The 72,089-nt window shown below is 35.7% G+C and overlaps 2 protein-coding genes, 1 non-coding gene and 2 pseudogenes across 3 annotated transcripts; 1 reads left to right on the top strand and 4 right to left on the bottom strand.

The window, feature by feature from the left end:
- Positions 1–4,503: 4,503 nt before the first annotated feature.
- On the bottom strand, positions 4,504–4,610 carry LOC114186429. Its single transcript, XR_003605087.1, has one exon. It is a non-coding gene; the product is annotated as a small nucleolar RNA R71 (small nucleolar RNA).
- A 20,587-nt stretch (positions 4,611–25,197) lies between these two features.
- LOC114184466 lies at positions 25,198–29,535 on the top strand (annotated as a pseudogene).
- Positions 29,536–32,008: 2,473 nt separating this feature from the next.
- On the bottom strand, positions 32,009–33,962 carry LOC114184467. The gene is made up of 4 exons (XM_028071776.1): positions 33,612–33,962; positions 33,168–33,368; positions 32,327–33,064; positions 32,009–32,122 (listed from the first exon to the last, which is right to left on the bottom strand). The coding sequence occupies exons 1-4, from the start codon at positions 33,960–33,962 to the stop codon at positions 32,009–32,011; spliced, it is 1,404 nt and encodes a 467-aa protein (XP_027927577.1).
- Positions 33,963–38,159: 4,197 nt separating this feature from the next.
- Positions 38,160–46,534, bottom strand: LOC114184468 (annotated as a pseudogene).
- Positions 46,535–48,886: 2,352 nt separating this feature from the next.
- On the bottom strand, positions 48,887–51,412 carry LOC114184469 (replication factor A protein 1-like). The gene is made up of 11 exons (XM_028071777.1): positions 51,254–51,412; positions 50,886–51,153; positions 50,706–50,802; positions 50,510–50,631; positions 50,347–50,431; positions 50,147–50,279; positions 49,957–50,063; positions 49,685–49,805; positions 49,419–49,598; positions 49,257–49,334; positions 48,887–49,183 (listed from the first exon to the last, which is right to left on the bottom strand). The coding sequence occupies exons 1-11, from the start codon at positions 51,410–51,412 to the stop codon at positions 48,887–48,889; spliced, it is 1,647 nt and encodes a 548-aa protein (XP_027927578.1).
- Between the last annotated feature and the right edge of the window lie 20,677 nt (positions 51,413–72,089).

A 72,089-nucleotide genomic window follows, 5' to 3' on the forward strand; every position in this document is an offset into this window, starting at 1 on the left:
AAGAATCACACCAGCACAGCAAGAACCCTCTTGCAGACCTGGAAAACCACCAGGCACACACACAAAGCTTGAGAAAGATTAAACCTCAGTGGTAGCACAACCCATCCTACCACAAACCACTTTCTCCAAGCTTCAAACCAAGCCAAAAGCTCCAAGAATTGATCCAAGATTAATAAACCACTGTTGCAAACTGTATGATCACGAAGGAGAGAGTTTCCACAAGTTTCCAGAACCAAATCGTGCTCTAAAATGATCAACATACCTCTCTTTAAAAAATCACAGCTTTTATTGTCAAATTGTTACGAAATTCAACAAGTTGATTTTCAAATCAATCGGTTGATTTCACTTGACTTAAGTGAAATCAGTTGATTAAAAACTAAATCAACTAATTAAAAAACCATTCAACAGATTAAAAGAGATATTTTAACGTGTTGAAAAACCATTCAACAGATTAAAAGACACACCTAAGACAAAAAAACATCTAATTAATGCTATAAGGTCTAAAACATGAATTACAACTTTAAAATACACTTTCTAAATGATGTAACTACATGGAGAGCACACGTTCCAACCTTGATCACCATGGATATCATCAAATCTCCTTTCCTTCATCAATGTAGGCTTCATTCCAATGTTAATGGCTTCAAGATAGTTCGAAAGAGCTTCATTCAATCTTCATCAAATCTTCAAGAAGCAAACCACCTTGGCTTCTCATGTCAACAATCTCCCCCTAATTTGATGAAGCCAATCTCTATTTCCTTTCATCAATTTTCTTCTATCTTTCATTGCAAATGCTTCCATTTGTTGGATACAATTAAATTGATGAAGTGACACCTTAGCTTGAAACTTGTGAACCTGAAAAACATTTACACTAGCAATGCACACAAGCTAGCAAGCACACACATATACACATGCTCCCCCTCTCAATAATATGGGTTCAATTTCATATTTGATTTTAATTCCAATTTTAATGCTTCTATGCTTTTAATTTGATCAATTTTCCAATTTCCAATTTTTCTCTCCCTTTGGATTCATCAAACAAAACAAATACATAAAGATAACAAGCATTGCATATCAATTCATTAATACTGGAAGGGAATACAACAACAGAAACTGAAAACAGAAAACAGAAAATAGATGCATAAAGCTGATATAATTCGCTGACTAAAATGAAAAACAACCAACTGAAACAGATAGAACTCAAACTGAAAAATCACAAACACAACGATGCAATGCATGATCCTAAACAACCACCACACTCAGTCATCTTGAGGATCATTTTTGGTCTGGAATGAGTGGAGCATATCATGGATGTCATGGATTTGGCCATCCAATGCATTGAATCTCTCATTGCGAAAGTTGTGATGTGCGTGTTGGGACACATTGAGCTCATGCAGCTGGCTCAGCACCATCCTCTCAAAATGTGAGTACACAGGGCCTCTATCCTCTAGAGGGTTGTAGGAAATCAAGTCCATAGGTCTAGCAGTTGGTTCTTCCTTTTGATTTGCACTACTTGGACCAACTTCATGGTCATGTGCACCAACAACAACAACTCCAGCAGTTTTCCATCCATTTCCCACCTTGATAAAGCCCATTTTGTGTAGATTTTGGTTGGAGGTATGGTTCAACAGTCCAGCTGACTCTTCTAGCTCATCCTCTACATCAATACCAAATTATTCAATGAACTTGGACACCAAAACCACATATGGAAGCTGATGAGTCATCATTTTCTTCTATTCCACTAGCCTTTGTGCACCCATTAGACAGTTGATTAGTGCTTAATTGTTCATCATTAGAGTGTTTTTCATCTGTTGGGCTTTATTGGGCCATTGTTCCGAATTTGGACTAATTTCACATTATTTAGCCTAATTTTTGTTTTTAATTATTTTTAGGTATTTGGGTGAAGCAATTTTGGAGCTTGGACATTAATATTTGGTTGAAGAGACTTTCCACATCATTGCCACATCATTTCCATGTCATTTCCACGTCAGCAAAGTCAATGGGTCAACATTTGAGGCCTAGAGTGACATTTTTGTAAATCTGAGTGGCAGAGTGGCAGTTTTGTAAATATGAGTGGCAGGGGTGATATGACCACGAATTAGGTCTGCATGAAAGGAGGCCAGCCGCTCCATCATCTTGAACCTCTCTTCAAAACCTCCATTTTCGTTCTCCAAGCTTCCATGGACGCCCCCCTTGCGGTTTTTCACGTTTTTGTCTCATTTTTACCGTTTTTATGCATATTTGACAGCACCCATTGAGGGTTTTACGTTTTGAATTCGTTTTCTTGCTTGGGCAGTTCGTTTTGTGGGTTTTATTGACATGGAACAATACCCATTCATGGGGTTTTCGCATTTATATATTACAACACCGTTTTGCATTCCATTTAAGCTTTGAAATCTCTATTTTTGCTCTTAAATTGCGTTTTTTTCAGATTTCATAAGTTAGGGTTCTTGGTTCTGTTTTGTTATTGCAGTTTTGAAGTGTTTGATTGTTCATTTTCCATGTCTAGCTAAGGTTTTCGTATTGGTTCCTTGAAGAAACTGATTTGAAACCATGAGGTTGATGTTTTACAGTGCACTCCAATTCCTAATTTCTCTTCATCCTATTCAATTTCGTAGCTTTGAATGAAATGGAATTTGTGATGCTTAATCGTGGGTTCATATTTTGCACAATTTCAGAATCCTTGTCATGCTTAGTGAGTTCGGGTTTTGGCCACAGTTGCTTAATCTGTGTGTGTGTGTGTGTGAAATTGAAAGAAGGATGTGTGCTATGCTTAATGGCATAATGAAGCTATGTTAATTTTCGCATAGTTGATTAATTCGGATTTCATGAGAGTAAATTGGATAAGAGACTTGATTTAGTAACCTGTGATTGGTGGATTTTTAGTGGAATCAAGGGACCAGTATGTTTTGAATTGTGTGTTTAATTCAGTTTTGGTGTTTTGATTAGAATTTAGCAAGCTTGTGTGAATCTGCCAAACCCCCCCCCCCTTGTATTTTATTGTTGTGTTCATCTAGAAATTTCGCTTTAAATTAAAATATTGGTCGTTGGGAGATGACTTGGTTCACTTTCATATACTATATTTAATATGTTTTAATTGGGTGGGGTACGGCCTCTATCAAATTTGGCGCCGTTGCCGGGGACCAATCGTTTCGTTCAAAGTAAAATTTCCAGTGTGTTTGTGTTTTGTGTTTTGGTGTGTGTGTAGTTCAAGTGTGGTTAAGTTGGTATATGTTCATTGTGATGTTAATGTTGTGTTAAGTTCAGTGCCTGTTTCCATTCCTGTGTGTTTCTGTGTAGTGTAGTGAATAGTGTCGCGGCGCATGAATAATGTCATTTGTAGTAGTGAATAGTGTTTGAATAGTGTCCGAATCTGGCATTTAAGTTCTGGATTTTTGTTTTGGTAGCTACGGTGCTTGTTTTGACTTGAAATTTTTTTCCCCCACTTCTAAGACGTTGAACTTGATAGGAAAAATAGCTAGAGCAGTTGATATGGTCTGAGTTAAGAGATTCAAAAAAAATTTTGGACTGATTTTTAGTGAAACTTCAGAGGACCATAACTTTTGCTCTGGTTATCAGAATCACTATTATTTTATATGGATTTGGGGTAGAATTTGATTTCCTACCTTATCACAATCCGCTTTGTCGGTTTGCAAACTCAGATTCTCCAGAAAATGCCATTTTCTACATTTCAGCAATGCTTTTTGTGATTTTTCTTCATTTTTTTACTTTTGAAAAATTGAAAAAAATACTTGTGCTTTGAGTTTTGATCTGATTTTTTTGGTGCTTCTGTTTGACCACTCAAAGGAATATCCTACCAATTTTAAAGTCATTTGAAGGTCGTTTGAGTATACTTGTAGTTATACCCTTTGTTATGCCAATATCACTACAATTAGTGCTTTTTGGTGCATGACTAGGGGAAACCCAACTGATTTACAACCATTTGACCCTGAGATTGATAGGACATTCCACAGAGGAAGTAGGCATCTTAGGAATCCATCTTTGCATGCTGAATATTCAGTGACTTTTCCTGATTCTTCTGACTCTCATCACATTCCTGACACTCCTCATTCTTTACATTCTGAGCATACTATTTGTTCTGAGCATTTTCATACTGATAACATGGCTCAACCTCCTCCACCTCATGAGAGAACCATGAGTGAGCTCACTGCACCAGAGTTCACTTATGATAGTTTATGCATACAATACCCTGAGGATGAGGTTCCATATGTGCTGAAAACTAGTTTAATACACTTGTTGCCAAAGTTCCATGGTCTTGCAGGTGAGGACCCGTGCAAACACTTGAAGCAGTTTCATGTCGTCTGTTCCACCATGAAGCCTGCAGATGTACAAGAGGACCATGTATACTTGAAGGCGTTCCCTCATTCTTTGGAGGGTAATGCGAAAGACTGGCTGTACTACCTAGCACCCAGGTCCATCATAAGCTGGGATGACCTGAAGAGATTGTTCCTTGCCAAGTTCTTTCCTGCTTCAAGGACAACAGCCATAAGGAAGGAGATTTCTGGCATCAAGCAGCAATCTGGGGAGACCCTTTATGAGTACTGGGAGAGGTTCAAGAATCTCTGTTCAAGTTGTCCACACCATCAGATTTCTGAACATCTCCTTCTGCAGTATTTTTATGAAGGCTTGCACCACATGGATCGAAATATGATTGATGCCGCAAGTGGTGGTGCCCTTGGTAACATAACCCCCGCTGCAGCCAGACAACTGATAGAGAACATGGCTTCAAATTCTCAACAATTTGGCACAAGGAGTGATGCCATAGTTGTTAGAGGTGTTCATGATGTAGGAGCAACCGAGTACACGAAGAAGTTGGAGAGTAAGATTGATGCTCTTACCACACTAGTCAACCAACTTGCTTCCAATCAGAGAGCTCCAGCTGCAAGAGTTTGTGGCCTTTGTACATCTGTTGATCATTTTACAGACTCTTGCCCAGCATTGCAACAACAAGCTGTTTCTCCTTCTTCTTCTACACCAGTGGACACACCTCAGGCCTATGCAGCAAATATTTTCAACAACAATAGGCCCCAACAACAACAACAAAACCACCATGATTTGTCAACCAACAGATATAGTCCAGGATGGAGGAATCACCCTAATTTGAGATGGGGAAACTAGGGTAACCAGCAGCCCCAACAATTTCAAAATGTGCAACCACCTCCACAACAAATAGTTGCACCTACACCACAAGCTGCTCCTGTTCCACCTGTACCCACACCAGCTCTTGCTGCAGCACCTGCACCTTCTTCTTCTACTTCATTGGAGGAGTTAGTCAAGATGATGACCCTTCAAAATATGCAATTCTAGCAGGAGACTAGGGCCTCAATCCAGAGTTTAACAAATCAAATGGGGCAGATGGCCACTCAGCTAAACCAGGCACAAGCTCAGAATTCTGACAAGCTTCCATCACAGACGGTGGAAAATCCTAGGAATGTGAGTGCCATTACTTTGAGATCTGGGAAGAACATTGAAGATCCCACTTCCGAGCCTACACCTCCAAAGGAAGCCCACCTTGCCACACTTCAGAGAAAGCATGATGCTCATGCAGTTGGTCCTTCCACATCTGGTGCGACTTCTACACCTTCCACCTCTACTGCTGCACCTTCCATACCTCTTCCTTTCCCTCCAAGAGCCATTCCAAGCAAAAAGATGGAAGAGGTTGACAGGGAGATCTTAGAAACTTTCAGGAAGGTGGAGGTGAACATACCTCTGTTGGATGCCATTAAACAGATTCCCAGATATGCAAAGTTCTTGAAGGAGCTATGCACGCACAAGAGGAGGCTAAAGGGAAACGAAAAGATCAGCATGGGCAGAAACGTGTCAGCATTGATAGGTAAATTTGTTCCTCAGATTCCTGAGAAGTGCAAGGACCCAGGTACATTTTGTGTACCTTGCATCATAGGTAACAATAAATTTGAAAATGCAATGCTTGATCTTGGTGCTTCAATAAATGTAATGCCTCTGTCTACTTTTAAATCTCTTTCTCTTGGACCCTTGCAACCTACGGGTGTGGTGATTCAGTTGGCAAATAAAAGTGTTACCCACCCCGCAGGTTTGGTTGATGATGTTTTGGTTCGTGTTGGTGAATTGATTTTCCCTGCTGATTTTTACATTCTTGATATGGAAGAGGGATTTTCACATGGTTCTACACCAATCATTTTAGGCAGACCATTTTTGAAAACTGCACGAACCAAAATTTATGTCCATGCAGGTACTTTGTCCATGGAGTTTGATGATATTGTTGTGCGATTCAACATTCTGGATGCCATGAAACATCCTTCTGAGGATCATTCTATTTTTCACGTGGATATTATTGATGATGCTGTTGATGGATTGATTTCTGATTTCCACTCTTTGCATACATTAAAACATTCATCCGTGTCTGAGTTATCTGAATTTGCATGCATTGATGTTCTTGATTCTAATTCTGATTCTGATTATGATGATGCTGAATATGATGTGGATAATGCTGAATGTACAGAGTTTGACTCTCTGGATGTTGTACCTATTCACTTTGATGTTATACAATCAGGTTGCACTAACCATGTTGCAGGAAGTACATATGCATCTGATTGTTATGCTCAAGTACAGGCTGTGGAACCCATTTCTCCCTCCCCTCTAGTCCCTGATATTCAGCCAGCATCCAATACTCTAGAGTTGAAACCACTACCAGACAACCTCAAGTATGTTTACTTAGAGGAGGAGGACAAACTGCCTGTCATCATTTCCACCTCCCTCACTGCTGAACAAGAGCAGAGGTTGTTGCAAGTTCTTAAGAAGCATAAGAAGGCAATTGGATGGACATTGGCTGACATCCCTGGTATTAGCCCATCAACATGCATGCACAGGATATTGTTGGAAGATGGAGGAAAGCCAGTGAGACAGCCACAAAGGCGACTCAACCCTGTCATCTCGGATGTTGTAAAGAAGGAGGTGACCAAGCTTCTACAAGCTGGGATCATCTACCCCATTTCTGACAGTCAGTGGGTTAGCCCTATCCATGTTGTTCCAAAGAAGACTGGCCTCACTGTAGTCAAGAATGAAAAAGAGGAGCTGATTCCAACAAGAGTGCAAAATAGTTGGAGGGTTTGCATTGACTACAGAAGGCTAAATCAAGAAACCAGAAAAGACCACTTCCCCTTGCCTTTTATTGATCAGATGCTTGAGCGCTTGGCAGGTAAGTCCCACTATTGCTTTCTTGATGGGTTTTCTAGTTATTTTCAAATTCACATTGCATTTGAGGACCAAGAAAAAACCACATTCACCTACCCCTTTGGCACTTTTGCCTATAGGAGGATGCCGTTTGGCCTATGCAATGCCCCTGGCACATTCCAGCGGTGCATGCTTAGCATTTTTAGTGATTTTCTTAAAAAATGCATAGAGGTGTTTATGGACGACTTTACTGTATATGGGTCCTCATTTGATGCATGTTTGGATAGTTTGGACAGAGTTTTAAACAGGTGCATCCAATCTAACCTTATTCTCAATTTTGAGAAATGTCATTTCATGGTAGAACAAGGCATAGTATTGGGGCACATAATTTCAAAAAAGGGCATTGAAGTTGACCCTGCCAAGATCTCAATTATTTCACAATTGCCTTACCCCTCTTCTGTGCGAGAGGTTCGTTCTTTTCTTGGCCATGCAGGGTTTTACAGGCGCTTCATTCAAGACTTCAGTAAGAAGGCCCTCCCACTATCCAACCTACTGCAAAAGGATGTTGACTTCATCTTTGATGAAGGATGCAAAGAGGCTTTTGATTGCCTCAAGAAGGCCCTGACCATAACTCCAATCATTCAGGCGCCCGACTAGACAGCCCCATTTGAGCTTATGTGTGATGCATTCAACTATGCATTAGGGGCTATTCTAGCTCAAAGGATTGATAAGCAGCCGAGGGTAATCTACTACGCCTCCAGGACATTAGATGCTGCCCAATCAAATTACACCACAACAGAAAAAGAGCTCCTTGCGGTAGTTTTTGCACTTGAAAAGTTTCGATCTTATCTGCTTGGTTCTCCTGTTGTTGTGTTTACTGACCATGCAACTCTTAAGTACCTGTTGAAGAAGGCAGAATCAAAACCTCGGCTGATAAGATGGATGCTCTGGTTCCAAGAATTTGATTTAGAGATCCGTGATAGGAGCGGAGCACAAAACCTGGTTGCAGACCACCTAAGCAGGATTGAGAGGTCTACTGATGATGCTTCACCGATCCGGGATGACTTTCTCGATGAAAGTTTGTTGACACTCTCTACTTCTTCCTCACCTTGGTTTGCTAACATTGTTAATTATCTTGCTGCTTCTGTTTTTCCTCCCCTAGCATCCAGAGCTCAATGTGATAAACTCAAGAGCGATGCTAGGTATTACATTTGGGATGACCCCTATCTGTGGAAAATGTGCAGTGATCAGGTTACCAGGAGATGCATTCCGGACCATGAGATTGACTCAGTCCTCAAATTTTGTCATTCATCTACACTTGGTGGTCACCTTGACACACAAAGGACAGCTCGTAAGGTGCTAGATTGCGGATTTTATTGGCCCACCATCTTCAAAGATGCGTGGAGGATTTGTAGCACATGTGAGGAATGCCAATGAGCAGGAGAAGCCATTTCTTGGAGACAACAGATGCCTCAACAACCCATGCTATTTTGTGAGGTGTTTGACGTCTGGGTATAGATTTCATGGGCCCTTTCCCTGTCTCTTTTGGTTTCACTTACATCTTGTTTGTTGTTGATTATGTTTCAAAATGGGTGGAAGCCAAAGCCACTAGAACTAATGATGCTCGAGTTGTTGTGGATTTTGTTAGGTCTCACATATTTTGCAGGTTTGGAGTTCCTCGAGCTATTGTTAGTGACCAAGGCACCCATTTTTGCAACAGATCCTTGGGGGTTTTGCTTCAAAAGTACGGGGTTGTGCATAAACTTTATACACCATATCACCCCCAAACTAATGGGCAAGCTGAGATCTCAAACAGAGAAATCAAGAGGATCTTGGAGAAGATTGTGCAGCCCAACAGGAAGGATTGGAGCAATAGACTTGACGACGCTCTATGGGCTCACAGGACTGCTTACAAGGCACCTATAGGGATGTCTCCTTACCAGGTTGTCTTTGGTAAGCCATGCCACCTTCCAGTGGAGATAGAGCATCGAGCCTACTGGGCTGTCAAGTCATGCAACTTCTCTCTTGATCAAGCTGGGGAGGAAAGGAAGCTATAGTTGAACGAGTTGGATGAGATCCGTTTGGAGGCATATCAGAACTCGATGTTCTACAAGGAGAAGACCAAGAGAGTCCATGATAGCTCCATTGCTAGAAAGGAGTTTGTTGTTGGTCAGCAAGTTTTACTGTATAACTCCATACTTGGACTCATGGGGGGTAAGTTGAGATCAAAGTGGATTGGTCCTTTTGTTGTCACTAATGTTTATCCTTATGGTGCAGTTGAAATCAAAAGCCAGTCCAAAGATAAGAGCTTCAAAGTGAATGGGCATCGTGTTAAGCCATTCCTCAGCAATCCTGCCTTGGTGGATACTGTTGTGGAGGAAACTTCCCTGCTTGACCCCACTACTGTTTCACCATGATTCAGGGAGTTTTCTTTCCCTTTCTTCTTTACTTTTATTGCACTTGTCTAGGTCTGTCTGTTGTTGTTTCCTTTTGTTTGATTCCTTTTTGTTAATTTGTGTTAGTTAGTGTTATGTTTTCGCTTTCTGTTTGGAACACTCACTTCACTTTTGGAGGATGAGTTGTTGGTTATTCTGTGAACTGATATCCTTGCTTTGTCTTTGCATGTCAAGTTGCTTTTGGAATTATTTTATCCAGTGTGAGAATTTGAGCCACTCTCTGTTCTTTGTTGTGTGATACCGCCTCTTGAATGCTTGCACAGTGGCCTTGGCTTGACTCTTTCTGATACTTTCCTGATACACATGCATGTTGGGATATGATTTAGGCAATTTTGTTTTGTGAGCCTATAGCCAGATGAGCCTACCTTGAACTATTTCTGTTGATACCCCTTTTTGAGCCTGCATACCCTTTCATTGTTCTACAGCTCATTACAAGCCCTTAGCCTGAAAAACCATGATTATTCCTACCTTAGGAAATTTTGGAGCTTTGGAATTGTTTTGGGAATGGGTGCTCAATTAAGTGTGGTCGCGCACAACAAGTGTGGTTGTGCGCGCACTTGTTGTTGGTTGGTTCTTGGAATTGCTCATTTGTACACCAAAGTGGGATTTCAAAATTTTTGTTTCTCTGCATGTTCTTTGTATAGTAAAAAAAAGAGAGAAAACAAAAAGAAAAGAAAAGAGAATAAAGAAAAGAAATAAAAAGGAGTTTGGATTTGAGCATTGTGTGAGAACCGAAGTTGGAAGTGTTGGTGTTTGGGATTATTTTCATGATTGATTGAGACTTATTCCCCATTGCTCCTCTATTTCCTTGGTTGCTTAGCTACTTATCCATATGTTCCACACCTTGTCCTCAGCCCCATTACAACCTTGAAAAGTCCTTCTGATCTTGACCTGCATGTGTTTCTGGTTTGGTTGTTCATTCTAGAGGCTTGCCAAGTCTGTTTGATGTTTGTTTTTCAGGGATGCTTTGAGAGTAAACAGTAGCCTAGAGATTTGAGTGATACAGTGCATATTTCGTGAGGTTATGTTACTTTCAATTCTCTCCTTAAGCTGAATTGAGTACTTGACATGTTTTGAATTGCTTGGATGATGTTCATGGATACCTTGCAGCTTTGAATCCTTCTGTGTTAGATGTGTTTCCGTTTGTCATGTGTCTGTTTGTCTTGTGTCTTTTTGTCTCTCTTGTTATGTTTGTGATGTCCTTGCTTTGCTTTACTCTTTAATTTTGCCCAGGATTGCAAAAGGGTAAGTGTGGTCGATTTTGATGAGTCATTATTTTCTTCTATTCCACTAGCCTTTGTGCACCCATTAGACAGTTGATTAGTGCTTAATAGTTCATCATTAGAGTATTTTTCATCTGTTGGGCTTTATTGGGCCATTGTTCCGAATTTGGACTAATTTCACATTATTTTGCCTAATTTTTGTTTTTAATTATTTTTAGGTATTTGGGTGAAGCAATTTTGGAGCTTGGACATTAATATTTAGTTGAAGAGACTTTCCACATCATTTCCATGTCATTTCCACGTCAACAAAGTCAATGGGTCAACATTTGAGGCCTAGAGTGGCATTTTTGTAAATCTGAGTGGCAGAGTGGCAATTTTGTAAATATGAGTGGCAGGGGTGATATGACCACGAATTAGGTCTGCATGAAAGGAGGCCAGCCGCTCCATCATCTTGAACCTCTCTTCAAAACCTCCATTTTCGTTCTCCAAGCTTCCATGGACGCCCCCCTTGCGGTTTTTCACGTTTTTGGCTCATTTTTACCGTTTTTATGCATATTTGACAGCACCCATTGAGGGTTTTACGTTTTGAATTCGTTTTGTTGCTTGGGCAGTTCGTTTTGTGGGTTTTATTGACTTGGAACAATACCCATTCATGGGGTTTTTGCATTTATATATGACAACACCGTTTTGCATTCCATTTAAGCTTTGAAATCTCTATTTTTGCTCTTAAATTGCGTTTTTTTCAGATTTCATAAGTTAGGGTTCTTGGTTCTGTTTTGTTATTGCAGTTTTGAAGTGTTTGATTGTTCATTTTCCATGTCTAGCTAAGTTTTTCGTATTGGTTCCTTGAAGAAATTGATTTGAAACCATGAGGTTGATGTTTTGCAATGCACTCCAATTCCTAATTTCTCTTCATCCTATTCAATTTCGTAGCTTTGAATGAAATGGAATTTGTGATGCTTAATCGTGGGTTCATATTTTGCACAATTTCAGAATCCTTGTCATGCTTAGTGAGTTCGGGTTTTGGCCACAGTTGCTTAATCTGTGTGTGTGTGTGTGTGTGTGTGTGAAATTGAAAGAAAGATGTGTGCTATGCTTAATGGCATAATAAAGCTATGTTAATTTTTGCATAGTTGATTAATTCGGATTTCATGAGAGTAAATTGGATAAGAGACTTGATTTAGTAACCTATGATTGGTGGATTTTCAGTGAAATCAAGGGACCAGTACGTTTTGAATTGTGTGTTTAATTCAGTTTTGGTGTTTTGATTAGAATTTAGCAAACTTGTGTGAATCTGCCAAACCCCCCCCCCCCTTGTATTTTATTGTTGTGTTCATCTGGAAATTTCGCTTTAAATGAAAATATTGGTCGTTGGGAGACGACTTGGTTCACTTTCATATACTATATTTAATATATTTTAATTTGGTGGGGTATGGCCTCTATCAAAAGCCTAAAATTCGTGAGCCTCTTGGCTTTGAGCATGTGATCATGAATCACATAGATCCAATCCACTTGGATGTTGTTTTGAATGCAATACATGAGTATCAAATCTCCCTCATTCAATGTTGAATGGGTTCTACCACGTGGAACTATGATTTTTATGACTATCATATCAAGAAGCCTTTGATCCACCTTGAGACCACCAACATGGAAGTGCTTGATTTTAGCAGCAGGAGTCCTCAAACATTGGCCATAGTATTGCATCTTGTTGAATTATGGAACACCTCTTGATTTGAGTCCAACCACATCTTTCCAAGCTCTCTTGTTGATCTCCATTTGAACACCCTCGATGCTGGACAGCAGAACATCATTTTTGAACTCCAAGTACGTGAAAAACACCTTCACCAAGTCTAGATAGATTTTTCCTGAAAGTTCAAGGAAGGACTTCAACTTTTGATGCTTTAGTTGTTGGAATAGACTTTCAAAGCCTTCAGCCCTTAGCCATGAGAACCTCAACACCTTAGAATTGCTTATCTGCTTCCTATTCATCTCAATGAGGAACACTTGAATGTTGCCTCATGATCCTCAAATCATGCTTCAATTCTTCCATGGCTTTCATGATTTGGAGACCTTGGGGTAGGAGGAGTGGAGTGCTCATCATCAGATTAGATAGCTCTTTGGGAACGATGAGGCATGATAAGTGTTGGTATGGCTTTTTCTAAGAGATGTATGATGCAAATGCAGCAATACAAGTGCAGTATTTATAATTCAACAAGCTGATTTTCAGAAATAGTTGATTAAATGGTGCAAATTTTTCTAATTAATTCGTTTTAGGTTACCCAAATCAATTTAATGCAGTCCAAAATAGTATCTCATGCATTCATGATGTTTTCAATGTTTTTTTATGAGTGAATCAATCAGTTCAGGTCATGTGAGCTGCATGCACATTGGAATTGTACACTAGAATGCTTTTTGGTCAAACAAATATGTAAAAGTAACACATGGTTGATGAAATAGGCAGTTAGGAGCAGATAGTACCTGACAAAAAGATGCTTTCTTTGACTGGGTCAGCTTAACAATTCAATTCATTAGTAAATGCACAGTTTAAGAAAAATCAACACGTTGAAAAATAGAATCAGTCGACTAAAACAGCATCAGAGCATCATAGATTAAAAATAGAATCTGATTAAGTGAAATCAGTTGACTGATTTTGAAAATCAATCGATTGAAAATTGTAAAATTTAACTTCATTTTTCTAGATTCAGTTATTCAGTTTTAATGAAATCAACATACTGAATTATGAAAACACTAGATTAAAAATCATAGCAGATCAATTTTCCAGCATTCAGTGGCAGTTTAAGTGAATAAACATGTTGAAATACAGAATCAACAGGTTGACAGATCATGTTTTTGCAAACAGAGGTAGATTTAAGTGAAATCAACACGTTGAAATGCAAAATCAACAGGTTGAATATGACAATTTTCAATTTTTGCATACAGCAGCAAATTTTTATGAAACCAGTGCATGAGTACATAAGATTAACATGCTACAAACACATCAAACCACATTATTGATGTCTAATATGCCTAGTTCAGTTCTTAGCTTGTTAAACCTATCTCTAGCCAATGGTCTTGTAAACAAATCCACCAATTGATTTTCAGTTTTAACAAATTTGATTTCACAATTCCCCTTTGAACATGATCACGAATGAAATGATGCCTAATCTCTATATGCTTGGTTTTAGAATGTTGTATTGGATTCTAGGTTAAGTTGATTGCACTAGTATTATCACAATACAAAGGTACTTTGCTTAACCTTACACCATAGTCCAAAAGTTGATGCTTCAACCATATGATTTGTGCACAGCCATGTCCAACAGCAATATATTCAGCTTCAGCTGTAGAGAGTGCCACACATGCTTGCTTTTTGCTATTCCATGAGATTAGACTTGATCCAAGCAAATGGCAAGTACCACTTGTGCTTTTCCTATCCAACTTGCACCCTGCATAGTCCGAATCTGAAAAACCACTAAGAATTATGTTAGACTCACATGGATACCATAAACCAACATTGGTTGTTCCTTTGAGGTACTTTAGAATCCTTTTTGCAGCCTTAAAGTGTGATTCCTTTGGATTTGCTTGAAACCTAACACATAAGCATACTCCAAACTGAATATTTGGCCTACTTGTTGTAAGATAGAGCAAAGACCCAATCAACCCTCTATATTTGGTTGAATCCACTGGTTGGCCAGCCTCATCTGCATCCATAAGACAATTTGTTGCAATTCGAGTGGCAGCTTCCTTGCAATCCTCCATTTTGAACTTTTTCAACAAGTCAAAACAGTATTTTGATTGGTTTAAAAATGTTCCATGCTTGAGTTGCTTGACTTGTAGCCCTAGAAAGTAGGTAAGCTCACCCATCATGGAGATCTCAAATTCTCCCTGCATAGCTGCAACAAACTCTTCAGACAATGTGTTGTTATTTGAACCAAAGATGCTATCATCAACACACACTTGAAGAAGTATAACATCATTACCATGTTTTCTAATGAAGAGTGTTTTATCCACTACACCTCTAGCATAACCTTTTGATAAGAGAAAATTGCTTAGCCTTTCATACCATTGCCTTGGTGCTTGTTTCAAACCATATAAGGCCTTTTTCAATTTGAAAACATGGTTAGGATAGAGATGATCCTCAAATCTAGGAGGTTGTGATACATACACTTCTTCATTTAGGAAACCATTCAAGAATGCACTTTTCACATCCATTTAATGCAATTTAAAGTTACACATGCAAGCATATGCTAAGAGTAATCTCACAGCTTCTAGCCTAGGTACAAGTGCATAAGTTTCATCAAAATCAATGCCTTCTTCTTGATTATAACCTTTAGCAACTAGTCTAGCTTTGTTTCTTACAATATTACCATCTTCATCCATTTTGTTTCTAAAAACCCATTTAATTCCAATTATATTCATATCATCAGTTTTAGGCACTAGCAACCACACATAATTTCTTGTGAATTGATTGAGTTCATCTTGCATAGCCACAATCCAATTACTATCATTCAAACCATCATTCACATTCTTAGGTTCAATTTGAGATACAAAAGCAACATGTTCACAAAATACAATCCTACGTCTAGTAGATACTCCATATTTCATATCACCTATGATGTTGTCCTTTGATAAACCTCTAGGCTAGATCTAATCTTTGGGCAAGTTGTTGTCTACAACTTTTTCAGTCGATTGTTTTGCCTTTTCAGCCGATTGATTTCCTACAGCAATAGACGTTTCTGCAACAGAAATTTGTTTTTCCAGTAGATCTTCTTCATCTGCATTCTTTGGCACTTTATTTTGCAACTTTGGGTTAGTTTCATCAAATACAACATGCATAGACTCTTCAACAGTCATCAATCTCTTATTATAGACTCTATATGCATGACTTTGTGTAGCATAGCCTAGAAAAACACCTTTATCCGCTTTTGCATCAAATTTGCCAAGACTTTCTTTGCCATTATTTAAGATGAAGCACTTACTTCCAAATACTTTTTGGTGACTTAAAACAAGCCTCCTCCCTTTGAAAATCTTATAAGGGTTTTCTTCAAAATTGGCCTAATCAACACTCTATTTAAAACATAGCAAGCAATGTTGACTGCATCAGCCCAAAAATACTTAGGTAGTGAGTTTTCATTCAACATAGTTCTAGCTAGTTCCTCAAGTGACCTGTTTTTACTTTCAACAACACCATTTTGTTGTGGGGTTCTTGGTGCAGAAAAATTATGGTTAATGCCATGCTTTTCACAAAAGTGTTCAAACTTTTCATTTTGGAATTCCCCACCATGGTCACTTCGAATATACACTATCTTGGAACTCTTTATATTTTCAAGCATCTTGGCAAGTCTTTTGAAAGCATGAAAAGTGTCATTTTTGGAAGCTATAAACAAAGTCCATGTGTACCTAGAGAAATCATCAACAATGACTAATCCATAAAGATTGCCACTAAGGCTCATGGTTCGAGATAGACCAAATAGATCCATGTGAAGCATCTCTAAAGGTCTTTCAGTTGAAACAACATTTTTGGATTTAAAAGAGACCTTAGTTTGTTTTCCTTTTTGACATGCTTCACACACTCTATCTTTCTCAAACTTGAGTTTTGGTAGTCCTTCAACCAGTTGTTTTCTATTCAGCCGATTGAAATGCTGCATGTGTATGTGACAAAGTCTTCTATGCCATAACCAAGTATCATCCTCTTTTGAAAGAAAACAATGGATGCTAAATGATGCATAATGCAGGTCAAGTAGATATATATTATTGACTCTTTTGCCTATCAAAATAATACTACCATGTGCATCATATATCAAACAACTATTTGGTTCAAACATGACTTTAAAGCCTTTATCACATAGTTGACTTATACTTATCAAATTGTGTTTGAGTCCTTCTACGAGCAGCACATTCATGATGTTGAAAGAGGATCCATTGCCTATGACTCCATTTCTAAGGATTTTTCCTTTGTTGTTGTCTCCATAGGTTACAAACGCTTCCTCCTTCAACTCCAACTTTGCAAATTTGGTTTTATCTCCTATCATATGTCTCGAACATCCACTATCAAGGTACCGCAAATTTGGTTTTGTAATAAGATTATTACTTTGCCTTTAATTGAATGTTGGCATATTAAACGATGTTTTAAAATTTCCCGCGTTTGGGCATAATAATATTTCGACGTTTGAATATCAACTTTTATTTATTTATTTAATTAAATAATTTCCCTTAGGGATGTTAAAATGGCCATTTTGGCCTATTTTTCCGCCAGGCGGTGGCGCCTCGCAACTCTTTCCAGAGAGCTGGCACTTGGCGCCACTCTTGAAGAGGCTAGGTGGTGGCCATGTTTTTGCCTCTTGTTCTAATAGTCATCTGATTTCTTTTTGGGTTGTTAGGCCTTAGTGCTACAATGTTTTTTTGCACTTGAATGACTCTATGTTTTGTTGTTCTAGCTTAGTCTTTATATGCAATTAATTCTCTTAGACCTTATCTTTCTCGATATAGTCTTTTTGATTGAATTTGTCATTCCAAAACTAACATTGAATCGTCCGTTTGTACCGAATGTTTATTTTACAGATGGCATCTTCCTCCAACCCCAAGAGAATCAAGACAACCATTGGCAACCCCACTAAAGGGCAGAAACGCAAGGAGAGAATTTATTCTCACCACTTCCTCACTAAAGACAATGAAGACCGTTTCTCAGTGGTCATGTAGAGAAAATTTGTGGCAGAGAGGAAAGTCATTCTGAGACTAGGGGAAGTAAATGAATTCCAACAAGATTTGAGTCGACGCGGTTGGGAAAGGTTGGATAACTACCCTGACACGTTCAGCATAACATTGGTTAAAGAATTCTATGCCAATGCCAAGGTTACCACCTCTACAGCTCCCACCTTCCTCAGCTATGTGAGGGGGAAAAGGGTGCCCTTTGATGCTGAAACGATCAATGAATTCTTGGGAACCCATTTGGCTGATGATGTAGAATGCCAATTCTCAACACTAGATGATGAAGGAGTGGCGCCTGGAAATCTGCTCTAAACATTCTGCTTGGCGTGGGAAGGATTTCGTAGGGGCGCGATTCAGCGAGGTTCCCTTCACCTCCTAGCCCGATTCTTGTCAGCTTTTCTTCATGCCAACATCTCTCCATGCTCCCATGTGTCTGATTTTACGGAGTGACGAGCCACCATCTTGTACATCATCATGACCAACCAGGTGATGAATGTGAGCCAGTATATTGCTAATGAGATCCAACAGTGTGTCAATGTTGCTGGCAATGCCTCTCTATGCCATCCCTTTTTCATCACCCATATTTGCAGCCTGGAAGGGGTCGACACTTCTATATCCCCTTTGGAGAAAGCAACGCAAGAACTAGACTTTTCCTATTTTCAGAGGTTATGCTCAATTGTTCCCAGACCTCGGAGGCGCCAAATAACAAGTTGAGCTAGAGGCTGAGCCAGATGCAACCCCCACGATTGATATGCGATTGCTGACTTTAGAGGCAAAATTAGATCATCTTCAGCTTTTGGAACCTCATATGCAAGCTCTATACCGATTGGGAATGGCAAATACAGATATGCTGAGGGGCATCTCCCTTACGATTCTAGAGTTGAGCACTCGATCACATGGGAAACTGGAATGATGTGCTACCTTTGGTGGAGTTCACCTACAATAATAGTTACCACTCCAGTATTGGTATGGCGCCTTATGAAGCATTGTACGAAAGAAGGTGTAGAACTCCCTTATGCTGGTATTAGGATGGCGAGGCCTTTGTGTTTGGTCCTGAATTTCTACAACAAACAACTAGTAAGGTTAAATTGATTCAGGATCGGATGCGAGCCACTCAGAGTAGGCAAAAGTCTTATGCTGATAAGAGGAGACGACCACTTGAATTTGATGAAGGAGACCATGTATTTCTCCGGGTTACTCTAACCACAGGTATCAGAAGGGTTCTTAAATCAAGGAAGTTGACTCTAAGATTTATAGGCCCTTATCAAATTACACGGAGAATAGGAGCAACGGCGTACGAGATCGCTCTACCACCTCACCTATCCAACTTGAATAATGTGTTTCACGTCTCACAGTTGAGGAAATATATTGCAAGTTCAGATCATGTTTTGGAGTCAGATGAGGTGCAAGTACGTGAGGATCTAACTATGCCAGTTGGACTGGTTCGCATATTGGATACTCAGGTCAAAGTTCCACTCAATACATACTCAATCAACACTAAGGTCAGCAACATGAACTAGATAATGAATCAACAAAGACCACAAAACAGGGGCATGATGAACAAGGTAATTAAGTGGCATGATGAACAACTTAGTGAAATCAAAATGACATAACAGCTCCATCCAAATAGCAATAACACAGTTAATCTAGACAAAAGCATGCAACAGCAACCACATAGAACACCAAACTAATCTAGACTAAACAATCACAAATTCAACTGAACCCCAACCGTTACCAGCGTTGCAGTATCACCAAAATTGGTCCAAGAATGACCCAACTCACACAATTACATCTCAGAGTAACCAAAACAACAACATATCTCAATCAAAATCACAAAACAGAGCATGGTATCAATGCAACTCAGTGAATTTAACAAGGCCAACACAGCACACCTGAAGCACGTTAACTTAGTTCACGAAATGCACAAAAAAATAGAGAATTTAATACATGAACAACATATATGAACTAAAAGAAAAAGAAAACAAGAATGGGTACATGAGTGGATGCAAGGGAGAAGAGTGCCTAGGTTCGTGAGGTTACGAGAAAATGGAGCTTGCGCCTAGAATTTGCTTCAGCCTGCGAGTGAGAGGGATTTGGCTCAAAAATGCGTGGGAGAGGAGTGCGAAAATGGTGTTGTTCGTGTGGGTGCAGGGGTTTCAACCTCGTTGAGTGTTGAGGTGCGTGTTTGTGTGGTCTGTAAGTTGAAGAGGTGAGTGCGTGAGTGACAGTTGAATGAGAGGCGAGGCTAAGCGGTGGGAGCAGCAATGGTGATCGTTGAAATTAGGGCAGAATCTAGGTTAGTTCATGAAATTGGGGAATTGGGAGTGGGGATTGTGAGATTAGGGTTTGAGTTTGAAAAGGATTGGGAATAATGGAGTGAGGGGTCGAGATAGGGAGAGTGAGAGTGAGAGTGGTTGAGGTTGAGCGTCAGCTTTATTGGGCCAAAACACTATTCATACAAATTGAATCACGAGCTCGTGCATAGCACCGATTTCCAGCGTTGAGCGCCGATTTCCAGCGCTAAGCGCTGTATTAGCAAAAACCAGAATTTCAATCTTTCTAGTGTGGCACTGAGCGTCCAAATCTAGCGTTAAGCGTTGAAGCTGTAAAGGTGTATTTTTCGCGTTGACTGAGGCTAAGCGCTAAAGCTGCAGAGTTTTGATTTCTATGCTTTTTCTCTCAACCTTTGAACCTTGGCACTCAACACTTATGCAAACATGTATTCAAAAAAAAAACCAAGCTAAGACTAACTTAAAAAAGCACCCTAAAACCACACTAACAACATTTAAAGGTTGATGCACACATGACTTAAAACAAAGAGAAAAACATGCTCAACTTGGCATCAATTTTCACAAACACACCAAATTTCACAATAAGACTTAAAGCAACAAACTGAAATAAGAGAAACGATTGAGAACATTGGGTTACCTCCCAAGAATTGCTTGTTTAACATCACGAGCCTGACGGGTAAGGCGCTTAAGCTTGGTTGGTGATTTTGGTGTGCTCCTTCCCAACCTCACACTTATACAACTTCAATTGATCACTAGTCACCAATTTAGTCCTTCTAGAATAAAGAGCTTCAATTTCAATCCTTCCATCAACTTTGATGTCTCTAATAATTCATAGCTTTGCCCCTTTTGACTTGAACCTTCTAGGAGAAATCTTCAAATGTTCATTTCTCATCACAATTAGTTGGCCAAGTCTAAGCTCATTAGTTCCCATCAAAGAGTGGTGGTGAACTCGAACGTCATCTTTCTCTTCCTTCTCTTCATTCACTTTCGTAGAGAAATAATTAGAGCACTTTTCAAGCAACTTTGAAGCTTGCCAAGGTCTACTAGTCACAGATAAGAATTCATTGATGGCCTTAAGACTAGTTTGTTCATCAGTCGGTTCTTGCACAGCTTCAAGAACATTGAACGTCACCTCCTCATTTTGGTCTTTCAATTTTAGCGTTCCATCATCCACATTGATAAAAACCTTTGTTGTCTTCATTAATGGCCTCCCAAGAATGAGAGGTACCCCTTCATCTTTCTCCATTTCCATCACCATAAAATCTACTGGGAATTTAAGGTTATTTATTTGCACCACCACGCCATAGGGGTATTTGACGGAGTTGTCTGCTAACTGCAAGGCCATCCTTGTTAGCTTGGCTTTGAGACCACCAATCTTTTTAAGCATAGATAGGGGCATCATATTAATGTTAGCCCCTAAGTCAACAAGATCTTTCCCCATATCTTGATTTCCAATGGTGCAGGGGATGGTGAAGCTACCCGGATCCTTGAATTTTGGAGGAAGATTTTTCTGAATAAAGGCACTACAATTCCCTTGCACTTCAATGGTTTCCCCTTCCATGTATTTCTTCTTTTTGCCAAGGAATTCCTTCGTAAACTTTACATAAGAAGGTATTTGTTGTAGTGCTTTGGAAAAGGGGATCTTGATCTCAAGTTGCTTGAATATGTCTTTGAACCGAGCTAATTTTTTCTCCTTCTCTTTTCTTGAATGATTTTGAGGATATGGAATGGGCTTGACAACAAATTTGTCTTTTTATCTTTTCTTTTCACTTTTATTCTCTTCTTCTTCCGCGACAATCTCTTCATCAACTTCTTCCGCGACAATTTCTTCATCAACTTCTTCCTCTTGAATCTCTTCTTCATTCTTTTACTTTTCTCTAGCCTCCACCTTTTCTTTAGAACCTAGCCCAACCTCCTTTCCACTTCTAGTGAAGATGGCCTTACATTTCTCTTTGGGGTTCGCTTCGGTGTTGGTGGAAAAAGAACTTCCTCGTTGATCAGCCAATTGCCCCACTTGCACCTCCAAGTCATCAGTGTATCTTTGATTTTGAATTGACATTTGCAAGAACTGCAACATCATGTTCTCAAGCTTTGAGGTTCTGTCAGTCAAAGAGGGATGGTGATAACTTGGTTGAGTTGGGGGTCTATTAGAGGGTTCTGATTGGCCCATGTTCTGGTGAGGCCTCCATCCTTGACTGAAATTTCCTTAATGGCCCTGATTACTCATATAGCTAACTTCCTCCTAAAATGTTCTTTGCATGGCACGTTGTCCATTAGAATGGTTTTCCCCACACAATTCACAGCATTGCCCTTGTTGATGTTGAGCTAGAGACGCATTTTGAAGTTCTTGAGGAAGTTGAGAAAGTTTCTTCATGAGAGCTTCAAGTTGTTGAGTTATGATTTTGTTTTGAGCTAGCAAGGCATCTTGGGATTGAAGCTCTAAGACACCTTTCTTTTGCAAATGGGTTCTCTCATTATAAGTGTCATTGTCACTAGCTGCCATGTTCTCTACCAACTCGTAGCCTTCCTCCGGTGTCTTCCACTTGATATTTCCTCCAGCTGAAGCATCCAACATAAGCTTTGTTTGGGATCTAAGTCCTGCCAAGAAAAATGTAATTTGTGTACGTTGATCGAACCCATGAACGAGAGTTTTCCTTAGCAGTCCTTTAAATCTATCCCATGCTTGACCCAAGGACTCATCAACATCTTGTTGGAATGCGAATATCTCTTGCTTTCCCTTGTTGACTTTGGACTGGGGGAAGTATTTGTTCAAGAATTTGGCCACCACATCATCCCAGTCATTTAAGTTATTCTGTGGGAAGCGTTTTAGGCAAGCTTTAGCATTTCCCGCCAATGAGAAAGGGAATAGACTTAGGTGGATGGCCTCATCTACTACTTGATGGATCTTCACCGTGTTGCATATCTCCAAGAAAGTTGATAGATGAGTGTATGGATTTTCATGAGTTAATCCATTGAATTGATTACTCTGGACCAAGTGAATGAGAGTTGCCTTCATCTCCATATTGGTGGCATTGACGGTCGGCCAAGCAATACCATTAAAGTTGATAGGGCTTGTGAACGCTGCATAATCTTCCAAAGTGCGTCTTTCACGATCTCTACCATCACCATGAGGATTTTCAGCCATTTCTTCCTCTGGAAATGAATCAAGATTCTGAGGAGTTGACGGAAGAGTTTCTAAAGCAGGAGAGTAAAGGGCAACTTGTTGTGCTTGAGCTCGTCGTCTCCTTATGGCACTATTGTTTCTACGGGCAGTTTTCTCTATCTCAAGATCAGCAAGGAGTGGTTCTAAAGACACAGTCCTCCTTGTACAGATCCTACCCTGCATACACTAGAGAGCAATAAAAAAGACAAGCTCGAACTACAAGTTAGCCCAAATAATGTGTGTATAAAGCTAAAAAAAATAGTAAACATTAAAAAAAGAATTAAGTCTAAATAAGTCAAAAAATCACACAATAGTCAAGTATTAGACATGGCTCTTCGGCAACAACGTCAAAAACTTGTTAAGACTCCGGCAAGTGTACCAGGTCGAGCAAGTAGTAACCGGTAAGACCAGGATATCGTTTCCCAAGAGACTCATGTATACTAAATATTTGGGTAATTAGCGACTAATTTAAACTAAAGAATGAATCCATATTTTGAGTTTCATGTATGAAATTAAATTTTGCATAAATGATTAAAATTGAACTTTGGAAGTTAGAGGCACTTAGTGAATGGAAAAGATTAGAAATGATATGAACGGATATTGTCGGGGTTAGAATTCACAAACTATGCTCTCATGCAACTACAATTTTACACCCTCTAAATTAATATGCCAATGCCAACCCACAATTTTACTCAAACCCTAATTCCTTAATGGATTAAGCCTAAATTTCCTTATTAAGAGTCAATTCCTTAAACTCTTAATAACCAAATTTGCTTTATGCACTAAGGTTTAATACAACCAATGGGTCAAGCCTTGTTCCTAAGTATAAGCTCCATTGAGTTTTCTTGTTCCAAATCAAGGTTTCAAAAGATATTTCCACACCCAATGAACCAAAAATCATTCAATGGATGGGTAAATCAATGCAAGCATTAAGTGAAGAAACAAGAAGACTAGCATTCAATGAAAGAGGCATTTATATATTCAAAGCATTGCAATTACATAAGAGTGCAGTGGTTACATCTAACCCCAACAAAAATGGGTTTAGCTCTCCATTGTCATGGAGAGCTCAAGCTTGCAAATGGAAGAAATGGAAGAGAAAGAGATACAAGGAGGAAGAAGGAGTCGTGCCCACAAGCCCTAGCACACCTCCAAGCTCTCCAAAACGAGTTTGCTTACGCATCCCACTGCCAAAGATCGTTTCCCCTCGAGAATCTAGAAGAAATAGGTTTAATTTTGCAACATTAGCTCAGGTGCCGCTCAGCGTCATCCTCGCACCACTCAGCGTCCAAAAATTGCGAGCCAATCAACGCTCAGCGCTGGCTTCTGGCGCTCAGCGCCCAAAAATGTGAGAAGAATGGCGCTCAGCCTTGAACTGCTATGTTCATATCTTCAATTTTGGCTTTTTTTTTCTTCTTTCTTCTTTGGTTGACAACTTCTTTGGGTTGAGACAAAAGCTTCCTATCGTTAAATTGGTCACAAAAGTGGGGATTAGTGGTATAATTATATCTATGTAACCCGTATTGTATTTATTCACAAAAGCAAAGTAAAAGTGAGGATTAAGTGGGTAAAAAGCTCAAGAGGAGTTGGTTTTGTTAGCAAAAGATAGCCTAGATAATGGTAAAAATATACATTATCACACATGCACATCTACTACTGTTTTTGCACCAAAATAGCAAATACCCAACTATAGATGACATTGATAGAGCAATTTCAGCTGAAATTCCATGTCCACTACAAAATCTAAAGCTACATCAATGTGTTAATGAACATATGATTCATGGACCTTGTGGAGTAGTCAACAAATCCCTTCCTTGCATGAAGAATGGTAAATACTCACGCTTCTACCCAAAAACATTTCAAAGCATTACAACTATTTCAAAAGATGGTTTCCCACACTATCGTCGAAGAGACAATGGAATATGTGTTGTAAAGAATCATGTTTCAATAGATAACCGTTTTTTGGTTCTGTATAACCCAAAGTTATTACTTAAATATCAAGCTCATATCAATGTTGAATGATGCAACAGAAGTACTTCAATCAAGTACTTATTTAAATACATCAACAAAGGTTATGACAGGATAACAGTTGCTATAGTTAATAATAGCAATGAATTTGGTGTTATACATCAACCATCAGATGAAATCAAACAGTACCTTGATTACAGATATATATCGTTATGTGAAGCATGTTAGAGGATCTTTTCATTTTCGATTCACGGAAGAAACCCATTGTAGAAAGATTATTTTTCCATCTTCCTGGACAACAAGCAGTGTACTTCAAAGATGATGTTTATATTGATGATATCATTAGAAAGCCAACTATTGCAGAGTCCATGTTCACAAGTTGGATGGAATGTGACAAAAACTACGAAGATGCTAAAAGCTTAACATATGCACAGATGGTATCAAAGTTTGTATATGTAAAGAAAGATAGATGTTGGAAACCAAGGAAAATGGGAAACACAATTGAAAGACTAATTCAGGTGTCGTCCAGTACAGGAGAACTTTTCTATCTAAGAAGAATGCTAACAGTAGTAAAGGGGTCACTATCTTACGAACAAATCAGTACTGTAGACAATATATTGTATCCTACATTTAGAGAAGCCTATGAGGCATCCAGATTTTTAGCAAATGATAATGAATATGTAGAAGCCATCAAAGAAGAAAATGATTGCGGTTCTGGACACTACCTAAGAAAACTTTGTTACAATGCTATTATCTAACAGTGTTAACCAACCACACCAACTATGGGAAAAAACTTGGCAATGGTTGTCTGACGGCATACTATATATGGAATGAATAAAAGCTTCAAATCCAGGTACTGTAAATTTTATTTGGCCGCTTTAAAATCTTAACTAATATTTTAACATAAACATTTGACTAGCTATATTTGTATGCATGCAGAACAACAATTAAGCAATGACATCTTGAAGAACTTAACATTACTGCAACTAGAAGAGATGTTACAAAGAAATAGAAGAAGCCTAACACAATTTCCATTTATGCCTTATCCTGATGGTTTTGTTACAGCTATTATGGAAACATGTTAATATACTCTGAAGTGGATTATAATGTTGTAGATGAACATAACCTATTTCAAAAATATTACACTTCCATGAGAGGTAAATAATTCTTACCTAACTTGCTATACTAAAATTGTACAAATTATATAGTCATTATTGATTTATGAGCATTTAATGAGAGGATTAAAATTTAACAGATGAATAAAGGAAAATTTTTGAAAAAGTCAACCAAACTGTTGTTAACAATATATGAGGAATGTTCTTTTTGTATGGATATGGAGGAACTGGAAAAACTTTCATGTGGAGTACTTTATCTTCAACATTACGTTCCAAGGGATAATTGTATTAATAGTGGCATCGAGTGGTATAGCATCTCTTTTGTTATCAGGAGGAAGAACAACACATTCTAAATTCAGAATTCCAATCCCAACCATAGATAACTCAATTTGCAACATAGAGCAAGGATCTAAAGCAGCGAAATTATTGAAAGTAGTTGATCTTATTATTTGGGATGAAGCACCAATGGCATACAAATTATGTTTTGAGGCATTAGACAAAACTCTTAATGATGTAATGAAACACCACAAAAAATCGAATTCAGTCTTTGGAGGTAAAGTTGTAGTGTTTAAAGGTGATTTTAGACATATACTACTTGTCATTCCTAGAGGGACTCGGTCAGACATTGTAAATGCAACAATCAATGCATCATACCTTTGGGAACATTGTCAAGTTATGACACTAACCAAGAACATGAGACTACTACAAACAGGTTTAGAAACAAGTACAGCTTCAGAAATTCAATAGTTCTAAGATTGGATAGTTAAACTTGGTGATGGTTTATTATGTGAACCAAATGATGGAGTAGTGGATATTGAAACACCACCAGAATTTCTGATTTCAGATTTTAATGATCCAATCAAAGCAATAGTATCAAGCACATATCCTTATCTATTACAGAACTATAGCAATGCTAATTTCTTGAAGAGTAGAGCAATATTGGCGAGTCGAATAGAAACTGTTGAAGAAATCAATGAACACATATTATTCTTAATTCCTGGTACATATCTATATATATTTACACAGTTCATATATATTATGTTTGTATTATATGTCTAATGACGATTATTAATAATACTATGCAGGAGAAGAGAAAGAATATCTAAGTGCAGATTCAATTGATAGATGCGACAATCCAGTGAATGATGACTACGACGTCATTACTCCAGAATTCCTAAATTCATTGACAACGTCTGGAATACCCAGTCATAAAATCAAACTGAAAATACGAGCACCTATAATGCTTCTAAGAAATTTGGATCAAGTAGAAGGCCTCTGTAATGGAAGCAAATTAATTATTACAAGATTGGCAAAACATGTAATATGAGCAAGGAATATTACTGGAAACAAAGAGAGAAATGAGGTTTACATCCCACGTATGTCTATGTCCCCATCTCAATCTCCATGGCCATTAAAGTTGATCAGAAGACAATTTCCTATTATGTTATCTTATGTTATGACTATAAACAAGTCATAGGGCCAATCTTTATCTTATGTTGGATTATACTTGCCAAAACCAGTATTTAGCCATGGTCAGTTGTATGTTGTTGTTTCTAGAATTTAGAGTAAATTAGGATTAAAGATCTTAATCTATGATAATGACAAAAAACCACAGAGTTGTACAACAAATGTTGTATTCAGAGAAATATTCCAAAATGTATAACAAATTAAAAATGTGTTAACTTTGATATCTAAATTATGATGATTATATAATATTTGCGGTTTATATATCTAATTCGTATAAAATTAAATTAATTACCATCAACCTAATAAAATGTTTAAGCTATCTAAATTAGCTTTTCGACAAGCTAATGAAACCAGTCTGGTATATAACATTATACAAATTAGACTGAACTAAACAGATATACAAAGGAAGATTTGAAAAACCATACCTGAGGACTAAATATTCAAATGAACCATAAAAACCGAAAAAATTCAAGGATAATTGATTGTAAAATCGTAACTGAAAGAGGTTACAAAATAACACAAATCGAAATGCAAATACAAAATATCAAAACTCACAAAAAACATACCATCAATCTTCTTTTTTATTCTCCATTCATTGATAACATTATGTTACAAATTCTATAATATACTTCTAGGAGAAGAAAACTGCCTTATCATTTAAAGCAATATCAACCGTCAACCAACCCACAAAATAATAATAAATAATGTAGTTATGAACTCAACACTCACATTTGGTTTTTCTATTCAATGGAGACAATCTACTCATTTATAAATGGGTTAAATATGTTTTTGGTCCTTTAAGTTTCAGTGAATTTTGGAATTAGTTCCTCTTCAAAACTTTATACCAATTTAGCCTTTCATCTTTAGAAATGCGTGAATTTAATCATTCTTACCAAATTTTGTTAAGTTTCTTTGACATTTTAATCATATTTTATGATAATATTTGAGTTAACATTGAAAATAAAATGTGTCAAACAGTGTAAACAATTCAAATACTATCATAAAATGTGCTTGAAACGTTAGATAAACTTAACAAAATTCAGTTAAAAGGACTAAATTTACGCATTTTTAAAGATAAAAGACTAAATTGGTCAAAACTTTTGAAGACGAACTAATTTCAAATTTCACTGAAACTTGAGGAACCAAAAACATATTTAACCCTTTATAAATTCAATTCACTATATTCGATCTACAACTAAATCCACCGAAAATACCATACTGATAAATTAATACTTACAAGTGCCAAAATTATATTATCACATAAATAAAATACTAACTACAGGACAGGACATTGTTACCGTATCATATATAATATTGTGTAAAAATTATATTAATCAATTAGTACGTTTAAGATAAGTAGGGGTGGGCAAAAAATCTAATTTTCTTGATCCAATCCACTTTTGCTCCAATCCAATCCATTTATAATCCATTTTATTAAAAATCCAATCCATTTAAAATCCATTTAATGGATCTAGATTTCAATCTAATCTACATTTTATATATTTTATGGTTGGATATCCATTTTATAAATCAAGATTTTTAAATGTGGATAATCCAAAAAATCCAACCCAAATTTTCAATTTAAATTTTTAGTTGGGTTAGATTAAAGGTTGAGATGGACTATGCTAAATTCAGACTTGGATGAGCCTTGCTCGATGACCTATACGAATCGGGCAGGCCCGACGATCATAAGAGGTTCGGCGAGCCTAAAGATATGAACGGGCTAAGCGGACCCAATGACCTGATGAGCCAGGTGGGCCCGAAGACCTGAACGGGCCAGGCAGGTTCGAAGATCCAAACGGGCCAAGCGGGCTCGAAGACCCGAACGGGCCAAGCAAGCCCGATGACCTGAATGGGTCAAGCGGGCTTGAAGAACCAAACGGGTCAGGGACGCCCAAAGACCCGAACGGGTCAGGCCAAAGACCCGAAAGGGTCACGCAGACCCGAAGACCTGAACGGACCAGGCAGGACCAATGACGAAAACAAGTCAAGCAGCCCAAAGACCCAAACGGGTCAAGCAGGCCCAAAGACCCTTATGGACCCGACGACCCGTACGGGCCTGACGAACCGAATGGGCCCGATGAACCGAATGGGCCCAAAGACTCGAATGGAGCGGACGACCTAGATGGGCCCGGCGACCCAGACGGGCCCGACGATCCGGACGGGTGTTACGACCTACACGGGCCTTACGACTTGGATGGACACAACGATAGGAACGGGCCGGACGACTCAGATGGGCTCAACGATCCGGACGGACCTGATGACTTAGATGACCCAGAAGGGCCTGACGACCCGGACGGGCCTGACGACCCTGACGACCCGGATGAGCCTGACGACCTACACGGGCCTTACGACCCGGATGGCACGACGAAACGAACGGGCGCGTCGACCCAGAAGAGCATTACGACCCAGACGGGCCCGACGATCTGAACGGGCCTGACGACCCGAACGGGCCTGTCTGGGTCGTCTAGCCCGTCCGGGTCGTCGGGCCCATCCGGGCCTTAATGACACAAGTTTTAAAAAATTCAATTTAAATTTCTTTTATAAAAAATGGATTCTGGATTTTGAACTTGATCCAAATATTTGGATTGGATTTAAATATTGATCCAAATATTTGGATCTGGATTTGAAAAAAATCCAAACTACTTTTACTAAAAATATGGATTTGGGTCAAAAATCTAATCTAATTATTTGGATCTAAAATAGATGTGGATTGGATCATTAAAAATCTAATCCATGCCCACCCCTAAAGATAAGGGATCATTTTAAATTACAGGACATTGTTATGTTTGAGATAATAGATCTCCGTATAACAAAATAAATTTTACTAAAGCATTATAATAAATAAAATATTTTAATAAACTTATAAAAATTAATCTTAAAATCAATAACCAAAATAACCAAAAAGGACATTCCTACAGTAATTCATAACTTTTAATTATTTTAATTTTAATAAGTATTCCAGAACACTTACAAACATTGATAAAAGACCAATAAACCAGCAAATATTTCAAGAATAGAAAGAACATGGTAGAATAGAAAACACTTCTATTAAAAATGATGACGAAGAAACTGATATACACGAAAAATCTACAAATGAAAAAGCAAACGTCACAAATCAAATATATTTCGCAATGCTGAAAAGACATATTGTAATATCTACACACATTCCTATTTTACATTTATCTAAAAACAATAAATATATTCACGTCAAACAATAAATGTATGTAAATGTATTTAAAAAATAAAACAAATTATTACTATTATTATTATATTTCGTATAATATTAATTTGGTATAAAAAACTATATAAAAAATAAAAAACAATAAATAACTACAATAAATTAAAATATTACTATTATTATTGTATTTAACAAATAAATTATTATTTTTATATTATGTATTTAACACTTTTTTTAAATATAATAAATACTTCAAAAATTTAACATACAATTAGAAAAAAAAAACAAAGACCCGTGTCAGATGCTAGTTTCTTTAAAAGAAACTGTTTTAAAATTATATTGGTATACCGACCCCTTAGGATAATCTCTAACTCTCATTGAATGTTCTCTTAAATGTTTTTTTAGTCACATTCAAAACAATTACAAGAAATTCGTCACCTTCAATTTTTTTTAATTTTACAAAGGGAATACATAATTAATAAAAGGAAATTAAATGAAATTCCATGAATTAATATTCGGTATTCATTTATCAACCCAATTAATTGACATAAGTTATTAGAAATGCTCCCTCTTTTTCTTGTCAAAACATTTAAACTATGCTTATAATTAATTAAAAAGCTACGAAATATATTAAAAGAAATCCAAGTTTGATGAATCATTTTACAAAATACATAAACTTGTCTTTCATGATATCAAAGAACAGTTTTCCAAATTAATTTGAAAAACAACGTACATTTTCTGTGAGACTAGCTCCGGAACTCAGTTTAAATGGTTCACCAACAATACTATACATACGGATAAAAATAATTTTCGAAAATGACCTTAAACCAAGTCGGATTCATATGGGTACAAATTTAAAATTGCTAAATCAATACAGCGAAGTAAAAAAATGAAATTTCTTTTTTCAGATACATAAATTAATTTAAATTATTTTTCCAAAATGAATAAATAAAAAAAAATCTCTTGACACATTAAATATATCTCAAAAATCTCGACAACATTTAATCTTAATATTAATATCTTGACAGAGCAAGTAAAAGTAACACATGTAAAGAAGACATCCTCCATTATAAGAAGGCATCAAAATTGCTGGAAAAGTCCAAAATCATTTTAATGACAACAAAACATTTTAAATGTAAACATAGAATTGCGGAAAATGAAAAAAAAAACGAAATAATAGGACTATTTCTAAGAGAAAATATAGTTAATTCCAAATAAAGCTTTTTCTCACAAAATGTGTGGTAAACTCTGGAGAATGTCATTGTTAACTCAGCACTCCTCCTTCACTTTTGTTAAGCACTCTTCCTTCACTTTGGTTAAGTGGCTCAGACTTAATGTTGATAGGGCTGATGTAGTGCACAAAGCTTGTAGGGTGCGCACAACCTGCAACAAGACCATAATGTTAATAAGTGTCTTTACAAGGTTTAATATATAAAAAAAAATTATATACAAAAAATAATATTTCAAGGACCGGATGAAAAGCAATTTTAGATAGAAACTAAACAAAGAATTGGCTAGGAAAAAAAATTATATATATATTATATATATATATATATATATCATAATTTTTTATTTTACTATTCTTACCTCCTCTTTGCCTATGCTAACTACTTTCTCTTTTAAGTCATGAACGGGGATGTCCATACTGTTCAGCAAAGACATAACAGAAAAGGAGGAGGAAGGAGTCACAACCAAATCATCTGTTGCCATATACATGGTCGGTCCTTTGGCATATCCTTTAACGTTGTTACTTGAATCAGACAAGGGATCCACAAACACCGAAGCCACACAACTTTCTACCAAGGGGTTCACTTTCTTACGGGTGGAAGTTAAATAGCAGACTTTAATTCTTTCAGTAAAGTGATCTTCGATGTTAACGTAACAAAAATAATTGGGGACAACGTCGCACATTAGCGGTAGCAAATTACCCCTTTTGAACTGTGCGGCAAGAACAGGAGCAACAACCTTATTTTTCACTTCCTTTGTGATCCAATATTTGTCATCCAGATCAACAACACTCCTGTACAATCCATCAACACTACCAAAATAACAAAATCCTTTCGTCAAATGTACCGCACCTCCTAAAGGTATAGTCAGCAAACTGAAAAGAAAATCCGCAAAATCCTCGTTTCCTTCGGCAAACACTATCTTTCTATTAGATTTTCTCTGCATTATCTTCACTGTGATTTTACCACTATCTCTTGCTTGAAAATCAGAGAGAACGATTCTTTTCCTTTTCAGTAATCTCTCACCGGGAAGTTTTTCTAAGAACAAATCTGTCAAAACTGTCTTTGAGCACAAACTAAGTCTCAACAGATCCACTACCTGTAAAAAGCAAAAATCGATACATAATCATAATCATACCAACCTTAAACAGTCGTTCAATAAACAATCTTAAGAAACTAATATGAAATGCAAGTACAAAAACCTGATTCTTAGTTATATTCACTGTCATTTCGCTTACAAAAGACACGTTTCTTATTCCACTATTCTGTAGCACATTAACAGTTGTATTCATTGAGTTTGGAAAAACTCTCAGATCGTCCGTGATCATGAAACTGGAATTACTCAGAACAAAACCATCGAAAGAGTCAGATGTTTCAGTAGAAATAGGATTTGCTAGTAAACACTGTTTAATGAGACCTGAGTTTAATCACATAAAATACCAACACTACTCTCAATCCAAAACCTTAAGACAATGAATTTGTGGATCTTTATTTTTATATAGTGCTCTACTTTCTCATTTTTAACCAATATGAGACTTAGACTTCCACTTGAATTCCTAACAACCCCCACATCTGCATCTTTTATTTCTGAAGGTGCTTATCAAGACAGGGCTTTGGTGTCTACAACTGATCAAGTTTTCACATACAAAATACCGAGTGGGTTCTGTGTCGTCAATGTTTATCTTCAAACTCCTGCAATAAGCTTCCACTGAGTTTCTCGGACGCAGTAGCATTTCCTTACACGTATCTGTGGGAAAACACCCTTTGTCGAGATTCTCCACACTTTGATAGAGCGAAATGAGTGATGCAATTTCAGGTGGCTGCGACTTACACCCCTTGCGTACAAGTCTTGCGATGGTTCCTAAAGGCATTGTTAAGAAGCTGCACAGAACATCCACAAAGTCCTTTCCTGCTTCGGCAAAGATAACTTTTCTTTCTTCTCTGAATACTGTGAGCTTCAAGGTAATAAGTTTCTCAGATCCAACAGCAGTGGCCATTGTAATCTACCAATTATCTATACCTTTTGTTGTAAATCGCTTGAAAATATAAATCTCCCTTTGTTTTCAGACAGAAGGTAGGAAAGGTAAAGACAATTTGAAATGTTCATTAATCGTAAAGAAGAGAAACAAGAGGAAGGGCAATATAATTATTATTATTATTATTACTACTATATCTAAAACCGGTCTAAGATGGTCATTTATTTTGAACTGTGTCCATTCCTTTTCGTACTGAAAATTAATACCATGGGTTATGAAGTGACAGGTGCTTTATTATTGTATGGTTACAAGAATAACTCATTATCATATTTTACTTCTAACACGCATATTTTGTCAGTATTTTGTCCAATAACCGACTTAACCAAAAGTTTTACAGATGATTCAATCGTAGCTTTCAATTGTTTTTTCCCTCTATGATGAATATAAAGATGCGGTTGTCCATATTACAAAACTTTACTTTTTTTTTTATCAGCAGTTATAATCTATATATGTATAATAAAATGACAACCATCAGCAACATTTTAAAAATTTAAATTCATCAATCACAAAATTTAAAAATTTTAAATTTAATTAATACTATCTTCTCTTTTTCTTGATCCAAACAATTTTAATTTTAATTTTCTTTTTATTTTAAATTCATTCAAATGCATCCACTAAATCTATCATTTTAATTCAAACACACCTTAAAAAAAATCTACCCATCAAATTTATCTTTTTAATCCAAACACACCTAAAAAGAAAAATTAAACCACACCTTCAAATTAAACAAGTGCCACTCCATATTTCTTACATGTAGCTTTGTGTGCTTTTAACATTTCTTTTATTGATGCAAACAAAAAATTCAAAAAGTACATTCTCACATAAATATTAATACTTAAATATTATACTTTGTACATTATTAATGAGAACAAATCAATAATAATTTTAAAAAATCAATAATAATTAATAAATTACAATATTTATTGAATTACAATATATTTATCTATAAATAATCTATAAATAACACACCTCAAACCGTCACAAAAAAATAAATTTTAAACCTAAATCAAACACAATAATCAAAAATTTCAAAATTTATTAAAAGGAAAAAAATGTTAAACACACTCCATAACTATTATGTATAAATAATATAGATAATAATTTTATTCTAAAAATTTTGAAAATTAAATTTTCCACTTAATTAAAAATTTATCACTTAACTAGAATTTCATCACTTAATTAATAATTAAACTAATAATAATAATTTAAATTAATAATAATAACTAAATTACAATAATTATTGAATTACAACTATAAATGATAGATAACTTTAAATAATAATTTGATTTTAAGAAAAAATTGAAATTAAAATTCATCACTTAAATACAATTTTACCACTTAATTAATATTTATATTAATATTAATAACTACATATGTCACTTTCAAATTAATATTAGTAACTAAATCTGTCATTCTATTCACAAGAAAAGCTGGAAAAAAAAATAATAACAATAATATTTTAAATAACATTCATGTATTTTTAATTTTTTATATCTAATATAATAATAATTATAATAAATAAATTTTAAAGGAAAACATTTGAAAATTTTGTAGATGTAATCACATTAAAACTACTAAAAATATATAAATATAAATATTTGTTTTCTTTTCCTATTTGTAACAAAAAATGATAACAATTTTCTATTATATCTAATATCTAATGATAACTATAATATTTCAAACAGCACAAAATGAATTGAGATTTTGCTTTTTACATCTAATAGCAATCTTCAACATAAATGGCAGTTTTCAATAAACCATCAATCTCTTCCATATCCTCCACAACTTTCTCCTTTTCTCTGCAACTTTCTGCACATTTTTATTCTCGAATTTTTTTTCTCGGTTGTTGAAACGACATCACATTTTATGCATTTTCCTTGTCTATGTTTCTGTTTCTGTTCTTACTCAGTCAAACAACCTATTCCCATTTCGGGTTTTTCGTGTGTGTATTACTTTTGCTTTTCAGAACTATACAAAACTCTTTTTCTTCTCTCACTTTTAGTAATCCCTGTTTTTGAATGCTTCTTACATTATTCAGTGTTCTGTACAAGGTTTGTTTTGGTGAAAGTTGTATTTATTTTGCTTTGCATCTTCGATTGCAATTCTGAATTTTGGCTGTTAGTGATTTAGGATTTTCAAAGCTCTCATTAATAACATTGTTATTCTCTTAAACTAGTTTTTTGACTTTTTTTTTATTATTGATAATAAATTATAGAAGTGTAACAATTTGTTTTAAAAATTTAATAAAATATAAATCTATAAGATGTTAAACTTAGATAATGATATTATTGAAATGATAATAAACATAAGTCATGAAATACATCATTTAGAACAACAACATTTTACAAATATGCTTAATCTAATCACAACAACAACCATTAACAAAGACCTCAATATTTGGTTCGATAAAATCATTGTTTGTTTAGAAGATAACAATATCACCTTCTTTTAACTCATTTTCAACACAAAATAACTTCCAACCTTGACCTATCTTTGTTGAACTTCTATTCCTATTTGATAATAGGATTTTGCAATTGACTATAGTTTTGGGCCCTATAAGAAACACATATTCTACCTTCTCGTCCCGAGTGAAGTTGGCAAACTTTGATGGCAAGTCCTGTATGATTCAAATTTTATTGTTAGTGCATTAATTAATTTCATTTAATTATATGTAAATTGATATTATAATACTTGAAATGATCAAAAGAATTCGTAAGACATATACCAAGTGACTTGCTTTGCTTTGATACTTTGTCAATTTCACTAAAAATATAGATCTTGTTTCTTGATGACTGATACGGCACATAAATGTTGACAAACTCCTTGGTGTACAACCATCTTTAAACATAATTATGTGAAATAAAGAATTTTCCATATACTGAAACCGCATGTGAGAGTCACTTTTGATGTCATACAAATCTCTCATATTACTCCAACCTTCTATGATTTTTGGGTTATTTGAATCCATGTTATAGGTAACTATCGTGCTCTTACCATTTACATCTACCAAGTGCCACTGTTGAACTAATTCATGTTCATAAGCAACAGCAAAATGTCGATCGACAAATCCAAATGGCTACAAATTAATAAACATAGTAAAAAAACGAACAAATTTATCTCTGCAACGAAATGAAAACATTAACTCAAACAATTATATGAGGGAAAAATCTAGAAATCTTAATGTGCCTGATACAATATGAATCAGGATGATACAATTCACACCAGAAAACACATAAAATAACAAATATCAATGCTTTCCAAAAATTTATTTCTGTTCTTAAATTTACAACATACTTGAGAGCAGATGTAGATGGTGTTGAAGTTCAAAAGAATTCTTCTGTTGTTTGCTCCATATGTACTGGTTTGCTCCATCTCCATTCATGTAATTGTAGAAAAAAATAGAAGGTTTAAATATATGGGTAACTGAAAAGGAGTGTGAATGAATGGTAAAGTTGAAGTTGAGAATGGAAGAGCAAAGATTATCACGTGAAAAAGGAATATTACCTAAAAGTGGCAGCAAAGATGCAGTATCACGTGCAAACAGTGGCTGTAATTGTAAAGTTACTTTATATATGTTGTATATGTTCTTTGCAGATATTTTAATATATAAAGAAACTTAAACAAAAACAATTTACAACTGTAATGCATTTATAACAGTAAAGCCACCTGTACTGCAGTAAGGAATAAGAACATCTAGGTACATATTTTTTCTTGACAATACATTAAAGCCACAAACATAAATAAAAATAACAACAATTCAGAATCTTTATAACTGTTATAATATATGTACTACAACAAACATGGTGTTCAAAATATCAATCTATGACTGGACAATGAAATAATGCTATTCAAAGATGTATCAATGACCATGTATTTTCAATATGGCTGCAGCTAGGCATATTATCATCTGCAATAAAGCAAAGAAATTATAGTTAAAAATACAATAATTGACTAATTATAATAATTTTCTTAAGTAAGTTGTATACCTCTTATCAAAGATTTACAAATATTTCTTTGTAGACCACATTTGTAGTTGTATTGCTTACTTTTTCATCTTCATCCATAATTATAATCTGCAACAAAACAAAGGAATTACAGTTAAAGATACAATAATTGACAAAGTATAATAATTTGGTAAAGTAAGTTGTATACCTCTTATCAAAGATTTTCAAATATTTCTTTGTAAACCACATTGGTAGTTGTATTGCTTACTTTTCCATCTTCATCCAGAATTAAAATTTTGAGTCCTTGCTTTGTTGTGACTCTAGAAATTGCTACGTACAATTGTCCATGAGTAAAAACTGGGCGAGGAAGATAAAGTCCAACTTTAGAAAGAGTTTGTCCTTGACTTTTGTTTATTGTCATTGCAAAGCATAAGGATATTGGAAATTTCCTCCTTTGAAATTTAAACGGGATGCTGGAATCAGAAGGTGTCAAGTTCATTCTTGGAATGAAAATTTTGTCACCAACATTTTTCCCTGTTATGACAGTAGCAGAGATAACATTCTTTCCCAAATCATTAACTTTCAACCTTGTACCATTGCAAAGACCATTTGCTTGATCAATGTTTCTTAAAAGCATAATTGGTACGCCAACTTTCAATTTAATCCTATGATTTGGAATTCCTGAACATTTGATATCATTTAGAAACTCTTGAGTAAACCACTCACCTTGAATTTCTTGATCATCATCAGATTGGCAAGGAGTGTCTGAACTTAAATAAATTTGTTCTTCACCAAGAATCAAAGATAAAATGAAGTTATTTACTTGTTCAACACTATCAATTGTAGGGCAAAGTATAGCACCATCATCAAATAAGGCAGGATTCATGATATTTTCAATTAGACCACCATAAACAAATTTCACTAAAGAAAGTAAGGTGTTTCACTTTCTGGAATTAGAAGATCTGTTGGTATTGAAATGTTGGCTTCACCACTTTCATTGAAATTCATATTTCCATCTCCAATTTTAAGAATCCAATCAGCAAATTCTTTTATATGTATTGCACTTTCATTAGAAACAACACATTTTAACCTCATGTTTTGTGATAGCCTAAGAACTGTGCAATATTGCCACAAATCAGAGTAATTAATTGCTGAATTCACAATATCATACCTTGATCCCTTTCTTACTACTGGCAAGATTTGTCTAAAATCACCGCCCAAGACAACAACCTTTCCACCAAATGGTTTGTCAGCATTATCTTTATTTGTAGCTCTCATAATGTCTCTCAATGTTCTATCAAAAGCTTGGAAACATAACTTATTCATCATAGGAGCTTCATCCCATATGATAAGTTTTGTTTCCATCAATAGTTTAGCACGAAGACTTCCTTGACTGATGTTGCACGTTGATTCATCATTGATTGCTAGTGGTATGCAAAAAGTAGAATGAGCAGTTGTACCTCCAGGAAGCAATAAAGATGCAATACCGCTTGAAGCTACATTAAGCGCAATCATTCCCTTTGCTTTAACAGCAGCTGACAAAAGTTTCCACAAATATGTTTTTGCAGTCCCACCATAACCATATAAGAAAAAAAAATTCCTACATCTGAATTCACTGTTGTCATAATTCTTTTATAAACATGTAGTTGGTCATTAGTGATTGACTGCAATAGAGAGTGATGTAGCTTCTCCATTTCTTCTTTATCATAATTCAATTCATCAATAATGAACCTGTTATTAAATTTGAATGAATGAGACAAATCCGGTTGAGGAAGGGAACTATAATCTGTTAAAGATCGCCCATTGGAGTTTAGAAGTTCTTCTACTTCTAGAAGACACAGAGTGTGTAAATCATGTTCTTCCATTTGAAAACCTACAAAAAAAATAACATGTCATGAATAAAAAAATATGGAATAAAGAATGGAGATTATTTATATTTACTACCTGGTATGTTCAAGTGTTTCCTTCTTTGGTATAGGATACCATCTGCCAATAAATTCCAAGTTGCATCCCAAACAAATTTTGGCTTTGACATTGTATTCATGATTAACAAAGACACAAATAATCTTCTAAGTTGATTTCCAGATGCAAGATGGCTAGCCTCTTTAATAGCATCAATGAATTCTTTGTCATCTGCCAATAATCCCAATTCCTGGCAAGCCTCTTGGTATGTAGAGAATGTTTTACCATTAATTGTCTTTATACTATCATGATTAATACAACCTTTTTGTTTTGTCAGTAAGATTCTCATGTAATAGCATTCACCCGATCCTGGAGGAACATATGTCAGTCTTCCAATACTATAACCCTGCTTTCTTGGTTTCCATTGCCTTTGTTGAGACATCCAAACAAACTTTGTTGGAAATTAAGCATAGGTCAAGTTCCTTCCTTCCTCATATTTTTTGTTAGCTTCAAACCAAGCTAGAAACATGGTATTGATGTTGTCATTCCTCTCCAATACATCATCAATTCTATCATCATCTTTAAACAAAAATGTTTGCTGATCTTGTAGGTGAAAAGTTAAACGCTGAACAGCAGGCCATCTATGATGGATATCAAATTTGAAAATTCTCCAAACTGCTTCACATGGAGATAAATATCTACAATCATAATATCTTTTAATCTCATCAACAATACGGACTTCTGTAGAATCATTCTCTTTGTCTGTAATTTTCATTGTGGCTCTATCAGGACCTTTGTTGACGTATTTGAACAAATACTTGATTGAGTTTGATTTGTTGCAATATTCTGTATTAACATGAGCTTGATATCTCATTAAGAGAAGAGGACTATAAGGCACAACATTTCCATTACCTAATTTATGTCCATTTTTCAACACAAATAAACCATCATCTCTACGCCTATATACAGGATATCCATCCTCATCAATTGTAGTTTTATGTCTAAACGTTTTAGGAAAAAATTTAGAACACCGACCTTCTTTCATGCATGGTGAGTTGAATCTAGCAGCTCCGCACGGACCATGTATCATATATGTTTTAATAGCCTTTGAAAGTTTTGGATACAGATCTGGATGAGGAAGTTCAACAGAGATTACTTTATCTATGTGTTTTGCATTTTCTAACTTGTTTGAGTTACTCAACCATAATAATATATGAGCATGTGGCAGACCTCTCTTCTGAAATTCAACTGTATACATACCTATAATTTGAAGATAATAATTATACAAAACAATTTTAGGTAAAAAATCAGAATGATGGAAATGTAGTTTGTGTACCTGCATTGACTTTGCCAAAGAAATTATTCTTCTTGAAATCTGTCATCATTTGGTCTAATTTCATTTTAAAAACTCTGCAAACAATGTCTGGCCTATCTGAAGCAGTTAAACCTCTTGATTTTACAAAATCATGAATTTCAGGCCAATTGACATTACATGTGATTGTTATAAACAAATCTGGATAGCCATACCTCTTACAAATGGCCATAGCATCTTGGCAATTATTGAACATGTATCTCATGCCACCTGTAAATGAAGCTGGCAAAACTATACGCTTTCCAATGGAAGAAGGATCAGTTTCACCTTTGTTAACAGCTTCTTGTAACCCATTTAGAATATCAGAACGAATGAGTTTTTGATTATTTCTTATAAAAGACAACCTTTGATCTTCAATCATCGTGTAGGTATCCACTAAAAATTGTTGAAACAATCTACGTGAGTGTACAATGTTACCAAATTCAACCTTTCTATCTTGTATTCTGAAAGCAATGAATTCTCGTAAAGAAATTCGAACTCTCTTTCTACTTTGACCATATCTTTGACAATCTCTAATTGGAATATCCTCTTGATAACCATCCTCTCCATATGGAAAAATCAAAGGATATTGCAGAGGAATGAAACATGTATGAGTTTCATGTAGTCTTGTCAATTGACCACAAACTTTCTTGACAATGATGTCTCTTCCTACATCTAAAGTGCTCAAATCACCAACTATCAATGCTGCGACTTCATCTGCTATTGGGGTATTGTATACTCTAGGATCCTTACAGCGATGTCTAAATAACCTCAATCCAAAATTTGATCGATCATCATCATGTATCAAATCTCTTACTCTTCTGAATGATTGAGCAAGAACATTGTGTTTGTCAATCATGCTTTTCAAATCTTCTATCAATGATTTATCAAATATGGATTGTTGTATATCAGACCTGTAAAATTACAAAAGGATAAATAATATACAAAATGATTCATAAAAAAATAATAAAGTATGTAGGCATACCCAAAATGACTAACTCTGTTTGTTGTTTCATTTTCTGTGTCATAAATATATAGTTGTGCAAATTTTGGACTTGATCCTTTATCGGGCAATAAACTTCCTATGCGATGGTAATTTTGACCACTAAGAATAAACTGAGGAGGACCACATCCATCATTGATTGAGGAATGAATCTTCGCACCAATTGATGTAAATGAGAACATGTTGTTGTAGCTTCTTATGTACTGTAAGAAATGTTGGCTTGTAGTATCTTCACCTTTCAACAACTTTTGAAGCAATTGAGGAGGTTTCTTTAACAATGGAAGTTGGACTTTTCCCTTTTGACAACAAAGAGAAAAATCAACTTGTTTTAATCTTTTGCATTTATCAGATCTTTCTTCGTACCACAATTGAGCTTCACAATAGGGACACTCAATGGAACAGTCCCCTACATCAACATGTGCTAAGTACATAAAAAAAATGTTATTAATTAAAAGATTTTTATATTTATATGTACAATATAATAATATAAATTGGGTAAAAAGTTATATTCAACCTTGAACTTCAGCTCTTGAATACAAATCAGAGGAGAAATGCCCAATAAGATAATCTGATATAAAATAAATAAACAATTAATAATAAAGTTAAACAAAAAATATTAATTTATTTTTTATAGTTAAGCATTATTGATTACCATGATTCTCATCTTCATCAGAATTGTTGTCAAAATCCAATATCTTTGAAATAGGTGTAATAACATCATGAAGAGAAGGCTGCCCCAATTTTACAGCTTCTAAATATTGAGATGATTGACTTGATATTGCACTGGTATAGGATTGTAGCTTACATATGTCTAAATATTGAATTAAGCATTAGCAAAATGAAATTGTAACACTAAAAGTAATTAAAGTATTCAAAATAATTTTGTTAATAGTACAAATTACCATGACTTTGGTTCTGTTCGACATAAAAAAGATTAACAACTTCAGAATAAGAAGAAGCCATAGAAGCAGGAATGAAGGTGCTACCAGCAAATTCTTGATCTAAAATTAGATATAAAATGATGATATATTAGTTTCAAACTTGGATTGAATTAACAGAAACTTGGAATACAATTTGGATTGTTACCTTTGTTGTTAATGTTGGTCTTGTGCAAAATTGGACCATTGGTGATTTCAATTGAATTACAAACAATTCCAGATCCAATGGAGGTAGAACCATGAATTTCTTTACATGAAATGTTAGAAAATATTAGTAATATAAAAACTATTAAAGGAATTGAAATAAAGATAAAATAATATCATATTTATCAGGCCCATTATTACTTTTTTCTGCAATCTTCTGATCCCTAATAACTTTCCTTCTAGCTCGTGCATTCTTATAATTACGTTGGTCAATGTCTGCAAAAAAAAAAATTATCCACTTTAAAATACAAATATTACATTAACTATAAAGATGAATGACACATTCTGCCTTTCAACTTCATTGTTGGGAAATTCAGTGAACAAAACTTACCACGACATGTCAACTCCAACAATGGCTTTCTATTTGAAGATTGAATTGCTTGAGCATGTAGGTTTCTATCTTCACTGACAGTAAAGGAGTTGTTGATAGTTGGAGTAATATTTTCATTCCATACTACTAAAATGGTTCAAACTGTTAAACTTTAGCACTAATAGATGAAGTTGATTTGAAATAAAATTGTTAAACAATGTAATCCAAACTGTTAAAATAATTGCAATCCAAGTAATAAAATAATTAGATCTGTTGCATTTTTTTTATGAATACCTAAAAAAAATATTAAGAGGTGTAGATAGTGATTACAAAAATCTGTATAATGAGAAAAAGGTTTTAACAACAAATGAATACCTCAAAAAGTTTATTTTACCTGAGGAGTTCATCATCATATTTGAAATATTTGTTGACACAATGCTCTTCCTTTTTCTTCTTGCATTTGTTGATAGATTTCCATCCATTTGTTTATGTTTGTTTATGCATACAATTGTTGTTATGCATACACTGTTATGTTTCCAGAAGTTTATACATACCCTTGCTGTTTTGTTTGTTTACACAGTGAAGAGAAGTTGAAAAAAAATAAACATTTTGTTGGAGGATGTGTTGAATATAAAGGGACATAGTCAGTTTTCCACGCTGAATATTCCTAAGGTAGATAATGTAAGTACAATCTTTTTATAAAAAAGAACAACCAAGTCACTAATATGGAAACTGTAACTTTTGATCAATATCTGTGACAGCGTACCTTTTGATATCCAATGTCCAAATACATGATTTGCAGACACTGATATGCTTCTGTTCAGACTTTGCATCTGTGCTATAATACCTTCTTGGACCAACACATAAGTACTATGTTTGATAATAGTCAACCATAAAAGTAGAAATTTGTTTCTACATTTACTTTACAATGAAAGTAATGGAAATAATTCTTGAATCATTCATGAAAGAAAAAGAATGAGAGCTTAATGTAATTTATTGGCAAGAAGTTTTTAGAACAAATGAATAACTCAAAAAGTTTATTTTACCTGAGGAGTTAATCATCATATTTGAAATATTTGTTCACACAATGGTCTTCCTTTTTCTTCTTGCATTTGTTGATAGATTTGCAGCCATTTGTTTATGTTTGTTTATGCATACAATTGTTTTTATGCATACATTGTTATGTTTCCAGAAGTTTATACATAGACTTGATGTTTTGTTTGTTTACACATTGAAGAGAAGTACAATAAAATAAACATTTTGTTGGAGGATGTGTTGAATATAAAGGGACATAGTCAGTTTTCCACGCTAAATATTCCTAAGGTAGATAATGTAAGTACCATCTTTTTATAAAAAAGAACAACAAAGTCACTAATATGGAAATTGTAACTTTTGATGAATATCTGGAACATCGTACCTGTTGATATGCAATGTCCAAATTCATGATTTGCAGACACTAATATGTTTCTGTTCAGACTTTGCATATGTGCCATAATGCCTTTTTGGACCAACAAATAAGCACTATGATTGATAATAGTCAACCATAAAAGTAGAAATTTGTTTCTACATTGACTTTACAATGAAAGAATTTTTGAATCATTCATGAAAGAAAAAGAATGTCAGCTTAATGTAATTTAAATTGTCCTTTGATAAAAAATGAATACACGTGCTGTTCAACTTTTTAAAACATAAATACACTACAACTTTGAGAGTAACAAATTAAATTTATTTCATTGAATTGTTTTGAGATAGGATTACAATACAAAGATAACAGAATTATAATGTTGGTATTACAATACAAAGATAGTATTACATTTACAACATCAATTCCGTGTTAAAAATTTGGTAAAAAAATTAGTTTTGTTAATAATTTTGATTGATACAAATGAATATTCTTTGTATAACATTAATATTAAAATAAATCTTAGTTGTAATGATGTTTTTTTCATAAATATATATAAAAGTAATACATAACTATAAAAAATAATTTGAAACATGAAAATAAGTAAAATAAAAGTAAGTAAAATATTAAAGTTCAACAAAATTAACATACGGATAATACTTTTAGATATAGCTTCTACTTATTAGAAGCAACAAAATGACGATAGATAGAGTCTTACAAACCAAAACAAAGCAAACTTGCTTCAAAGTGAAAACCAAAAACATAAATACCACCTAAAGTTCATAAAAGAGAAGTAAAATATTAAAAACTAAACTCTTTTTTGACATAGACTTTTACCTTCTTCTTTCTCATTTGGTTGTGAGCTGCAAAGACAATAACATCCCCTTCTTTCAACCAATTGAATATGCAAAAGTCCTTCCATCCCTTTCCAATCTTAGTGGACTTCTTAGGTGAATTACGCACCAAAAGCTTACACTGAACAATGCATGTGTTGGTCGATCCCTGCAATTCCAACCTCTTGAATCTACGTTTGCGAACATAAGCTGCAAAGTCAGTTGGTAGGTCCTGCAAAAAATTAATAGTTAAATAAATAAAAACTTCTATGAAGTGGATAGAATATAAAAAATAATATAAAAGCAAAATGTTCACCAGATGGCTAGCTTGGCTTTGAGATTTTGTCAATTTCACTCTAAAAAACTGTTTTGATCGCAATCGATGTATGTTTGTCAGAAATTTGGCGGCAGTTGATATTGCAGTCATGCCGGAGAATACAGTAATTTGGAATGTTGAGTTTCCAACATATCTGAATATGATTTGATGGATATGCTGCAATTTATAAAGAACTCTTAGGCTAGACCAACCATCAGTCAGCAATGGATTATTGACATCCATATTATAAGTTAACTGATGGCGATTCCCTTTAATATCTTCCAACTGCCAAACAGGTCCTAATTCTTTAGCAAACATAGCAACAAACATACGATCAACATGTTCGAACTCCTAAAATTCCAATGGTCAACAAAGAAAAAATAGGGTCAATAAAATTTGAAAAAATGACTGTAATAAACTGAATGTAAGGAAATATTAAACTGATAATGAAAGAAAGACAGAGAATACGTCAGATATACAACAAAGTAAAAAAAAAAACTTTGCTTACGGAAGTAGAATTTTGAAAATTTAAACTATTATTGGAAACTTAAAATTTTTTTATAAGACAAAAAAGTTTTGTAACGAAGAAGAAAAAATGAAGAAAAAAAAATTGAAAGATAAAAAACAAAAAGAGATGCATGTTTGATGAAAGAAGAAATAGTTAGACAGAGATGAAAAGTGAAGAAGAAAAAGAAAAACCATAGATTTAAACCATTATAAAGTAAAGTTTTGATTTTTATGTAAAAAAAAAAAATAAGGGTTCAAACACTGTTTTAAAAAATGAATGGTTGAATGAAGAAAAAAAATTTACAGTGCATTTGAAAGGGCTCATTTTGAAGAACGAACATATATTTGAAGTTCTTGTAAACAAAACATATTTGATTATGAACAAAATGCATTGTAGTGAACCTTCCTAAGGTTATTCTGGCAGGCACAGGGACAGAGGTATCCATGGAGGGTGAAGGAGAGGTATCCATGAATGGTGAAGGGAAGTGACCGTTCTGTTTGGTTGATGGATAATGAACAAAACTTGATGGATACTCAACAGTTTTATACATACCAAACACTGTTTCAAATTCTAATTACTTAACCAATAAAATATATTTCTTTAATGCTTTTGTATCTATTTATTACAAATTAAAAATATAAAAAAAATATAAATTAACAATTCAAAATAAAGATTAAATAAAGAACATTAAATGAAGTTTAAAGAGTAGTATCAAAATTTGAGGCCAATATAATATTAAAAATAAAATAATATAAACTTTTAAAAAATTAAAAGATTAAAAATTAAATTAAAAAAACAATTTGTAAGTTTAAAGAGTAATATCAAAAATTACGTAAAATAAAATATTAAAAAATATATAATGTCAAATTTTTAAAAAATAAAAAAATGAAAAAAATTAGAAATTTATAGATGTTGCTAATTATAATTAATAGTTGAAAGAATAATACAAAAAATTTAAATACATAAAATAATAAATAAATAATATTTAATACAAATTTCAAATATTACACATTCTTTAATTAGTGATTAAAGAATCAAAATTCAAATTTAAATTTCGAAACAAAAGTAAAAATTAGAATTTCAAACAGCAATACAAATGGATAATAATTAATAAAATTATAGTTCTTGTATTCATGGATTAAATAAATTCGTTCCAAAAAATGAAATAAATTAATTGATGGTGTAAATTTTTAATGAATGACGGATTTTGTTTTGGTTAATTAGAATTAGAATTCAAAAAATTTATTGTGCTCAGAAATGATTTTTAAATAATAAAATTTAGTCAAAACATGCAGTATAGAGCAAACTTAATCTGTTTGATGTAGCTAGCATGATAGTGTAGTTGACACAAAAAAATAATATCAACACATTGACTTTAAGCTAGCAACATATCAACACACACATCAAAAAATAATAGTACATGTATGTAACATGAAATATATTTTTACGAATTAATGATTGCTAATATTGAAATGTAAATAAATGCTGAAAGACTAAAATCTTTTAAAAAAAATTACACATACAAAAAACTTGCTTTCATATAGGTACCACGATTATAGTGTTGACAATATAAAATAACTCTCATTGAGCAATAAGTAAAATAAGAAGAAATTTGAAATGAATGTTTTAAAAATTAAAACAACTAAAGAAGAAAACAAATTGTAGCTAGCATGATAGTGTAGTTGACAAAATAAATAATATCAACACATTCAGATTTAGCTAGCAAAATATAACGATGTTTACAAATCAACACAAAACAAAACATAAGTACTATATGTATGTAACCTGAAAAATATATTTACGCATAATTGATTGATAACATTAAAATGTAAAGAAATGCTGAAAGACTAAAATCTTTTAAAACAAAATACAAATAGAAATACAATACAATTCCTTTGATGTAGCTAGCATGATTAAGGTGTTGATAATAGAAAATAATATCAACACAGTTTGACTCTGCTAGCAAATTGTGAATGCACAAATAAAAAGTCAATCCTGTTCAGCAATAAGTAATATAATTCATAAATAAATAAAGAGAAACTTCAAGTCAATGTTTTGAAAATGATAACTTAAGAACAACAAAACATATTGGTCATGAGTATCAGCAAATGTTTTCCAAAAAAATAAAACATAACCAAGATAAAAACACAAATAAAGTCTAGTACAAATTTCATTCACTTTTCAATCTTGATGTTCTTCTTCAACATCTTCACTGGGATCTTCTTGTTTTCTTGAGCCGCATATTGATTCTGCCTTTTAATTGCCGGGACACGTGCTTTGGTAGCCAAATCAAAGCTAAGATTCTCCAGATGAGATGATTCTTTATGGGTTAAGTCATCATTTTCAACATCAATTAAAGGTTGATTGACCAAAGCTTCCTCTGTAGAAACAGGGCTTGATTCTATAGTGTTCAAATGATCACTTACAGGCTCAACATCATTTGATTCTTCAGTGAATTTGAGCAGCAAATCCTAAAAATAAACTTGAAAAAGTTAGCATATAAAAACATTTAGAAAAATAAGTATAGTTGTAATATTAACATACCTCTGCAATGGTATCAGGTGCAATCTCATTTGTAATCTGCTTAAGTTTACTTTCTTCTTCATTTGCAGAGTATACATCCTAACAAATATAGTAAAGTCAAAAAATAGTAAAAATAAAACTACATATATGAAAAAATATAAACAGAAATAAATCAGATCTTACCAAAGACTTAAGTTCAACATCACTAAAGCTTTCAATGATTTTTTCATCCATGCAGACTTTTTTAACTCTAAATGATTGCTCAAATTTGCTATTATAATCATTCTTGCACTCAACTTTGAACACATAGGTCTTATCAATGAGGACTTCAAACTCTTTAGGCAAGTTACCAGCAACAGTGTTCTATAAAAAGAAGTAGAAATGCAAATGATTGAAATGAATGAAAAATAATTTCATCATGATTTATTTCAATATATAGGATACTTAACCTTGTCTTGTAAGTCAAGAATATCAGAGCATGATTTCTTCAACATTGCACTTGCATCACGATCAAATACAACAAAAGTTGTAGAATCAGTAGCATCAATTACACGAAGTCTAAGTTTAAACCTAAGCAAAGAAAAATAGAACATTAGTGATTTATACAAATATGTCTATCAGTAAAATTAGAAAAATTACAGAAAAAATAATTATGAAGATTAATAATATTACCTAGGTGTAACCTTAATGACATGTTTGTTACATTTCTCACAAAAAAAACATTTTGGAGTCAGGATAAACAGCTTTGTTGCAGATACATGCTGTGTACCACCAATCATCATGATCTAGAACATGTTTGATAGTAGCCTTCACTACAAAAGTACTTTCCTGGAACATAAATAATGCAACAATATAAAGCATAGTATTCAAACTAAACAATTTAAATGAAAGAGAGAGGAAAAGAATTTAACCTGTTCAAAATCTTTGAGATCTTCAATTGAGCATCTAGGATGCAGCTTAATGAAATCTTCTTCTAAGCTAACTTTTGAAGACTGACCAAGTTGGGTAAGAGGTTGAGAAGGAGATTCAGTACTATCCCACACCCTAGACAAAAAAAAGGGAAATTAAACGAAAATAAAATAAAAAAATAAAAAATGCAAAATGTACTTACATTTTCTTCAACTTGGTAGCATCTTCACCATCACAGTTAAAAATTATCCTCATACAGTTCATACAGTTTTGAATAGAAACTTTATCTATAAAATATATAAAGATGTCAAACAATTTTTAAAAAAGTTACTCCATTTGTAAAAATATGTCAAAAAGTTAGTTACCTTGGAAGATCTTCACTTTGCAATAATGTAAAGCAATGACAGCATATTGATCCTCTCCAAACGCAAGAAATGCATTTAACATATCAACATATTGACCAAATAAAGTACACTCCAATCGATAACTATTGCATGATATAAAATTTCATTAGATAAGAATAATGTTAAACATAAAATAAAAGAACAACAATAATCTTACCCATCAGATTCAATAAGGATGACATTCATGTTGGTCTTCTTACCACCTTTCTCTAACTCTCTCTCTGTTCCAACACCAGTAAACATTCCAATGACATCTAAAAATAAAAATAAAACAATGAAAAAATATAAAATGAATAAAAATTTTAATGCAAAGAAGAAAAAAAATTAATATACTTACTAACTAAGTAATCTATGTCAAAACCAGGTGCTTGGATGGTTGAAAAAGGGGTGTATGCAGTACTAATATTGGGAACTAAGGTAGATTCTACCAAATTGACCTTGGTTCCAAATTGGAAGTTGATCTTATAGGCATGATTTGTAGTTCTATAAGAACCACCATTACATGAAACACTAAAAGACTGAATGGAGTAAACCTTATCCTCTTTGATTTCAGATTGGAATTTGTATATCAGTGTGCATCTAACAGACGCATGGATTAGGACACCCTGCAAAAAAGTTTCATATGAAATATTATAATATAACATGGTAACTAAAAAAATTAAGAAAACTAAAAAAATGACGAATGTTTATAGTATGGTATAGTACCTCTTTGTCTTGAAGAACAATCTCCATGGAAAATGGAGATTTTCCTTTTGTGTAATCTTCTACAAACCATAATCTTACCACTCTTGCAACAATATTCCAGCTTTCCTTCTCCGGGTTCAATTCTTGTAATGACTGGGTTTGTTTTTGCAAAGCAGACATGGTGTAAAGAAAACAGAAAATTAGGCAATAGTGAAGAAAGGATGTTGTGGATAGATGTGTTTGTATAGAACATCAAAACATAACAATAGTCTGATGTATTTGTAGACATAAAAAATGAAAAGGAAAACCGTACGCATGCTATGGTGTTGGTTACACAAATTCAGTAAAAATCGGGATAAGCAACTGTCAAACATATAAAGGGGACAGAAGAAAGAAAAACAACTTTTATGAAATGCATACTATGGTTCATTCAAACCAAAACCATACGCATACTCTACTTTTGGTTTCCCAAAAAGAGTAAAATGTGGGAAAAGCAAATGGTCAAACATATGAAGAACAGAGAAAAAAACAAAAGCTCTTTTTCACACCGCTCACTATTGTGGAATAAAAGGAAAATATGGCAGACAACAGAAGCAAAATAAAATCTGCAGGACATTTAAAAGGAAATAAAGATATTGTTTGAAGGTTTCAAGAAAAACGAAAGAAGACAAACAAAAGTATGAAGAGATGACAAAGCTGAAAAAGGAAAGAAGTAACATGATGTAGTCATGTAGCTGCATTGAAGATAAAGGAAAGAAAAGACCTGATGTTAATTAACTGAGGACTCCAACATAAAATATGGCTAAACCTACATAAAAAAATTATCATAAGCTTAGAAATAAATTATAAGGTTAGAAATCATATGCATAAAAAACATTACTTACTCTGCATTGAATTCTTACAGTGAATGAGAAAGCAGGTCCACCTTGGGTTGCAATGAATAAAACTGAGCAATTCATTTTAAAAAGATCAAGAAAAAAATCAAGATTAATATTAAAAAGTATTTATGAACAACATCAACAACCAACAAATCAACAACCACTAATAATCAAACATGAACAGAATAAATTGAGATGAGTTCCAATGACTTCCAAATTCAAAATAAACTCATGACTGTCATTTGAGACATCCTGTATATTAATCTACAAAACCTACAAAATAGGTAATCCTGTAAATCTGAATAGAAAGTGAAGGCAAAATCAATACCTGGTGGAAGAAAACCTAAAAAATATGAAATCAGCTTGTAAAAACAAAAAAATTAGCATCGAAAAATAAAACACAAAAAACACAAAAAGATACAAATAAACCCTAAAAAAATAAGCCAAAAATGATCGGAGATGATCGAAGAAACCATAAAAAATGTGAAATCAACCAGGAACAAATACGAAAAAACAGGATCAGAGATGATAGAAAAAACAGAAAGAGTAAACGGTGAGGGCAAAACGAAAAACTAATCGGGAAAAACCTAATAAAACAACAAAAAGAAAACGAAAACATGATCGAAGATGATAGAAAAAACATAAAGAGTAAACAGTGAAGGCAAAAACAAAAACTCATCGGAAAAAAACCTAAAGAAACCATAAATACAAAACGAAAAAATGATTGGAGATGAGAGAAAAAACATAAAGAGTAAACAGTGAAGGCAAAAACAAAAAGTCATCGGAAAAAAACCTAAAGAAACCATAAATACAAAACGAAAAAATGATTGGAGATGAGAGAAAAAACATAAACAGTAAACGGTGAAGGCAAAAACTAAAACTCATCGGATAAAACCTAAAGAAACCATAGATACAAAACGAAAAAATGATCGGAGATGAGAGAAAAAACATAAAGAGTAAACGGTGAAGGCAAAAACTAAAAGTCATCGGATAAAACCTAAAGAAACCATAAATACAAAACGAAAAAATGATCGGAGATGAGAGAAAAAAAATGAAGAGGAAAAGGTGAAGGCAAAACCACAAAATGATCGGAAAAAGTAGCGTGAAAGAAAGTAGAAAAGTAGCGTGACGACAGAGAGAGACAGTGAGAGAAGAGTGTTGACGACAAAGAGTGAGAGAAGAGTTGTTAGGGTTACGACAGAGGGAGAGAGTGAGAGAAGAGTGTTGACGACAGAGAGTGAGAGAAGAGTTGTTAGGATTAGGGTAGAGAGAGAAAGTGAGAGAAGAGTGTTTCAGGAAGAGAGTGAGAGAATAGTGGAGTGTGAAGGAATTAGGGTTTAGAAGATGAGTGACACGTTCGTCGCGAGACTATGCCACTTGTCAACCAAAGATAGTGTTACAATATGCTATTTTGGGATAATTTTGTGTGTTTTGCTTTTTGTGGGTCATTTAAAAAGTTGCCTTTTGTGCTACCTTGAATTGTATTATTAATAGATTCCCTCCGCTTTTTTAGCGTTGAGTAAATAAATTTAATTTAAATTAAATCTAAATTTAAATAAAAGTTGTTCCGATCGATCAAAGTTCGTCCGATTTCCATCGTTACGAACAACCACCACGTTTATGATATATGGTCTGCATTGAAACATAGAGTTCTGTCACGGTTTTGTCCTTAAAAAGTGTCTCGAAGGATAGAGGGAGGAAGGAGTATATAAACTGTGTTTGACCTCGACTCCTAAGCAATGTGGGACTTATTGGGTATACCAGAACAAGACTCCCACTCAAGGGCAAAGGGAGTTGAAGGGGAGTTGTCGTTATCCCCACAATGGGCGCCAATGTACCGATTCGACCAAGTTCGTCTGGCTGCCATCGTTAAGGAACAACCAGGATATTGTTCGCTTTGGAAAGCGGAGTTCCGTCACGGTTTTGTCCTTAAAAGACGCCTCAGAGGGTGGAGGGTGGAGGGAGATAAGAGTATTTAAATTGCGCTTGACCTCGACTCCTAAGCGATTTGGGATTTGTTGGATGTACCAGAACAAAAGTTAATGTGATGTAACTACAAATTTTTATTATTATGTGTGTTATGACTATATTTTATATATTTAAAATTTAATACATTTATTATGAAAATGTATTCTTTAATTAAAAATTAATATAAAGTTACAATACCACAACATTACTTAATTAAAATTTAATATAATTAAAATTTTTTAATAACAAATTTTGGATGATACAAAACATTTATTTTGTTTCTATAATTTCATTTGAATTCTATTTTTATTTAATTTTATTTATTATTTATAATTTAAAGGCTAAAATTGGATTAATTTATATTTCTACTAAAAATCAATAATTGTTTTATTGATAAAGCATTCGTTATTTTGAACTTGCAAAGTAAAAGAAGGCGCTAGATCTTGATCACGACGACCCAATGGTCATTTTGATCAAGCTGGCAGAGTATGAAATTGGCAAGGTGTTAATGGACAAGGGTAGCTCGGTCAACATCCTGTATTGGAAGAAGTTCAAAAAGATGGATATCTCGAAGGACCTAATCGTGCTCTGCAATGAGCAAATCATCGGTTTTTCAGGTGAGCGAGTAGCCACTCGAGGGTATCTAGATCTCCGAATGCATATTGGCTCAAGGTGTGACAGCCAAGAGGTAAGAGTAGGTTACCTGTTGGTTAAGGCTAACACATAAGACAACATTTTGCTAGGGCGTCTTGCTTGAACGCCTTCAGAGCGATTGTCTCCACACTGCACTTAGCCATGAAATTCCCCTCAAACAAAGGAGGTGTATGCACGATCCACATCGATCAACAAACAGCTTGGGAATGCTACACCACCGGTTTGAAGATGACTCCTTACAACCCGCCGAGGAAAAGTTGACGATCAGAAGTAGCCATGGTCGGCCTAGATTCACGGACAAACACTAATGATCGCATAGAGCCCCAAGGAGATAGCAAGGGCTTAACAATTAGAAAGACTAAGGGACAAATGACAAAGATCGAAAGTAACCTCAATCTAGCGGAAGAGAAAACCCTTACGAGCGTGCTCCTTAAGAATAAAGACATTTTCACTTGGACATTGGTGAGTCATTATTTTCCTCCATTCCACTAGCCTTTGTGTACCCATTTGATAGTTGTTCAATGCTTAATTGTTTATCTTTAGTGTGTTTTCATATGTTAGACTTTATTGAGCCACTATTCCGAATTTGGGTTAATTTCACATTATTTGGCCTAATTTTCGTTTTTAATTATTTTTAGGTATTTGGGTGAAGCAATTTTGGAGCTTGGACATTAATATTCAGTTGAAGAGAGTTGCCACATCATTTCCACATCATTTTCACGTCATTTCCACATCATCTAAGTGAATGGGCCAAATTTGAGGCCCAATAGTATCATTTTCGTAATTCTACACCCAGTAGTGGCAATTTTGTAAATAATGGTGGCAGAGTTGATTTGACCACAAGAATTAGGTCTCTTGGCATGCACCAGCCGCAAATCATCTTTTCCACTCTTCTCCAACCTCCATTTTTTATGTTTTCAAGCTTTGGAAGGTGACCCATGGAGGCACAAGCTGAATTTTCACGTTTTCCACTCGTTTTTAACGTTTTATAAGTCATGGACAACACCTATTGTTTGTATTCACATTTTCTGCACCTAGGGTAACATTTATATTAAAGCATTTAAGGTTTTCTTGGTTGTTTTCGTTCTTGCCTCTTTCTCTCCTTGCACATTTTCGTTTCCTGCACCAATTTAAGTTTTCTGCACCAATTTATACTCATTTGAATGGTTGAATTGCAAATTCTGTTGAACCTTAATTCGGATTCCATGAGGAACTAAGTTTTGCATTGATTCCTTGACGGAATTGAAATGAAACCATGAGATTGTTGGTCCTTTCTGGGTTGTGTTCGAATTTGATTTTGTTTCAGGTTGAGTGTTCATGATAAAATGCATTTTTGATGCATGCTTAATCTCAAATTCGTGTTTTGTGCACATTAAGGGGCTCGTATTCATGCTTAATGTTTATGGGTTTTGTCACAACTTGCTTAAATATGTGGGTGTTAACTGCTTGAAACTTATTGTGCTTAATGACATAATGAATCCATGGTAATTTTTGCTTAGTTGATTACTTAGGGTTCATGAGAGCAAATTCGAATAGAACAATTAATTTGATAATATGTGATTGGTGGACTTTTCAATTGAATCAAGGAATCATTGCATTTTCAAATAACTGTTAAATTTCTCCACAATTTTGTGAATTTAATTTTGTGAAACTGAATCTACCAAAACCCCCCTGTGTTATAGTGTTGTGTACATCAGGAAATTGAAGCTTTGGATGAAAATATTGGTCATTGGGAGACGACTTGGTTCAACTTTCGTATACTGCATTTAACTATTTTAATTTGGTGGGCTACGACCTCTATCAGACGTAGACAAATATGTCTGGCATCCATCTAGAAGTTATGTCCCATAAGTTGTCAACTTTTAAGGAAGCCCGCCCGGTAGCCCAGAAGAAGAGGAAAATAGGGTAAAAGCGCAGAAAAATTGTGGAACAAGAGGTGAGGAAGCTTTTGGAGGCAGGATTCCTCCAAGAGATTAAATACACCACTTGGTTAGCCAACGTGGTAATGATGAAGAAGTAGAGCGACAAGTGGAGAATGTGGTGGAGCTCCAAAGGTGCGTGAAGAACTCCATGAGCAGCGGAAATTGGATGAAGGAATGGAGGCAAGTTTTGAAGGCATTTGCAAGCTATGAAAATGAAGGAGGTGATAGGATTTCCTAATCTATGCTAGCCTAAGAAAGGTGGCTAGAGGTAGAAAGAGGAAATCTCTAGAAAGAGTGACTCTCAAAGGCAATAGAAGGAGGAGTGCTCTCAACTCAATTAGCATCTATTGCATAAAATTTGAAGAGTGAATACAAATGAGTGAATTTTTGGCTTTTATATGAAACCATTTACACATGAGAAAGGAGAACCATTGGATGGAGTGGGTCTTGATCTTGGACATTGATGAAAGCTTGGAGAAGGAGGCAAGGTCACGTCCCTTGGATCTTGGCTTGAAGAACAAGAAGGATTCTTAGCCTTTAGATGTGATGACCAACCTTAGTCAAACCATGAAGCAAAGGAGCCTCCTTGCCTTGCCTTGATAGTCTCGGCCATGTATGAAGAGAAATGGGCCGAGCCCAATTTGAACCCCATCCTATGTTCCTTTTATGTCTTATGTATTATTGGAAAGCAAAGCCCAAACAATGGCCCAACTTAAATCTACACTACTAGATTTACATGCACTTCTTCAAGTCTTTGTGATCTCTTTGGCCCATTTAAATAATGTGAGAAGCCCATTGAATTTGTGATCATCTAATTGGAGGCCCTTTTGAATCTTCTTCGTCATTGATCTTGTAATTGGGCCTTTAAGTGGGCTGGTATTTGAAATGAGGCTTGAAGGTGCACTTGGACTTGTTGGGGTCACATCATCGCCTCCCCCTCGAAGAGAATTTGCCCTCAAATCTTGGTTGTCATCCTCATCAACTATAGTACCTGTAAAAGGAACTAAGTCAGTGATATGAAAAGTAGGATGCACACCATATTCAGTTGGAAGATCTAATTGATAAACATTATTGTTGATCTTCTTTATGATTTGGAATGGACCATCACCATAGAGACTAAGTTTGGATTTCTTAATTGAGGAAATCTTTCCTTCCTTAGATGTAACCAAACTAAGTCACCCTCATTGAATGACCGAACTCTCTTGCCCTTATTTTTAGAATGTGCAATTTTTTCCATTTGGGCTTGAATTTGACTCTTAACCTTCTCATGAAAATCTTTGATGAATTGGGACTTAGAAACCCCTTCTTTATGAACAAAGTCAAAAGAAAATGGAAGAGGTAACAAGTTTAGAGGAGTGAGAGGGTTAATGCTATAGACAACCTCAAAAGGTGAGAGTTTGGTGGTGCTATGGACCACTCCATTGTATGCAAACTCAATGTGGGGAAGATACTCATCCCAAGATTTATGGTTTCCCTTAAGCACAACCCTAAGCAATGTGGAAAGGGATCTATTGACTACCTCTGTTTGCCCATCAGTTTGAGGGTTACAGGAAGTAGAAAAAGAAAGTTTACGTCCAAGCCTAGACCACAAGGTCCTCCAAAAATGGCCAAGGAACTTAGTATCCATATCAAACACAATTGTCTTGGGTAGGCCATGAAGACGAACCACTTCTCTAAAGAACAGTTTTGCAATGTGGCTTGTATCATCGACTTTGTGGCATGGAATAAAATGTGTCATTTTTGAAAAACGATCCACAACAACAAAAATCGAATCAACACCCTTAGAAGTCCTTGGAAGCCCTAGGACAAAGTCCATGCTAATATCTTCCCAAGGGGTGGAAGCCACATGCAAAGGAGTATACATCCCAACAAGCATTGCGCTAGACTTAGCATGCAAACAAGTCTAACAGCTAGCGCAATGTTTTTGAATATCACGTTTCATGTGGGGCCAAAAGAATTTTTCTTTAAGCATTGCCAACATTTTGGCGACCCCAAAATGTCCCACAAGTCCCCCCTCATGCATCTCAATTATTAAGAGTTTATGATGAGAACCACAAGGAATGCATAGGCGGGCTTATTTGAAAAGATATCCATTTGAGACATAGAAGCCGCCTTGGGACTTATTTAAACAATTAGAATAGATAAGGGCAAAGAAGGGATCTTGACTATACAATTCACATATATTGTCAAACCAAAGAATTTGAGATCCAACTTTGGCTAAAAGAGTATATCTTCTAGAAAGTGCATCAGCCACAACATTGGATTTCCCTTTCTTGTATTTGATGATATAAGGGAATTGTTCGAGAAATTCAACCCACTTTTCATGCCTCTTGTTAAGCTTGTGCTGGCTTTTCAAATACTTGAGAGTTTCACAATCAATGTGAATTATAAACTCTTTAGACACAAGATAGTGTTCCCAAGTATGAAGAGCTCGCACAAGGGCATATAACTCTTTGTCGTAGGTGGGGTAATTACGAGAAGGGCCATTGAGTTTTTCACTTAAGTAAGCAATTGAATGACCTTCTTGTAATAAAACCGCACCCACTCCAACCCCAGAAGCATTACATTCTAGCTCAAAAGTTTTCTCAAAGTGTAGAAGAGCTAAAACTGGTGCTTGGGTGAGTTTAGCCTTGATCTCCTTAAAGGCTTGTTGTTGCTTATCACCCCACACAAAATGTGTGTCTTTCTTGACAAGTTCATTGAGGGGTGAGGCAATTGTGGAGAAGTGGGGTACAAACTGTCTATAGAAGCTAGCTAGCCCATGAAAGCTACGGATGTCCCCAACATTCTTTGGCACAGGCCATTCTTGGATGGCTTTGATTTTGTCGGGGTCTACATGTACCCCACTTTTATTGACCACAAACCCAAGAAAGATGACACTCTCTACATAGAAAGTTCACTTGTTTATGTTTGCATAGAGTTGATGGTCTCGAAGGAGAGACAGGACTACCCGAAGGTGTCCTAGATGAACTTTGAAGCTATGGCTATAAATTAAAATGTCATCAAAATAAACAACCACAAACTTCCCCAAACAATCCCGTAGGACATGATTCATTAGTCGCATGAATGTGCTAGGAGCATTGGTTAAGCCAAAAGGCACGAATAACCATTCATATAGACCAAATTTAGTTTTGAAAGTGGTTTTCCACTCATCACCTTTGGCAATTCGAATTTGGTGATAACCACTCTTGAGGTCCATTTTTTAAAACATTTTGGCCCCATGCAATTCATCCAACATATCATCTAGTCTAGGGATGAGGTGCCTATACTTTATGGTAATGTTGTTGATGGCCCTACAATCAAAACACATGTGCCATTTGCCATCCTTTTTGGGCACCAACAACACGGGAACAAAACAAGGACTAATACTCTTTTAAACTCATCCTTTGTCTAACAACTCGATCACTTGAGTCTCTATCTCTTTAGTCTCAATTGGATTTGTCCTATAGGCTGGTCTATTAGGTAGACTGGCCCCTGGGATAAAATCAATCTTGTGCTCTATTCCTCTAAAAGGTGGGAGTCCTTGGAGGCAATCCTTAGGGAAAAGATTCGCAAATTCATGGAGAAGAGCACATATAGAAGGAGGTAGATCCTTAAGTGAAGGATGTTGGAGACATGTAAGGACAACATGACAAAGCAAAAGGTAGGAAGGGTGTTCAACATGAAGAGTTTGTAAAAGAGTTTTATAAGTGAGAATCACTTCATGATGAACATCCTTAGAAGGAGAGACTTCCTCTACCCTTGTCTTAGAATCCTTGGATAATTTTGTAGAATTGGTGGAACTCTCTTCCTCCCTCCTAGGTCTCATTTGAGCTTGGTCACTAGCAACTTGAGTAGGAGTGAGGGGATGTAACATAAAAGTTTTAGAATGATGTTGGAGGATGATCTCATTGGTATGGCCATGGTGTGTGGTTTTACGGTCAAATTGCCATGGCCTACCTAAGAGAATATGGCAAGCTTCCATTGGAATTACATCACATAAAACTTTGTCTTTGTACTTTCCAATAGAGAACTTAACCAACACTTGATGCTTGACTTTGAAATCCCCATCTTCATTAAGCCAATGAAGTTTGTAAGGTTTGGGATGGGGTAACAAAGTCAAGTTCAACTTCTCAACCATTCTTGTGCTACAAGAGTTGCAACAAGACCCACTATCAATGATCAAAGAACAAGTATTGTTTAAAACGTCACAGCGAGTGTGAAAAATGTTTTCTCTTTGATCATTGAGAGGAAGGGTTGGTTGGTTATTGAGAAGCCTCCTAATCATTAAGAGAGACCATTCTTGAGGATAGGAATGAAGTTTGTCCTTAGACGACTTGTCATTGTGGGAGTCACTAGAGGAGGAAGATTCCTCAGAAGACTCCCTTGACTGTTGTAGAGGTCTTGACCCTTTAGCACAATGGTGCGCTTGGTAGGACACTGGGATGCCAAATGACCTCTACCTAAACACTTAAAACACTTGATCTCACTACCTCGTTCAGAGGTCTCACCCTTATCTTGACCTCTTGTTGGGTGTCTATGAGCGGTCTCCTTGACATGAGAAAAATCTTTCTTTTGAAAATCAAATTTTGAAAGAGAGTGAAGAATCCTTGCAAATAGGTTTCCTCAAGAGTTGTTGCTCCACTTTGATGCACATTTGAACAAGTTCATTTAAATTTTGAAATGGGAACAACTCAACTCTATCTCTTATGTTGTAATTTAGACCACTCAAAAACCTAGCAATGGTTAGATCTTCTTCCTCATCTATCCTAGCCCGCAAGATGTACAACTCCATATTTTGCCTATATTCCTCCACAAACATGGTTCTTAGTTGGAGCCTTTGAGTTTATCCATAAGCTCTCTTTTGTAGCATGAAGGAACATGGCGAGCATGGAGGGCCTCTTTGAGATCAAACCAATATTCAATCTCGGGAAGGCCTTTTTTTTCTATTTTGTAGGACAAGGGTTGTCCACCAATTTAAGGCATGACCTTGGAAGCTGAGGACAACAAGAGAGACACGTCTTTCTTCCTCAACCACGTGGCTGTCAAACAATTGTTCAACTTTTGCCACCCAATCTAGATATGCCTCAACATTGTTTTTTCCATGGAATGGAGGCAAATCTATTCTTGTTTCTTTGGGGTGAGGAGGAACACGTCTTTGTCTCCTAGTGTGAGGAGATTGCCTTGGAAAAGGGTGTTGTAAGTCCTCCTCCTCGCCACTAAGATCATGATGATGTCTTGATGGGAGGGAGGGGGCGAGAAGATCTAGGAGAAGCACGGTGAGTGTGTGGAGGATTCCTTAATTGCTCAGATATGAAGTGCAAATTAGCTTGCATGGCAACCATTTGATCCTTGATGTCACTCACCTCTTTGGTAAGTTTGTGAAGCATACTAGGGGAAACATCTCCCTCATCATCCGCACTGGTGTTATGGTGTGTGGGTGGTGATGAATTTTGTTGGGTTTGCACCCTTGCACGTGTAGCCCTTCTAGTGCTCATGATTGACATGATCTAGAACTTGAGACAAAGTGTGAATAAAAGTTAAGAACACAAGTGAACCTTCAGGTAGGGGAGGTGAATCTAAAAAGACCACTTAATAACCAAGGCCAATCCTAGCCAAGGCACACTTGGGCAAGTTTGAAAAAAATTCACACAATGGCTAAGTGCTAAATGATGAGAATCACTAGACACTAGTTCTCAACAAAGAACAAAGAACAAAGAAATCTATAAAATACTAAAGACGAACCCTTAATTGGCCAAAATATGTAGAGACTTTGGTCTCAAAATTTTAAGCCACTAAACAACGTGAAAACTTTAATATAAACTATGCGGCCTAATGTAAGGTGAGAAAGCACTTAGAACTTTCAACACACTTACAATTAAAAGTGAATTACTAATGGAGGATAAAGGTTCTACTTAGGAGATGGGATTGAACACCTTGTGGTTCCCCAAGACACCTAAGTAGGCCAAAATTACAAGTTCAAAGAGAATTAAAATTAGTACACAAAGATTAGGCAAAAAGGAGCAACCCGAGAGCACCAACTTTTAGTGAACTTTGGGTAGAAAATGAGGCACAAAGGATGCTCCAAATTGACCAAAATAAGTGACCAAATTGTAGAAAAACTAGTAAACTTAAAAAGATGCAACAATTACAAGGCACAATGGCCAACAAAAATGCTTGAAATTGGTGTTGGAAGCTACTCCCGAGGCCAACTTAAACACCACAATTTTGGACAACAAAGTGATGCACTCCGAAGAGCACTATGGTGCCAAATGAAGCCTTAGTTGATGGCTTTGAAGTATACACCAATTGGAGGGATATTTGGACCCCTTGTGGACGCAAAATGCAACACCAAACAGAAACACATCCTGGCCAAAATAATGAATAAAAACAACAAACAAACTATGCCAAAAGCATTGGTTAGCTCTCACTCAAGCAAGAAATTGAAGGCTCAAAACTTTCCACAAAAGTTTGGAAGGTGAGTGGAAGAAATCAAGCACACTCTCTAGAGTTTTACTTCTCAACCACCACTTAAAATGCTACCTTAGACTAGCAACCAATTTGGAAAACAAAATCACTTAATTCACAATCATGAGCATTGAAGCCAACATTACTTGCCAATTGAAATGTATAACACAAGAAAAGCTAATTAAGAAAGCTAAACCACATTGAATATGATTTGACAAGACTGAGTTGAATAGCCAATAAAAAAAGGACAACCAAGAAATTAAGGCTTGAAATAAAGGAAAGCACATCAAAAGGAATCCTAGAATGGAACTAGAATGGATTAAAAATTGAAAACAGAAACTGCAGTGCTCATAATGCTTATGGTATTCATTGCATATGTGCCAATGTGAGGGAAGTAATCCACTCCAAATGAAAGCAATTGAGGGCAATAAGGAATACACACATAAACAAGCAAATGTATAGAGCAAGAACACTAAAATTCTGAAGCAAAACACACCAAAAATGCACTAAACAGTGATTTTCCCGAAAACACAGCACCAGAAAACGCTGACAGATGCCTTAATTTTGACGATTTATCATATTTTTTGTACTGGACATATTTGAATGATTCTTTTTGCTAATTTTTCGTCCAGATGTTAAAAAAATTAGGCAAAAATAAGAAGATGATTCAGTGCTATGAATTGTTCCAGTTAAATCAAACAAGAAAAGTGTGCGTCAGGACACAAGTGAAAATAGTAGCAAATTGGCACTAAAAAACACTGAAAGTTGCCTCTACTTCAAAAATTTGTATAGAATTCAATTCTCAACATAATTCAATGATTCTTGTTGAAGAATTTTCGTCTATGACTTAGCTTTTCGAAGCAACAATCAACTTAAAATTTGGTGCACTGATTCACTCGTGACACTTCTCAAATAGAAGGTGTGCAGTGGAAAAAGGTTGAAAACTGAAGCAAAAGCAGAGTGAAAGTGGAAGATGTTCAATAAACAAATCAATTCGATTTGGAGCTTGATTTTGATCTAGAATCAAGCATAAATGAAGAGGAACATATAGGACACTCTAAGGCACAAACCAATCGATGAAATGGCATTAAAATAGTGAGGAAAGCTGACTCAAACATCCACACGCATAACATGAAGCTTCATTGCGTTTTTGAGTGGAGTTTGGCACGATTTCACTCAATCAAGTGCAGAAATTTATTGTAAATGGTGGAAAATTGAAGAAACATATAAAAGAAAGCATGAACAATACTTAGAACACAACTTGAACGGTGGAAATGTAAAAAAAAGAAGAATCACCGAATGAAAATGACAAAAAACACTATGGAAGCAAGAAAATGGTGTTGAAATTTAAAGGAAAGCTAGTAAATGATGTGAACCATAGCAAGCATGGAAATCTACAAACAGAGTGTAGAACACTCTTGTAGTCTCATAGTTGCATGGAATCAATGGAGAAACATAATAGAAACACAATGAAATGGCAAATAAATGGTAAATGTGAAAGAGAAAAACAAAATAGACCATGGTTTGATGGCTTTTGATACCATTATGGTGGAGCTCCAAAGGTGCATGAAGAAGTCCATGGCCAGCGGAAATTGGATGAAGGAATGGAGGCAAGTTTTGAAGGCACTTGCAAGCTATGGAAAATGAAGGAGGTGATAGGATTTCCTAATCTATGCTAGCCTAAGAAAGGTGGCTAGAGGTGGAGAGAGGAAATCTCTAGAAAGAGTGACTCTCAAAGGCAATAGAGGGAGGAGTGCTCTCAACTCAATTAGCATCTATTGCATAAAATTTCAAGAATGAATACAAATGAGTGAATTTTTGGCTTTTATATGAATCCATTTACACATGAGAAAGGAGAGCCATTGGATGGAGTGGGTCTTGATCTTGGACGTTGATGAAAGCTTGGAGAAGGAGGCAAGGTCACGCCCCTTGGATCTTGGCTTGAAGAACAAGAAGGATTCTTAGCCTTCAGATGTGATGACCAACCTTAGTCAAACCATGAAGCAAAGGAGCCTCCTTGCCTTGCCTTGATAGTCTCGGCCATGTATGAAGAGAAATGGGCCGAGTCCAATTTGAACTCCATCCTATGTTCCTTTTATGTCTTATGTATTATTGGAAAGCAAAGCCCAAACAATGGCCCAACTTAAATCTACACTACTAGATTTACATGCACTTCTTCAAGTCTTTGTGATCTCTTTGGCCCATTTAAATAATGTGAGAAGCCCATTGAATTTGTGATCATCTAATGGGAGGCCCTTTTGAATCTTCTTCATCATTGATCTTGTAATTGGGCCTTTAAGTGGGCTTGTATTTGAAATGAGGCTTGAAGGTGCACTTGGGCTTGTTGGGGTCACATCAGAATGTGCATCTCCTTCATCAACCTGAATAAAGCATGCCTTATGGACGCGTACCCGTTACTTAGCACCGACCGACTAGTGGATGATTTGTCCGATCACAACATTCTGAGCTTCCTCGTTGGATACTCAGGATATAATCATATTCCTATGTATGCACCGGATAGGTGAAAGATAGCCAATTACTACTATGAAGTGATGTCGTTCATATTGAAGAATGTGGGGACCACATACTAACGCTTGATGGAAAAGATTTTCCACCATCAAATTGGCTGAAGTATGGAAGTGTATGTCGATGATATGGTGGTAATATCCCATACCGGTTGAAGAACATGCCCGAGACCTTGAGGAAATCTTTCACCAATTCCGTAAATACAACATGCGATTGAAGCTGAAAAAGTTTGTATTCAGAGTCACGACCGGCAAGTTCTTGGGATTCATGCTCACGACTTGTGGTATCGAAGTTAACCATGACAAGTATGTCGCCATTCTCAACATGATGAGTCCCAAGAACTTATAAGAGATATAGAAAATAGTAGGGCGATTCACTTCCCTGAAAGGATTTTTACCAAGGCTTACCGAGCGGATCAAGCTGATCTTGAAAATGATGAAGAAGCAAATGTTGAACAAGTAACACTACGTGGCGACCTTCCAAGATATCAAGGGTATGATAGCCAGTCCCCCGATCATGTGTCGATCAGTCCCCGATATACCCCTCAAGCTCTATCTATCAATCTTAGACGAGGCAATCAGTGCAGCCCTAGTGTAAGATGTAAGACCCGAGAAAATTAAATAATTAAATAAATAATTATTTAATAAATGCGGGTATTGGAACCTTTATGAAATTTAATGCGAGGGGTTATGATAATGAAAAGTACTAGTTCAAGTGGTTGAGAATACTTGGGTTCGAGTCTTCTGTATACCACTATAGTGTTAATTTAATTGTATGACTTTTAATAATATGCTTGATCATGATAAGTGATAATATAATCCTAGATATATAATAATTATCATTAAACATGAATTGGTTGAATGTTTGTGCATTTACTTGGCAATTATATGGTTGTGTGTTCAAACTTTGGTATGAATGAGAGGGATCAGAAAACCCTAGTCGTCTTAAGGAGCAGATGGAAGGGTTAGCAAACCATCTACTAATGGCCTTTGAATGGAAATTACAACCATTATTAATTGATTTTCGTTTTTCTTATTATTTCAATTAATTAAAGGATTAGAGTGGAACTTAGATTCGGGTTCTAGAGAAATTACAGAGAGATTGAAAGGTGAGGTTTGAACATTGTTTTGGGACCGTGAAAAGAGAGATAAGTGAGAGCTGAGAAGGATCCTCGGAGGAAACTTGAGTAAGGATTGTGCAAACTTGAGTAAGGAAAAACTAGGATAGGGGAGTTGTAGTTTTGTGTGTTAATCTATTGTTTCTGGATTCTTGTTGCATGAATAGTATGTCAATCTTTGATTCTTGCAATTTTCTGGACTGTTTCGTATTTCTGGAAATTTCCCAGAAACTGCGGGGTGGCTTTGAAGGTCCGCCAGACAACTAATGCGAATTACACTACATTTCTAGGTTCCTGCTAGGAATCACCTAGCGGCCAATTCATGTTATGATCCGCTTGGCGGCGATGAACACCCACTTGACGACGCAAGCAAAGTTATCTCGATTTTGGTGTTCTGGAGTTGTTGGGTGATTTTGATCGGGGGAAAAAGGGAATTGATCTACTCGTTAAGCATTGGATGCATATAATCGTTAGGTTGTGTCTTGGTTGGAGGTAATTGGATGAATTTGTAATTAAATGAGTATAAAGGTTAGTGTTGATTTGGGGAAAATGGGTGGCAGCAGTGTGATCGTGATAAATGGTGATTCTAAATTATGTATTGGTATGATATGTTATGAAATTGAGTGAAATTGGATTATATAAAGACAATGGAAGCATGATTCAAATGCAGATTAGATAAAAATTGGAAAAAGGGATGATAATTGAGGTTTAGGGTTAGAACGGGTGTTGTGAAGTTTTAGGAAAATTCCTAACAGGGGATGCTCCGCCTAGCGGTACCCAATCTACCACTAGGCGACATCGTAGGGAAAACTACAGTGTGTGATTTTGCAATATTAGGGCTGCGAAATTGGAACTTTGTTAGTGAATGATTGATTTTAGGCAAGGATAATGAAATAGCAAGTAAGGTATGTATGAGTTGGAGTGGTCCCTAAAAGTTAGAAAATTGAGGAAATGTGATATGTTAGTAAAGGCATTCTTAAGAGGAAGTGAGAGATTGATTCCTATTGGTATTAGAATCTGGTGTAAGTTTGCAAACTGATATGGGGTTATGACTGCTATAAATAGGTGTTATGCATAAGTGGAAACGAGATTGGTATGAAATTAGTTAACAAAATAGAGCTATGATTATGTATATCCAGGGGCGAACTTGAAAGGGTAATGGGTATGTGTGTTATGATGGGTTTCACTTAAGAAAATTGGGTATTATGAAGTGTGGAATAGTAGGATCGAGATGCCTAAACCTTTTTGGAGTGCCTAACCCAGTACTATGCGAGTTACTAGTGTAGCGCCTGGCGTTGAAGGTTGAACCCCAGGCGCTAGCTACAAAGACAATGAGGTTTGGAACTCTTAACGCCTAGCGATGTGGACGTCCCGCTAGGTGTAACATCCCGACTGGATATTACGGATTTAAAATAATAAAATAAAGAAACAATAATTAACTTCATTTATTGAAATATCATTTCCCAAAAACGCGGGAAATTTAAAACATTTATTAACTCATAAGGTATATCAAAATCCAAAAGTTTGACTTAATTACAATACCAAAAATCTCATAACGTAAACTGATTCAAAACCATAATATTAACTCCATTACAAATGTCAAAGTCTAGTAATAAGAGTTTACAAAATTATTATAAAGTCATAAAACATAAAAAAAATTCTGATAAAATATTCTTCTCCCAAGCTAGCCTAGCTCTGACTCTATGCATCACCAAATCCACCTGTAACATTTCCTGCTCACGTGTACCGCGTACACGATCATCGCCAACCACAGATAGGGTGAGCTAACTGTTAAACAAACATATATATAAACCATATATTTTCATCAGATAAATCATACAAGTACACCAAAGGAATTTTCATCCTTTGATTTCACACTGCATGGCCACCACCATGTTACTCGTGTTCTACGTCTCCTAATGAATACCTCAAGATGTATTGCTGCCACACCTACCGACCACAACCGATAGAGCGTGTGCGAGAAACCATGCTACGGATCACACATCGTAATGACAGGTAGAGTTCCCAATACGAATAATATTCGTAATGTCCCAAGACTACCAAACTCGCCAGCTTAATATTGAGGAGGGCAATCTACTCGACCCAATCTGTACATGCCGCTACATGCACACTCCCACCGGCAACACTTGCCAACCCGAGCCACAACTTAAGAGTTCCTCGTGTTAATCTGTCATCCTGAGCCACAACTCAAGAGATGCTATTCCGATCCACAACTCAAGGAATACCACATGCTTAACCCCTATCCCGAGCCACAAATCAAGGGATACGTTCTGAGCCACAACTCAAGGAACACCAACAAACCAACCTTTAAGGCATCACTAAAGCATTGTAGATCACGCACATCAAGAGTAAGAAACACAAATACTGCTACAGCAAAATTGTAAGACCCGTGGAAATTAATTAATAAATGCGGGAGTGGCGAAACTTTAATGACATTAAACATATTTGGTATGACGTGGAAAAATACTAGCTCAAGTGGTTGAGAGTACTTTGATTATGTGAGAGGACTTGGGTTCGAGTCCTATGTATGCCATTTGTGTGTTATTTGATTTAATATTATTTTGGTAATATATTTGTGCCTAGTGAGTGATAGTATAATCATAGTATTTTGATAATTATCATTTAAGATGAGTTGGTTGGATGGTTGTGTATTGAATTGGTGTTAGTATGGTCACAAGTTCAAACCTTGATGGACATGGCTTTATTTTTGCTAAATTTAGCTTGGAGTGAATGTGAAAAGGTAGAGGGAACCCTAGCAGAAGGGGCGGCCAAGAGGGTCTGAAAAACCACTATGTAATTATCATTGAATAGGCATTAAACCCATAATTAAGCCCATTTTCGTTCAGCTTTTTAAACCCATTACCAAGACACATATAAAAGGTCAATTTTAAGTGGGAAGAAGGGTTTCTGCAGTTGTTGTTTTTGGCTTTAAGAGGAGAACAAAAATTTGAGAGGGAGTGGTGAGTATTGGGTGCACAAGAGACTGAATTGGGAGTAAGGTTGACGCAAGGCATAGTTGGATAAGGAACCTTCATTTTTTGCCCTTTTAATCAAGAATTCCAAGTTAGGGGAAGTTGCTTTGTATGTGTATAAATTATGCTGGTGGTTCTGCATTTCTCTTATCAAATTGATTTCTTGTATGTTCTGGAATTGTGATATACTTGATGTGTATGAATAATTGTGGTTATTGGTTTACTATGCTAAGGTTATTTTTTTGTTTTTGGGATGAAAGGGGTAAAGGTTTTGGTTCAGAATCAGGGATCATGGATGAGTCCCAAGATTGTGGTTCAAATGTGATTATAGTATGTCTATTTGGGTTATTGGTGCTTATATGGTTGTTTAGTACGAATTACATTGTGTTGGTATGGTCTGGTTAGTTGTTTTCACGCTTGAACAAGGGAGAAATACTGCAATTCTCGCCCAAGCGAGCCACTCTCGCCTAAGTGATAGTTGCAAAAATTCGTTAATGGTTTAGGGGTCGAGCATCTCGCCCAAGCGACCTGTTCTCTCGCTCAGGCGAGAATGGTTCGTCCAAGCGAGGTCGCGACGAAACGGGAGGGGGGTTTACGTTAAATCCTCGTTCAGACGTGGGGTGATGTGCTTGAGCGAAGGAGAGTCTCGCTCAAGCGAGAAGGACTCGCCTAAGCGAGAGTTCGTGGTGAAACCACTATTTCATACTCGCTCAGGCGAGGTGATTTAGCTTAAGCGAGGCTGATGGACTAGCTTGGGCGAAGACCCTTGGCTTAAGCGAGTATGCTATGTATTCTATGCTTGTGTGTGTTGTTTGGGATGGTTAGATTGTTATTTCTTCAATTATAGGCACTATATGCGTGTGTTTGAGATGTTTGGAGTTGAAGGACCAAGTCCATAGGACTTTGGGATGTGCTTGGTTGAGTCGTGAACGAGGAGTTTGTAAGACCCGGGAAAATTAATTAATTAAATAATTAATTAATTAATAAATGCGGGTAGAAGCCGCCTTTATGACATTAATTGTTGTTTAATGTGACGTGGAAAAGTACTAGCTCAAGTGGTTGAGAGTACTTTTCTTGTGTGAGAGGACTTGGGTTCGTGTCCTAGGTATGCCAATTATGTGTGATTGTTTTGTTATTGATTTTTAAGGATATGTATGAGTATGTGATTAGTATTGTAAGATATTGTTGATTTGTGAGTATCATCAAATGTGATTTGGCATAATTGTTATGATATGGCCTTATGAGTGGAAGGTCATGGGTTCAAACCTTGGTGGGCAAAGAATAAGCTTTATTTTTGCTAACTAATAGTTGTGGTATGAATGTGAAGGGGTAAAGAAAAGCCTAGCAGAATGGGGCAGCCAAGGGGCTGGGAATTTACCAATTAAGTAACATTGAAGAGGAATTAAAAGCCCAAACTCGTTTTATTTTTAATACCCACCTTAAAGGCACCTATAAAAGCCAAAAATTAGGTAAAGGGAAGGGTTTTCGCAGTGCTGGGAATTTGCTTTCGAGAGGAGCACGAGTTTGAGAGAGTGAACTGAGTTTGAGGGCAAGAGCTGAAGCAAGAGGAGATTGTTGAATCAAGGGATCCTATCTGCACAATTTTAATCACACACTCCAGGTTAGGGGAGTTGTATTTTAAGTGTGTGAATTTTATGATGTGAAGTGTGGTTTTGTGTTATTGTTGTCTCGATTGGAGTATGATTGTGGTGAAATTATGCATGTATAATCTGAATATTGAATGGGTAGAATGGTTATGGGTTAATGGAACTTTTATGCTTTGCGTGTTGGGTGCCAAGAAAACAAGGGTTTTGGGTAATGAAAAATGTTGATTGTGCTTTAACTAGATTATTGGGATTATTTCGGGTTGTATTATGTGCACATGTTTGGGTGTATGATTTTCCATTTGTTGGTATGAATTGGAGTGTGGTTTGGCATGATTTTGGGATGGCTAGTGTGCGTAAACAGAGGGAAACTCTGCAAGTCTCGCCCAAGCGAGGTTATCTCGTCTAAGCAAGAGTTGCAAAACCTCGTTTTTGGCCTTGCATCGCGCTTCTCGCCTAGGCGAACGAGTTCTGGTTTTGAGCGATAGACACTCTCGCTTAGGTGAGAGTGGCTCGCCTAAGCGAGATCGCAAGGATGGTGCTCATGTTGAGCGCGACTTCTCGTTCAGGCGAGGAGTTTATTGTGTTGAGCGAGTCTGGTCTCGCCCAGGCGAGACGACCTCGCCTAAGCGAGATATCGAGGTCATGTGTGATGTTTTTGGGTGATTCGTAGCTCAGGCGAGACTGTTTTGGATGTTTGGGCGAGAGATGATCTCGCCTAGGCGAGGGGATCCCGCCTAAGCGAGAT

Source organism: Vigna unguiculata, chromosome 5, assembly GCF_004118075.2.
Source record: "Vigna unguiculata cultivar IT97K-499-35 chromosome 5, ASM411807v1, whole genome shotgun sequence".
Lineage (NCBI taxonomy): Eukaryota > Viridiplantae > Streptophyta > Magnoliopsida > Fabales > Fabaceae > Vigna > Vigna unguiculata.

What these genes read in the sequence shown, in the direction of transcription:
- LOC114184467 (XM_028071776.1), bottom strand. Translation starts at nt 33,962, where the DNA reads ATGGCCACTGCTGTTGGATCTGAGAAACTTATTACCTTGAAGCTCACA. An exon ending in CAGAACCCACTCGGTATTTT is followed by an intron (nt 33,369 to 33,611) that starts GTATGTGAAAAC and finishes CTCATTAAACAG; the next exon opens with TGTTTACTAGCAAATCCTAT. An exon ending in TTAGCATAGGCAAAGAGGAG is followed by an intron (nt 32,123 to 32,326) that starts GTAAGAATAGTA and finishes GTCTTGTTGCAG; the next exon opens with GTTGTGCGCACCCTACAAGC.
- LOC114184469 (XM_028071777.1), bottom strand. Translation starts at nt 51,412, where the DNA reads ATGTCTGCTTTGCAAAAACAAACCCAGTCATTACAAGAATTGAACCCG. An exon ending in GTTTATCCTGACTCCAAAAT is followed by an intron (nt 49,806 to 49,956) that starts GTTTTTTTTGTG and finishes TTCTTTGCTTAG; the next exon opens with GTTTAAACTTAGACTTCGTG. An exon ending in ATGTTGAACTTAAGTCTTTG is followed by an intron (nt 49,335 to 49,418) that starts GTAAGATCTGAT and finishes TATATTTGTTAG; the next exon opens with GATGTATACTCTGCAAATGA.